This window comes from Cupressus sempervirens, chromosome 9 (assembly GCF_028749045.1).
Source record: "Cupressus sempervirens isolate cs-2001-9-10 chromosome 9, ASM2874904v1, whole genome shotgun sequence".
In the NCBI taxonomy this organism is placed as follows: Eukaryota; Viridiplantae; Streptophyta; class Pinopsida; order Cupressales; family Cupressaceae; genus Cupressus; species Cupressus sempervirens.
In genome coordinates this window covers 593,012,780-593,083,458 of record NC_143126.1, presented here as the reverse complement: position 1 = coordinate 593,083,458, position 70,679 = coordinate 593,012,780, and the positions used below count along the sequence as shown (strand labels likewise).

At 35.4% G+C, this 70,679-nt stretch overlaps 1 protein-coding gene across 5 annotated transcripts; it reads left to right on the top strand.

The window, feature by feature from the left end:
* Positions 1 to 10,129: 10,129 nt before the first annotated feature.
* On the top strand, positions 10,130 to 41,917 carry LOC149540075 (uncharacterized). Of its 5 annotated transcripts, none has more exons than XM_089801264.1 (3): positions 10,147 to 12,428; positions 17,592 to 17,782; positions 41,470 to 41,917. In XM_089801264.1, the coding sequence occupies exon 1, from the start codon at positions 10,390 to 10,392 to the stop codon at positions 11,959 to 11,961; it is 1,572 nt and encodes a 523-aa protein (XP_089657390.1). In that variant the 5' UTR covers positions 10,147 to 10,389; the 3' UTR covers positions 11,962 to 12,428; positions 17,592 to 17,782; positions 41,470 to 41,917. The 5 variants fall into 5 exon arrangements, with proteins under 5 accessions (XP_089657389.1, XP_089657390.1, XP_089657391.1 ...); XM_089801265.1 differs by lacking the exons at positions 17,592 to 17,782; positions 41,470 to 41,917 and adding exons at positions 39,358 to 39,510; positions 39,627 to 40,324; XM_089801266.1 differs by lacking the exons at positions 17,592 to 17,782; positions 41,470 to 41,917 and adding exons at positions 39,358 to 39,510; positions 39,592 to 40,324.
* The last annotated feature ends 28,762 nt before the right edge of the window (positions 41,918 to 70,679 follow it).

The following is a 70,679-nucleotide window of genomic DNA, read 5'->3' as shown; positions in this document are numbered from 1 at the left end:
ATAATCAAACATATCTTCAAATATAAACAAAACTATTTTGTGTATATTAGCACTTTTTAGAGATCGATAATTTTACAACTTCGTATTTTTTTCTTTTTGAAAAACAACTTCCTTACTTTGTCACTATTAAAAAGTAATTGAATCACCAATTTATTAGTTTAAATATTTCTTTAGGAGTATCTAAAATATAAACAATCAATCTATATAAAATCTTATATACAACTTAAACAATTTATAGACATTTTGTCGGCCTGCTAATCTAGTAGAAAACAAATAGTTAGTTTCATTTCAAATATATTTTTAAATATACTTAAAAGATAGTAAATATAATAATTGTTTAAAATATTTTGATTATAAATATTTTTAACTTGAATCAAAGATTTTGTCATATGTATAAAATTTGAATAACAAAATTAGAAAGTTTTCAAAAATGTCAAAGGGCCCTTGGTCTATGGTGAAGTTAAAAGGCTCACAAAGAGTCCACCAAGACCAAGTGGGATCATGCCCCATACGAATTTAGTAGAATGGATATCCCTTAATCCTTCGTGCTTAACCAAAGAGACTACACTAAAAAAAGAAGAAGCTGAATCTCCATATTAAAAAAAGAAGTTTTCATAAATCAAAACCTCTTATGACCATAAACAAATTTGTAAATTTCTTGATTAAAAAAATCTCTTAAAAAAATACAAAATAAAATGGTATAATCTATAGAACAAACCCTTCGTATACATATAGTAATTTCAAACTATTGAATATCTTACTATTTTTTTGGAGACTGGTAGGGGCTCCAAATTATGATGAAATTTTTGATTGTGAGACTGTTTATGTAGAATATTTGTAATGAGTTAATTGACCATTTCAAAAAGCTTAAACAAAGAGGGAGAGGGTGAGATATACAAGTTTGAGGTATATGTCGAGAGAGAGAGAGAGAGAGAGAGAGAGAGAGAGAGAGAGAGAGAGAGAGAGAGAGAGAGAGAGTGTTATAAACACAAACTAAAGATAGATTGTTAGTATTAGGAAGAGATATTACGAGGGAATGAAAAGGGACAGAATAAGAAAGGGAAATTTAGAGGGGTTAGAGGGATTCATATGAAATTAATCTTGAAAAGGTACAAATTTAGGGATAAAAATAGATGCAAATGGTGATGGTGGAAGAGAGAGGTAATGTAGGAAGAGAAAGATAATAATTAGAAAAATGGTATATATATATATATATATATATATATATTATATATATATATGTATGTATGTATGTATGTATGTATGTATGTATGTATGTATGTATGTATGTATGTATGTATGTGTGTGTGTGTGTATGTATGTATGTATTATGTATGTATATATATATGTATGTACATATACATACATACATACATACATACATATATATATGTACATATATATATGTATATATGTGTATATATACACATATACACATGTATCTGTGTGTGTGTGTGTGTGTGTGTGTAGAGAGAGAGAGAGAGAGAGAGAGAGATGTTATAACACATTGATTGATGAGAGATAGAGAAAGAGGGTTAAAAACAGGAGCTAAAGATATATTGTATGTATGTATGTATCTATATGTATCTATATGTGTATATATACATATATATTATGTATATATATACATACATACATACATATATATATACATATGTGTGTGTGTGTGTGTATGTATATATATATATATATATATATGTATATATGTATATATGTGTATATATACACATATACACATGTATATATATACATATGTATCTGTGTGTGTGTGTGTGTGTATATAGAGAGAGAGAGATAGAGAGAGAGAGAGAGAGAGAGAGAGAGAGAGAGAGAGATGTTATAACATATTGATTGATGAGAGATAGAGAAAGAGGGTTAAAAATAGGAGCTAAAGATATATTGTTATTATTAGGATGAGATATTGTAAGGAATAAAAAGGACAAATTGAGAAAGAGAAATCAAGAGAGGGTAGAGGGAACAAAATGAGATAGATCTTGAAAAGTTAAAAATTTAGGGATCAAAACAGATAGAGATGGTGGGTGGGGAGGAGAGAGATGTCAATGGGGGAGAGACATATGGTAGATATGAATGGTAGTTATATGTAATTAAAGGTGTGTGTGTGTGAGAGAGAGAGAGAGGGGGGGGGGAGGAGAGACAGAGGGGGGGGGGGAGAGAGAGAGGAGAGAGAGAGATTGTTAGTATTGGGGAAGAGATATTATGAGGGAATGAAAAGGGACAAAATAAGAAAGGGAAATTAAGAGGGGTTGGAGGGATTCATATGAAATGGATCTTGAAAAGGTACAAATTTATGGATAAAAATAGATACAAATGGTGATGGAGGAAGAGAGAGGTAATGTAGGAAAAGAAAGATAATAATTAGAAAATAGAATATATATATATCTCTACACACACATACATATACATATGTATATATATGTGTACACACACACACACACACATATACATAGAGAGAGAGAGAGAGAGAGAGAGAGAGAGAGAGAGAGGAGAGAGAGGTGTTATAAACACATTGATTGATGAGAGATAGAGAAAGAAGGTTATAAACACAAGCTAAAGATATATTGTTATTATTAGGAAGAGATATTGTAAGGAATAAAAAGGGGCAAATTGAGAAAGAGAAATCAAGAGAGGGTCAGAGGGAACAAAATGAGATAGATTTTGAAAATTTGCAAATTTGGGGATCAAAATAGATAGAGATGGTGGTGGGGGGGGGAGAGATGTCAATGGGGAGAGACATATGGTAGATATAAATGGTAGTTATATGTAATTAAAGGTGTGTGTGTGTGTATGTGTGTGTGTGTGTGTGAGAGAGAGAGAGAGAGAGAGAGAGAGAGAGAGAGAGAGAGAGAGAGAGAGAGAGATTGTTAGTATTGTGAAGAGATATTACGAGGGAATGAAAAGGGACAAAATAAGAAAGGAAAATTAAGAGGGGGTTGGAGGGGTTCATATGAAATGGATCTTGAAAAGGTACAAATTTAGGGATAAAAATAGATACAAATGGTGATGGAGGAAGAGAGAGGTAATGTAGGAAAAGAAGGATAATAATTAGAAAATGGAATATATATATCTACACACACACATACACACATACATACATATACATATGTATATATATGTGTACAGAGAGAGAGAGAGAGAGAGAGAGAGAGAGAGAGAGAGAGAGAGAGAGAGGTGTTATAAACACATTGATTGATGAGAGATAGAGAAAGAAGGTTATAAGCACGAGCTAAAGATATATTTTTATTATTAGGAAGAGATATTGTAAGGAATAAAAAAAGACAAATTGAGAAAGAGAAATCAAGAGAGGGGTAGAGGGAACAAAATGAGATAGGTCTTGAAAAGTTGCAAATTTGGGGATCAAAATAGATAGAGATGGTGGTGGGGGGGAGAGAGGATGTCAATGGGGGAGAGACAAATGGTAGATATGAATGGTAGTTATATGTAATTAAAGGCAGGAGAGAGAGAGAGAGAGAGGAGAGGAAGAGAGAGAGAGAGAGAGAGAGAGAGAGAGAAAACTAAACCAAACTAAACTCCAACCACAAAATAACCTTAAATACAATTTAATATTAAACCTTTCATTAACTCATTACATAATAACCCTAGCCAAAACTGAACCCTATTAGTGATTAAATGTTGACGCAAATTGAATCATAACCTTAAACCTAATAAACCTATAAATGATAATTGTTAGAATTAATAATCTTTCTTTGGTTGTATTTATTTATTTATTGGGATAAACCAAAGTATCTTTTATGTATTATTTATTTGTCCTCTAGTCCACATGTAAAGGACATGTCATTCTTGTCCTATTGTCCACTTGTGAGGACAACTCATTTTTGTATTTCCTTTAATAAGGAAAATAGATATTCCTCCTTAAGAGGACTTGACACTTTGCACACACCTTTTATGAATGTTGGCATTCATAGAAATGAGAGTTACACATGCAAAGATATACAACTCTTTTCTCATCTATTTAAAAGAGGTGCTTCTCTCTCTTATTTTCATCTAGTCTCCATTATTCACATCAAGTTTTTGATGCTATTGTAAATGAGCTATTTTGCTCCATTTCTCCTCTCTCTCTCTCTCTCTCATTCTTAAGCTTTTGCCTCATTCATAATACTCACAAGGGGTTTTCTTTGCTTTCCCCTTATCAAATCATTGTCTCTTGTGTTGCTTCCTCTTTGGTATTGCTCCATTGATCTTGTATCATTTGTATGGTAAAACTCTTCTTGCTTTCTTGGATTAAATCTATTATTTCATGCTATTTCATTTTATTATATTCTATCATTTCAATCACTTTTTCGTACATGGTATCAGAGCTTTCTAATCCTTGTTTTGAGCTTTTGTGAAGGTTACCATATTGGAGAACTTTGTTGAGAGGAGAAGTGAAAAAAAAAATTCATTCCTATTTTTTTTTTGAAGATTTTTTATTCAATCTTCAAAATTTTTTTCTAACCCTCTTTGGAAGGTTTATCGCCAAAGAGTTATTCATTTTTATTTTTTCTAACCTCCTTTGGAAGGCTTGCCGCCAAAGGATTCTTTATTTTTAATTTTTTTTATTATATCTAACCCTATTTCTATTGCAAGCTTTTTAAGTTTTTTGAAATTCAAGTTTTTTTTCTGTTTTTTGTTTTAGAAAAGAAAGTACATCAGTTCGTATTTTTCTTATATCTCATAATCTATGATCTGAGTTTGGTTAAAATTTTAACAGCATTTAGAAGACATAAAAATGAAAAAACTCTTTAAATTTCATTTGTATTAGAATAGTATTGCAAAAGTTATTGTACTATATGTGTAGTATTAGTTATTTTTCAAGTTTTAAGACAACAGTTCGTATTTTTATGATATCTCTCAATTCGTGATCTGAGTTTGGCTGAAATTTGAACAGCATTTAGAAGACATAAAAATAAAAAAAACCTTTAAATTTCATTGAAAATAGAGTTAAATTAAAAAAGTTATCGCTCTCTGTGTGTAACACATTTTTTCAGTTTTTCAAATTTTTATTTTTCCTGTTTTTTCAATCTGACCAGTGGTTTTGCAGGGAACATTTTAGTTTTTAATTTTGACTCTCTAAATCTCTTAATAATTATTTAACATTCTTGTGGATAATAAGTCTCACATTTTTATTTCAAATCTATTATTTAAATTTTAAACGTAATTTTTAAATCATGTCGACTTTAATTCCAAAAATCAAGTTAAATAACTCAAACTATCATGCTTGGAAAACTCATCTTTCATTTATATTTCGTTTTAAGCATATTTTAGATGTTGCTACTGACCCTTCTGTAGTTCCTGGTACCTCAGCTACACAAGATGAAAAAAATGCATGGAATACTAAAAATGAGGAAGCCCTTGGCCTCATTGGTATATCTCTTAATCCAGATTTATATGTTCTAATTTCTCATTGTACTAATGCTTACGAAGCTTGGGATATTTTAAAGCAAACGTATGACAGGCCATCTGAATCACGCAAGATTCAATTGCAAGACAATTTGGAAGATTTGAAGTATATTGATTTCAAATCTATGGATGAATTTTTACTTAAATTTGATTATATTAAAAGTCAACTAATTGGATTAGGTGTTACTCTCACTGATATTAGATTAATTACCATTATTTAAAAAAAATGTCTTCTTAGACAATTTTAACAATTTATTACTAATGTTCATTTTCAATTTGCTATTCCTACTTTGTCTACTCAATTAACTTATAGTATTTTTCAAAATTTGTTACGTCAAGAGGAAGCTAAGTTGTTACAATTTGGTACTCTTAGATCTAATGAACATGCTTTTGTGTCTAAAAGTCAAAATTAGAATTTCAAATCTTCTAATAATGATTCTCCCAATACTTATAATCATAATAATCATAATAGTCATCCAAACACTCATCGTAATAATACTCATCCTAATCAATCTAATAAAAAACCTCACTGTACTTATTATGAGAAAGATGGTCATGTAACTAATAATTGTTTTAAAAAACAAAAAGATAAGCAACTTATGAATAACGATAATCAAAACTCTCATTCATCTCGTCATGCTTTTACTGTTAGTTACAATATTCTTAAAAATTTAAAATGGATTATTGATACTGGTGCGTCTCAACATGTTACTTTTCATAAAGAAGTGTTTGATTATTTAAAACCCGATCCTTCTAATATTCTAATTCAATTAGTTGATAATCATAGTTGCAAAGTTGAAAGATTTGGTAATGTTAGTATTCCAAATGAAAAATTACATGATGTCCTTTATGTTCCTGAGTTGAAATACAATTTTCTTTTTGTTGTAAAATTATGTCAAAATTACAAAGTTGAGTTTCATAGGGACATGTGCTCTGTTATTGATCCTAACACTAATGAAGCTGTTGCTAATGCTAAGTTAGGCGATGATAACTTATTTAAATTTTCTGGGTTCACTTCTTCTAGACTCTCTTTGCACAAAGATATTACTTTTAATATGAAGCATGAAAGACTCACTCATTTGGAAAATGAGCATATCTTATCTAATACAGTTGAAAATTTACCTCTTATTGCTTCATCTAGATGACATGTACAAAGTGCATGAGTGAAAACATGCAAAATACCAAAAGTTATCAAGCTTATAATCCTATTACTAACAAAGTGCACATAGCACGAAATGTTTGTTTTGCAAGAAATGGTGTGCATGATTCTTCTAATGCTCAAAATGAACAAATTCATGGAAGCAGAATTATGTTAGTGGAGGACCAAACTCCTTCTCTAAACCCTACTCCTCATATATCTACCTTTATTTCTCCTATTATTTCTTATAATGGTAATGATAATGATGCATTTATAGATCATGGTAATAATGCTAATATTGATAATGGTAATAATGCTAATGTTGAAACAAATGATGCATTCATACATCATGACTCTTCCTCTAGTAATAAATTTGTTAACAGAAAAAATAAATGATTTCAAAAAGTACTTAGTAAAAGAGACCAATTTTTAGAATGGGTGGACTTCAACCTAAGAGGATTAATTACTGCAAATATTGTTTGATGTTAATATTTCTCTTTCATCATCTTTGACATTTCTCTTTAGTATGTTGCCTAAAAATTATGTTCTATATATGATCTTAATTCTATTTGCATGATTTCATACCATGATAGTTTAGGTATATTTATTCATGTGTATATATGGGGGCCCACATATATATCCTGATAAATATACAAATTATTGTGTCTCTTGTGACTTGTCAAATATGAGTGCATTCTTTATTTCACATAATTAAATTTATTATGAGTTATTTATTATGATGTTATTATACAGTATTACCTTCAACATTTATTTTGTTCTATTGATTGGCACATAAGTTCAGTTTACGCTTTTCTAGCATCATTCTATTGTCATATTGGTACTTTATGGTTAATAACATTTATTATTGGAGTTTTCCTCCAATTTTAGTTAAATTGACCCATCTTGAAGGTATTTTACTCTTATTTGAAGGCAGTCAATTGTTAATACTCATACTCCTCCCTTTTGATATATTTGAAAACATGCCATATAATGTTATGTATACTTCTTTGCTTAAATCATGAGTCATGCAGGTTATGGATTGATCACCCATTAACTTGCAGTAAAATAACTTATTAGTGGACTGTCTATATCCACGTGATTGAAGCATTGTTGATGTTGGATTCATTAGCTAACCTTTTCTATGGTCTTTTCTTGAAAGTTTTGATAACATATTTGTTCTTTGCAGGATATGATTTATCTTGATTTCTTTGCGGTACCAAGTTACACTTATATTTACTCTATGAGAATTTACGTATACATAAAAAGTTTCTAACTTGAATATAAGATGAAATTATCCTTGTGGATAGTTGCATTTGTTTCTATGTTTCAGGTAATCCATCAAGGCACATACAAGATATCATTATTCGTTGTACATATCCTATGCCACATGAATCCACTTGAAGATGTAACACACTTGAAGAATTATTCACTTCTCTTAGCTCTCCAATGATGTACCTATGATAATAAGAGACCTCTTGCACAATGAAGATATTTCAAAAAATCAAGTTGTAATATTGTAAATTGGTTTTGACAACATCTCCCCAAGTAAAGATTAAAAGGGGGTGTTAGAATTAATAATCTTTCCTTGGTTGTATTTATTTATTTATTTGGATAAACCAATGTATCCTTTATGTATTATTTATTTGTCCTCTAGTCCACATGTAAAGGACATGTCATTCTTGTCCTATTGTCCACTTGTGAGGACAACTCATTTTTGTATTTCCTTTAATAAGGAAAATAGATATTCCTCCTTAAGAGGAACTTGACACTTTGCACACACCTTTTATGAATGTGGCATTCATAGAAATGAGAGTTACATATGCAAAGACATGCAACTCCTTTCTCATCTCTTTAAAAGAGGTGCTTCTCTCTTTCATTTTCATCTAGTCTCCATTATTCACATCAAGTTTTTGATGCTATTGTAAATGAGCTATTTTGCTCCATTTCTTCTCTCTCTCTCTCTCTCTCACACACACACACACACACACACACACACACACACACACACACATTCTTAGGCTTTTGCCTCATTCATAATACTCACAAGGAGTTTTTTTTGCTTTCCCCTTATCAAATCATTGTCTCTTGTGTTGCTTCCTCTTTGGTATTGCTCTATTGATCTTGTATCATTTGTATGGTAAAACTCTTCTTGCTCTCTTGGATTAAATCTATTATTTCATGCTATTTCATTTTATTATATTTTATCATTTCAATCACTTTTTCTTACAATAATGAATCCTAAAAATAATACTAAATCAACTAAAAACCATATCCTTAACACTAAAGTAATTTTAACACTAACTATAAACCTCAATAAACTCAAACTCTAAACTTACTCAAAAACTTTGACATTTTTTAGTATTAAACTAAGCAACTACAACCCCAAACCTACACTAAATTAGACCTATTTGTCAAATTCAAAAATTTGTCTTATGCATAATATAATTATATAAATTCATATTATAAAATTTATGTAGTAACATAATATTATATAATAAACATTAGAATTGCATTATTTTAAAACCCCCTCCGATGCTATTAGCTATTTACATATTATACATTTATATAATATATATAGAAAAAGTTGAGATATATTAAGGTTTTAATTTACATAGACAAATATATTCATATTAAAAAATTAAAGCCTTGATATCTCTTTGCTTTCTCTATATATATTATATAAATATATAATATGTATATAGCTAGTTATAAACAATTTATAAACTATAACACAAGTACATGTCACGACACTTGTTATTCTTGCAAAGTTGTTTCTTACTTTTACACAAACTATCATTCTTGTAAAGTTATTTTTTTGCAAGCTGCTTTTGCTGTCAAATACAATTAGACACATCTTCAAATATAAACAAAACTATTTTGTGTATATTAGCACTTTTTAGAGATTGATAATTTTACAACTTCATATTTGTTTCTTTTTTAAAAACAACTTCCTTACTTTGTCACTATTAAAAAGTAATTGAATCACCAATTTATTAGTTTAAATATTTCTGTAGAAGCATCTAAAATATAAACAATCAATCTATATAAAATCTTGCATACAACTCAAACAATTTATAGACATTTTCTCGGCCTGCTAATCTAGTAGAAAACAAATAGTTAGTTTCATTTCAAATATATATTTTAATATACTTAAAAGATAGTAAATATGATAATTGTTTAAAATATTTTGATTATAAATAATTTTAACTTGAATCAAAGATTTTGTCATATGTATAAAATCTGAATGACAAAATCTGAAAGTTTTCAAAAATGTCAAAGGGCCCTTGGTTTATGGTGAAGTTGAAAGGCTCACAAAAAGCCCACCAAGATCAAGTGGGATCGTGCCCTAGGCGAATTTAACGGAATGGATACCCCTTAGTCCTTCCTGCTTAACCAAAAAGACTACACAAAAAAAGAAGAAGCTGAATCTCCATTTAAAAATAAGTTTTCATAAATCAAAACCCTCTTATGAGCATAAAGAAATTTGTAAATTTCTTCATTTAAAAAATCCCATAAAATAATACAAAATAAAATGGTATAATCTACAGAACAAACCCTTCGTATATAGAGAGTAATTTCAAACTGTCGAATATGATACTGTTTTTCTGGAGACTGGCAGGGGCTCCAAATTACGATGAAATTTTCGGTTGTGAGACTGTTTATGTAGAGTATGTGTAACGAGTTAATTGATCATTTCAAAAAGCTTAAACGAGGTACCTTTCTCTCCCGGTCTTTCATTTTTAATCTTTGAAAACATTAGCAGACGAGAATGGAGTTGTCTGCATTCGCCCTATAACATTTGATTCAGCATTGGCCGAGGCAGAAGAGGGCACATGAATAAGCTAACTCGTTTGAACAAGTACACACGCTTGCTGGCTTCCGCTGAGGCCAAGTCACATTCATGGACTTCTGGTGGATCGAACCTTGGCCTACGAAGTCCCCAGTCTCCATTGAAAGTTTCTGTCAATCGGCAGACGAAAACCCAGCCTCTGGCAACCCTAACGCAGTACACCTCCACAAATCTGGGATCTGACGACGACGAAAAATACAGAGAGTTAGAGTCACTTGTTTTGCTTAACTGTACACACAAACTTGTTCCAAGAGCAGTATCCGCTTTTTATAAATTGAGAGGATTAGGGCTTTGTCCTCGGGTTGAGACATGCAATAAATTGCTGGAATATTTAGTTCTGGTTAGTAATACAGGTATGGTGTGGAGGATTTACAGTGAAATGATCGAAAGCAATGTTGCAGTGAATGTGGGTACTTTTGATTGTTTGATCCAGGCTCTTTGTACGGAAGGGAAGGCTAAAGAAGCTTATGAATTGCTAGGAGAGGTATTGGAAAATGAGTGGGTTCCAAATGTGGTTACCTTTAAAAGGATTATAGCTCTGTTTGGTAAGATAGGGTTTTTAACTAGGGTTTCTGAGCTTGTGCACTTGATGATTGCCAAAGGTTGTATGCCAGATATTTCTACTTATAATGCTGTTATTTGCGGGCTTTGTAAGCATGGCAGGGTGAGGGAGGGTGTTAGGGTTTTTATTGATTTGAAAGAGAGAGGCTATAGGGCTAATGTTATTACTTACACTGTTCTTATAGATGGACTTTGGAAGGCAGGTGAGTTGAAACTTGCAAAGGAGCTTTGGGGACAAATGCATAATAATGGGATTATGCCTAATGTGGTCTCATACAACGTGCTCATCGATGGTTATTGCAAGCATGGGGATGTGAGTTATGCAAAAGAGCTGTTAGTGGAAATGTCCGATAAGGGTTTGAAGCCAGGTGTATGCGCTTATAATACGTTGATTGGAGCGCTCTGTTTGGAGAGAAGGATTGATGAGGCTCTCCGTGTTAGAAGTACAATGCTTGAAAATGGCTTGTCTGGAGATACGATTACTTATAGCACTTTGATTCATGCTTACTGCAATCAGGGAAATGTACAGAAGGCCTTGGAATTTTATTGGGGACTCTTGGCACAGGGTTTGAAGCCTACCGTTTCTACGTATGCTCCACTGATTAATGGGCTCTGCAAAGAAGGCAAAATGAAGACTGCAGTGCGAATGTTTAATAAAATGACGAAGATGGGTTTGACTCCTTTTTGTTGCACTCATGATGATATTATTGTCGGGCATTGTGGACAGGGTGATATCGTTGAAGCATTGAGTGCATTTAATAGAATGCTGGAAGATGGGTTGAAACCAAGTGAAATGACATTCAGGGTGCTGATAAAAGATCTCTGCGAGGAAGGTAAGGTGGATGATGCATTGTGGGTGTTATGGAAAATGATAGAGAAGAGGTATACACCTGTTGCATCTGTTTGGAGCAGTTTGGTGAGCCATTTTTGCTCACAAACTTTGAAAGACATAGAAATATATTTTGAGAGGGTCTTCAAGGTGGACAAACAATAATTAATATATAATTGTCTTCTTTGGATGCCAAAGGATTCTTAATTTGCATCAGCTTCGTTTTGTGATGCCAAGGATGTCTCTTTTTCATCATGTAAAATTTTCAAAGAATAAAGAACTGCATTTTGGAAAATCTTCATTGGCAAGAAGGCTCCAAGAGATAGAAAATCATCTACATGCGGTTTTCCCTTCATTGGATATTCTTAGTCAGAAGTTTCATGACAGTCTCCCTTTGTTATTCGATTGTAGATCAATCTAGGGTTGCTCTGCCTCCCGTTTCTAATGTTCTTGGCTAATGGATGGTGCTTATATCAAAGAGTGGTGGATAAAATGCTGCGCACTTGTACATCTACTGCTGCCTTATCTTTTGTGCAATAGAATATGCAACAGCTCTGGAAGAGTTGATTGGCTATGCTCGGGACTTCAAAACCAATGGATGTTACCAATAGGAGCAGGTGTTGCCACTTCAGGTACTGCTTTCTTATGTGTTATCTCTGTGGGTTTCTTTTCTTTGTTTGTTTTAAATTATGTGAATATGGATGCTTAGTACGTTCTCATTATATGACATGATCTCTTGAAGCTTGTTTGTAGTATTCCTCATTTGACAGTCTGGGAGCTTTAGGCAGATTCATATGTGCTTGTTCCTATCTATTGGCATTGCCATGTGCTGAAACTGTAACTGGCAATTTGTAATGTCCCAAAATTATAAATATCCAAATTTTGCCTTGGGTCACAATTTTTAAGTGAAACAAAGTAAGGCTAGGGATACCTTTTCATGATGATTGAGACCCTGCAAACACGTTAGGAATCATTTATAATTATAATTCATAAAATAGAGTTCTTCAATTAGAAATAAGCTTGTATTAGGAGTGTAGATCTAATTATAAGATTGCTTAAATCAGTTTAAGTAGTCTCAACCTAAGTTATTGATTCGGATGCAGATTCGGAAGTGGATACAAGATGCAGGGATTTTTTCTTTTTGTGGATGCGGATGGGGGAGGAAGCGCGCGCGTGTATATATATATATATATATGCAAAGAAATGCAAGAAATATACAAAACAAATCATTTGAATGATAAGTAGGAGATGATTTCCATAGCAAGTCAAATTGTGATATTGCCATCAGGATTTAATTGTGTAATTTTGAGTCAAACTCATTGACCCATATTTCATGAGTAGTGATTCAACATGAATCCATCTCTCATGAGAATAAATGGAACACTTAGCACTCCTGTGAGCATCACCTAGATCCAATGAGTGCTAAGTGTTCTATTTATTCTCATGAGAGATGGATTCATGTTGAATCACTACTCATGAAATATGGGTCAATGAGTTTGACTCAAAATTACACAGTTAAATCTTGATAGCAATATCACAAATCATTTGAATCTCAAAATCATGTCTGCAACTTGAATTGGCCAAAATGTTTCTTAGCTTGAATTATTTGTCCTTTCCTTAAGAACTACACTATATAAAGCATCCTCATCTTCATGTCAACTATTTAAGAAGATGGCCTTCAATTCAAATACATTATGCTTTTGCCACAGTATATGGTATGTCATCCTGATAAATTGTATCATCAACCTTGTATTTAATATTTTTTTTCTTGTTCGATTCTTGTAGTAGATTGCCCATGGATTCTAAGCCATCTTACTCCCTTGTATTTCAATTCACTATCAGACAAGTGGATAATATCCTTTGCTTCAGTCTCTGTGATTTTTTTAATTTTTTGTCTGCATAAGAAATTATAGCACTTCTTTGATGGTTACTACCGTATCATTTACATGGGGATATTAGTCACCTTTTTACTTCTTATTTAAGCTCTATGATTTTTCTTTCATATAAACTTTCTGTAGTTGAATGCTTAGAAATTGAGTTGAACAGAGTTTAATTATTTGTTTCAGTTATGTATAAGAAAGGATGGCAACAGCGGTTGAGGACATACTGTATTCTAGAAGATGTGGTCCCATGCATTTTATCACCAGCTTATTTTCATAATTACCATGCACAAGCATTACAAGGATCTTCTGATTCTGGAGCTTACAAATCTTTGTCAGGATATGATGATTATTGGTTAGCTAGTGAGATGTCATCACAAATCAAAGCAAAGCCAAGTGAAGCAGACCAATTAGTGTTAGGATCAGCTCCCATTCAGAAATCTTTTAAAAGGCTGTCTAGATTTGTGCCTCCATGAGTACTCATAAGCAATTCAATTGGTTTGGATTCCTCTGGATGCATCTAGATTCCCTGCGGGCATCCGGAGGCCTGTGGCTGGCTTCTGGCCAGCACCCGTAGGGAATCCAAACGCATCCAAAATCCGCTTGTATCCACTTCTGAATCCAGCTGATTTGGGGATGAGGCTTTCAGGCGCATTCGGAGGCTTGTGGCTGGCTTCCGGCCAGCAGCCGCAAGGAATCCAGATGCATCCTGAATCTGCATGTATCTGCTTCCAAATCCAGCTGATCTGGGGACAAATCGCTAACTTAGGTCTCAACCATATAAGTGCTTAGAAATGGTGACTCAACAGGGTGCCCTAGAGATCCACTTCCCTAGGCCAAAGGGCTAATATACCATCCCTCTTGGTCTCATATGGCGCATGCCATCCTAATGAGCTGGTGTCGAAAAACCGTTCCTCTCAATCTTGCCGCTTCTATCCCACTTCCTATGATTGAACATTCTTAATATATTTGCTTTCCATGATGAGAGCACGAGGAGCATTCACAATGGGTTCACCAGAAGTGCCTTGGATGTCCATCCTTTTTAAAGCCCAAAGGCAGTACCCTTTGCACCCTTTTGGCTCCACGGGACTCCATGGTGTTATGCCGTGAGGTGGTGTGCCTAAAAGATGATCCCATCTGTGTTCCCCTGCTTGTATTTCCCTAGTTCTTTACCATGGCTGGTTACAGCAGTCAGAAAGCATAAATATGAGCATATCCTAATTACATATTTCCTATGGCCATATATTAAATCAAATCATAGATAGTAGCATATTAAGAATCAGCAATATGTCTATTATGTTATGTCGGATATTATATTCCTATGTCCATGTATTAAATCAAATCATAGATAGGGACACATTAAGGATCGTCAATATATCTATTATCTTGTGTTAGATAATCTTTAACCGCAATGCATATTAATTCAGAAGTATGTACCTCTCAACTAAGATTTTACGGAACCTCGGTCCTCTAGCAGATTGTGGATATTCTTTCTGTTTTTATTTCAATCTGTATAGATAAAAGGAAAAAATGGTGTATGCTATACATATGGAATGGGACAAAGGTCATGTTCGCTAATGGAAAATATGAATTGTAAATTATATTCATCAAAAAAGCTAAGATCATTTATTTCCAAATTTTCAGGTTCAACCATTTGGGTGTAAGGCACTAGAGACTAACCATGAAATTCTCTCATGCTACCATTGGACACAAGCTAAGACTTGAAAACAAAGAAATCAGTGGTAGGATGGATTGCATTAAGATTGAGATCCCATAGTGTTACATGGACAATCTATAGATGGCAAAGTAGCCAGATGTACTCCTATCCCTTCATAGGCACACATTTCCCCGTATCTATATCAGATACCGGTATGATACGACATGGACACACATTGGATACTGTACCCACACCTACCCAAAAACCCTTGATTTTCCAACCAGGTCAGGTACCATGTGATATAGTTTTTTCTAAAATTTGATGTAAAATGCTTGAACTTAATTTTAAAAAGCTTCATTCATGCAATTCTTTTTAATACTTTTTTTGGTATAAACAAAATTGACACCAAATGGGGAAGACAAATGAAATATTTTAATATTACAGTGACCCATTGTCTTAGGCTATCTTCCAATGCAACTCTACCACAATCGCATATTGTAAATTGTTAAGTCAACTTAAATTATATGTAGCAATTATGTGTCTTATGTTTTAAAGTAATGGAAATCTCTTCTAATAACTTATATATTTGTATTGAATACATCTTTATGGTTTTTTATGAATTTCGTATCCAGACATAAGCCATATTTGGGATCTTAAAAAATGGCTGTATCTGTATCCTTGTCCATGCAACTTTGACTGATAGAAATGACCTAATTTACAGCTGCAAGGGTCAAGAATTAAAATTCGGGTATTCAGGTAATTTTGAAGCAGAACTGTAGAAATAGTTGGGGAAAATCTTTGAAGACAAAGTTTAGGTAATGCTGTGGAATGGTAGCAACTTTGGAGTTCTAATAACAAACTATCAACATATAAAAGTATTTTCAAATGTGTTCATGCAGTTTGGCCATGCTGCTTGTTAAGAGGACTTCTAAATTTTCCCAATCCTCGCTGATGGAAATTAAGTAGTTTGGCAGGCAGTATTGTATTATAATCAATCTGGAGAGGTCACAGACTCCTCCCTTGGTATACAGAAAACACACAACCTTAGCAAAGAAGCTAGAACTAATAAATCAGCTGTTTGTTGCAAGTGAGAAATGGGCTTGAAATCTTAGTCATCAATCATAGGGGAAATGATCCCGTACTTGAACGCTTTTTAATAGTTGTGATAGGAGTTGCTCATTTGATTTAATGATTTAATATCCATACTTATATCAATGTCCAATTTTTTTGACATTATTGCACCAATAATTGTGACTTTAAAGTTGTTAGTACAAAATGACTACCCATAATTGAATGAAATGTACCCTTAGTTGCACAAAGCAACCAATGATGTGATGCCACATCAGCTGTGCAAGTATGGGTACCCTTTTTGCACAACCATAGGTCACACTTTTTATTTGGACCCTTTTGGACAACTTTGTAAAAATCATGCTGATTTGGCATCAGAATTGATGATCTGGACTTTAAACCTTAGTTATAAGCAGATGACTTGCCAAGTAAGCTGCAATAAAAAGTTGAGATTTTTTTGAAATTTCCTTGTAGATTTTGATAAGCACGAAATTAGGGTGCTCAAGTACTGGGTCCTCTCACCTAATCAGTTTGGAGAGATGAGGGATTCTCTTCTTACCTTGGAAAGTTATGATGAGCATTTGAGAAGGAATTCTCCTTTACGTCTTAGAGAAATATTGTACACTATCATCTGGTTATGCAACACATATAGGATCATATCATCTGTATTAACAAGTTAAGAACCCTCTTACTAACCTTTCCTAAGCGTAATGAGACTCTTAACTAGCTAAATTTGTTATTATTGTGCATATGCAAGTGAGAACAAAGAAAAAAATCTTGAAAGGAGCATTTGCATGTAATTAGGGTATTATCTAAATTGGAAACTAAAAGCAATATATCAATATACTAAGATCATGACACGAGTGGTTTCTCTAGGAAACAAAACTTCCAAATTGAATACTTTTTTTTTTCTTGAAATTCTGCCCTGGCTAATTAGCATGGATTTTGATGGGCAGAGCCTAAGGAGGCAAGAAACTGGGGCACGCCTGTTGTTTGAAAAAAATGATTAAAACTGCCAAAAAGGATGTAGGAGTAACCTACAAAAAGTAATAAGCAAATAAATTGCAGATTGGATAGAATTATGACCTTAATTGAACAGGTAAGAACAGTAATAGATAGTACAGTCTTGCACTCGCTAGATTATATACTTATTAGCTACACTAATAAATTTTAATCCTCTCTGGTTACAGCGAGAGTCAAGGAGGGAATCAGATGATACAAAAGTAGTGAAAGAAAACATTTGTGATGTACAAGAAGCACATATAGAGGAGAATTCAATAGAACACAGAGATGAAGTTCAAACATATGTGTGCACTTGCAATTGCAATTGACCACAATTTCTTTAGCTTGGAGTTAAAATTTCCATGACAATTATGGCAAGGTAATTAGCTAGTTTTTTTTTTCTTTTCTTTTTTGAGTGAATGAGATTGAATATGACATACTGAACAATTGTGAAAAGTAGAAAAAAATACCAAAGTTGAGAAGTTTTGTATGGAAATGAATAGTAAAACTACAGATCACAAAACTCAAAATGTTGAGGAAACAAATATTGTGATAGCACTTTTTATGCATGTTGTGGATGTATTACATTTCCGTTATCATGCTATTACTTTCAAGGTTTCGATTTAGTTAATCTTGGCTAGAGATACTTTATAGTGAGAATACAGTCTCTTTATGATAAATGATTTTCATTGCATTTTGATGGTATACTTGAACATAGAATTCAACTTAGTTTTTTGTAGCCAATCCAAGTCTAAACATAAGTTCATATTGATGCATGGAAATCCTGTAAGAGTATACTTGATGGTATTACCGGAAGCGGTTAATATTACAGAATACCATGACATATTTTTCTGCTGTGGAACAGTGAGTACCCAACTGATACTCAGAAATCTGGAAAAATCAGTTTGATATGTCCATATGTAAAGTATAATCAGAAGGAAAATCCTTCTTGATGATCAAGTCAATAAGTTATGTTATATTTACAAGCCTAGGGAGAAATTCCATATGACTTCTTTCCATTTTCCTCTGTATCCATCAGGAGCAATATAAGTCAATTTGTGATTTTGGAAGGCTTGTGTGCCTTATATAGAAGAAAAGAGAAGATAAAGCAAGTGCAAGTTCCCTAAGACTAATCCATAATAAACTCCGATTTTCCATCCTCATATGGTACAATTATTGGTTGCATGGCACATCCTATCTATAAGGACAAATGCTCTTGTCATTATTTTGTTGATAGCAAGAGCTTCTGGGGAAGACTGTATATGTTTCATTACATTAACATTTTGGATCACAACACATGCTCCATCATTAGGACAAAAGAAAATGATAATAGTATTACCAAAATATCACAAATAGAGAGCCAAGAGATGCTAGAGACAATGCAAAAATCTGTGAAGAATGATGAGGGTTGGAAAAGGCCAGACATGCCATGGAAACTAAGGGTGAAAGATGAGGTTGAGGATCCTATTATGATTTGTTTTCATCTTGATGAAGGATTACAAAGTGTGATCTAAAATATTAATGTAAAAGAATGATACACAATTTATTTCAGAAGCTCTTACACTCTAATAAAGTATAAAGCCCTCATGTTCACTGATTATTTTGTTTATTTTTAACTTTTGTATTTTTATATTCTATTTGTATTGTATGTCTTTTTCTTAAGTAACATTTATTTACACAAAATTGTATCTGGAAGAATGATAGGATGATTTGAAGTACTTCAAATTTTAAAAGGGATGCAAGGGAATATACAGCAAACAAGGTTGCATGGGAATGGGGGTGCTTCAGGTACTTGGGTAATCATATAACAATGACATATTGCAAATGATAAACTTCTGACTTGAACAGTGATAAAGTTGACTGCTAATCAATATTGTATCAAAGTTTCAAATTGATTACCTACTGAATAAAGCTTGATAAACAACAAGCTGATATGCAAATAAAAAACTGAAACAAAAATCAGAAATCTTAATCAAGATCCTTGGTAATGATGCTCTCCACTGAGTGCCCACTAAGTATCAGTTACTTGTGTATGTGTACAAATACCTGTGTATGTGTACCAATGCCTGGTATGTGTCCCAGAAGTATGGGTACAAGTACCTGTGCAACTGTGGCAGCAAATAATGGAATCCAACCAGTGCCATGATTTGCTTCTAAGCATAGGTTTGAACTTTAAAACCCTAATTGTGAATAGGCACATGACACCCACCACCTAAGTATAACTATGCGAAGATAAAGTTTACACATATGCAGATAATGATTAGTAGGATATGAATCTGGATAAAATTTGACAGTTTCTAGTTTTTGTAGAACATTTATACAAGTGCTGAGAAAGCCACGGTAAGGTCTGTAAGATAATAACAGTAAATATTTGAGCCTTGAGGAAGAGTTGGAGGCCATTTTAGTTAAGACAACGGGATTGAAAAATTACTGGATAGGATGATATACAAAAACTGCAAGATCTTCAAACTCATTAGATTACATTAGAAATTACTGGATGAAGATGGCCTTCTCACACTCCAAGATGCTGGGGTCATGGATAATTTATAAACAGGTTATACGACCTTCAATAGTGAGGATAAGGACTACTTTTAAAGCTTAGGATTTAGTACTGGGCTGAGGATAAAGTTCATTATACATACATTTCAAGCATATGAAAATGCAAAGCTAGGGTGAAGCTGACTGGTATCAAGATTGATTTACTCCCTATCATAAATTGCAGATTCTGTTGTTAAGGGCAGGACAAAATGTAGCATTCAGAAAGTCTGCCTTAACTTAATGCACTTATATTCATAATCAGTGATACAAGAGGTCCAATAAGATCCAGAAAGTAACTGAATGGTGAAACTAATGTTCCACTTACATTAAGTATTATTGGGTTTCTTTGGTGCCAATGGAAGTTATTGATAATATAAATATAGATTGAATTTCAGCTTGTTCTCTGCTTTGACCCTCGAGAAAGACAAATGATTTGCACCATGGCTGAATGGTTTGTTTATCTGTTAGGAACAAACTACCTTATAAGTAGAATACTGTTGAAATCTGTACTGTAGAAATTGCAGAATGTCCAAGGTGTGATGAGATATAGACGGTTGACATTTTTAATCATTTACTAGTGAAAATCTGGTTCCCAAATCATGATGTAATGCCATATCAAAATTCTTTGATGGTAGCTTGAGCTACTGTTACTTTTATATTGTATTACATATTTCTTGAACTTGAAAATAATTTTAAATATTGAAAATGGAATATCAGAATCCTAGGAATTGTTTTTTTTCTGTAAGAGGAAAAAAAGGCAGTAGAAACTCTGAAAGGGGGTGGTTTCTTTCAAGTTTAATGATTGATCAATTGATCTTCTGTTCAACATGTGCTTCTTAAGGGCTGAATAGTCATAATGGGGAGCTCATGTCAGACTTATTGAAATGCAACATCTAAAATACTAAATGACTAAGGGTTAAACCCTAACATAGCTCATTGGCAATTAAAACTATATCTGAGTTCAGGCAGACATAACATTAAGATCAAAATACAATTTTCAATTATCTAATAAATTATAAGTGAAACGCAAATTAATATATCTCCATCTCATAAATAATTATCCATGTCAATCAGAAGATACAAATGCCATAATATAGGAAATTTCAAAATAAGCACAATTTACAAATTTCAGAAGAGAATGAAGGAAACATGTGGAGTACCGTAAGATTCTGATTTTGTATGAGCCCTTTGGATCTCAGTAACATTGGAATTGACACTTGCAAATTCAGGATTACCATTTGTACTCGTAGACATTTCTGAACCCAAGTGCACAAGATTAATTATGGTGGTTTCTGCTGAAGAATACCTGAATCCATTGATTTGTTCTTTGCTTATGGTGCTATGAGCATAGTTGAAAAACTCAGTTTCGGCAATATCTGGGCTAGCTCAAAATTTTTGGAAAACTTGGAATTGCTAAAAACTGGGAGAAAAAATCGAAGATAAATTGGCATTTTTATCGAATATTTGGAAATATATAATTTTTATAAATATATATTAATAAATAATTATGAAGGCTATAAATAAACGTATTTGTTCTCTATAATGAATTGATAATTTATAAACACTAAAAACTTATAAATGCTGTAAAAAAACAATGCATATGCATATTAGCATTAAGAATAAATTTACAGTGTTATAATTTATGAGATATACAGTTATTAATTTATAACTCTCTATAGTGAATTTATTAATATACAATATTATACTACTTTAGTATTAATATATAGTCTTATAAATCTGTATTATACAATATTATAAATTTGCAAAATCAGTTCAAATAAATTAAATTTTTTATATTATAAATTTATCTATAAACTCACGATCATCAATTCATAATTTATAGTTATATAAATTTACAACTTATAGCACTATAAAAATATACAGTGATGTTGATGTGTATATAGGAGCATAATAGTGATGTGTATGAGGAGATTTGACTACTATGCGTTGACTTTCCAAGTCATTCATTGGGAATGAAATTTGGCATACTTAGACAAGTTTACATTAAGTTTCCAAAAATGTTTTCTATAACTTGTTGAAGAGCAAAACCATTACGTGTGTATCCTACAATCAAAACTCCATGTGATGGCATCTTTGAGGCATATCGTCGAAATAGTTTCTGTGTCTGAATCTGTGCTTCTACATTTTCTCAGCAGTCTGAATTTGTGTGCGTTAATAGTCCTCAATAATCACAACTTTTCTCAACAACCATTGCAACCCTTTTTTTAGTCGTTGCAGCCTGCCCGAAAATGAAAAAAACTCTAAACGTTTATTTAGAAAACTTTATTGTTTTTCAAGTTGACTGAATCAGCGGTTTTTTGACCCAAGAATTGTAAAAACTGCGATTTTTTCATCCCAAATGCGGTGCAATTTTTTCAAAATATCGTTGGCGATTCATTTGGTGATTATATTGGCTGGCAGTTTTGTTGACAATATCTTGCGATATTAGCGATATATCATAGTTTTTTAAGACTATGCTATGAGGGGCACCTTGAATGGGAGAAACTGTTTTTCCTCGCCCTTTTCTTGATTTTGAAGACTGATTTTTATCCTTTATTTTTAGCTTCCCTTGGTGAGGTGAAACACAGTTTCCCATCCTATGTAAACTGCTATTTTGTTTCTACAATGCAAAAAATGAAGCTAATTGAAATACCAAAAACAACTAATTTTCTCCAGTAAACTTGCTATGGTCACTAATTGAAGCATGTTTTTCAATCAAGACCACGCTTTGCCCAATACTTGCATTTCATGAAATACATTTGTTCAGAAACTGCAAATTTAACGATGCTAACTTGTTGCTAAATGAAACCTAGCTCATTTATTCTATAAAATCAAATCCTTAATTGTAAAGATGCCAAAAAATTCAAGGCACAAGAACTATGTGTTGATGTTAGTTTTGTACCACTACATAACATATAGTAGTTGAACACTTGATATGGGATCTCAAACACTCAACTCCTCTCTTGAAAAGTTAATACTCATGAAGACATGAGAAAAAACTCCAATGTTCCTTACACTTGTGGATACTAATTTAGTTATTGATGTGATTTGTTGGTAATCACGTAGGCGGCCTTACGTTGTTCATTCAAGGATAACTTGAACTTTGGGATGATGGGGATGATTCGGTACGAGTGCCAGAATGATGTTGATGGTGGAGGCAATAATGCTCTAATGACTTTTACCTTCCAACTTTCTTGGAATGAAATTCGACTACTCAACTACTTGCTATTTACTCTTGCTCCTATGAATGGAAAGATTAGCAAATGGACGAGGATCGAATCTGTTGAAAGCTAACTAGCGGCTCTACTTTCATAGATGCAATGACTCAAGGGAAAAGACTAGTTTACCACGCAAGGCTTCCTAACAAGTTGCTAGGATGCTAGTGGCCTAGTTATAGATTCCTCTCAAACATCCACTAATATCACCATGCAACTATCCATCTACTCTTACTTTTACTTAACAACTTCTTGAAATAAATTCTACTTTAACAACTTCAAAGGAAATCTAATTCTAACTATTGGAAGTAGAAACCATGCAATAACACCAAATGTTCTTAATCACCATGCAAGTCACAACAATGATAAAGAGAGGCAATTTCGGTATTATCTTAAGCAATAATTTTCTTCGACCCTTTACAAATGAGAGCAAATGGCCTTATATAGAGGCCCAAGATTACAACCAACGGTAGAGATTAAGAGGCAAAACCAACGATCCAGATGGATCCTAGAAACCCTAATTAGGGTTGCCACCCCATTGGCCAATGAGAAGACGCCACCTCATCAATGGACCAATGAACAAAAAAGAGAAGTGGTAACCAATAAGAAGACACCAAAATGCTAGCTAATTAGAATTAGACACCTATCCTACCCAAGAAGGAGAATTTGCCACTTGGTCTTACATCAAATGATCTTCTAATATAGTTCTACCCCTTTCTTTCATCTTTTTAGCTAGAGTAATGAACTTGGCTAGCATGTCGTTGACTTCCTTCATGCGAGGGCAAGGTGTATGTTTCATCTTTAGCTTAGCTAAATTCATCATGTTGCTTGCTGCTTATAGTGTTTTCTCATAATCCTTCTCGTATTCTTTCGCGTATCTGATAAATGCATTGAGGGAGGCAATGGTGCCCAAATGTTTTTTCCTGATGGCAACCTTCCCCAACTCATCCAATCTTGATCCAAATTCTATCTCATTTACATTCTCTGCTTTGATATCTTCAAAATCAAGCGCAACCCCAACATTGCTCATCATGGTTGAAATGGAAGTGTCAACGCTTGGGCTGTGCTGTGTAATCTCGTTTTGTACCTGTTCAAGTATTCTCAATCTGATAGTCAATGCAATAAGCCAAGACTCCATCGTACTCAATCCTCCTCCATCTATCAACTTGGCTCTTTCCAAATATTTCTCTGGTAGCTCAATGAATGCCTATAGCTTGGGCATGGCTAAGTCCTTGATTGGAAGGAAATCCTTCCATTCACCTTCAAATGTTCTGAATTTGTCTCTAATAACTACTAATGACCTGAATGTCGAGACAAAGGAAGGCAAGAAATTTTGCCCATCTTGGATTGTATCATGGATCCAATCCTTGACTTAACACAGCTGAGCTGATATCTTTTCTGTGTTGCTCCCGTTGTCTTGTGGAAGTGTTGCCTGATGCAATTGTTGGATACGCTGGCAATCTTTCCAATACCTATTTTCGGTCTCCAACTTTACAATCCTTTCGTTTGCCTTCCTCAACCTTTATCTAATTGAAACTATGCCTTCTTGGATCTCCTCACATTCAATGTCATCCGTGATTCTTCCCAAGTTATGCTCTACTATCTCATATTCCTAAGCTACAATCTCATCCAATGCCTTGCTAACCGTAGGTATAGCAATTTGAACTTTTTGGTGACCATCATTGTCGCTCTTGATTACCTTTGCTACTATTTTTGCAATTTGTTTTTGGTTCTCACTATCACCCTTTTTCATTAATCCTTGAATATCTTCAACTGTTCGGGTAGTCACTACCTCGCCTCTCGGCATAAGCATTTGCCTTAACCATAGTGGTGCAATGCATCTCCCCAAATCTGGATTTGGTTTAATTAGCAAAGCATCGGCAACGGCCTTGGGTGCTTGGCTTATTTCCTCAATATCAATTGGCCTATCCTCTTCTTCACTAGTGACTGTCACATCCTCTCCATGTTGGTTCTCCAAGAGAGGAGAGTACTCGGTGCTATCATTGTAACCACTTGATTTTGAATTAGAGCTCACCTCTACCTCGACCCCTTGTCCACTTGTATTATCCTCTTGGCTTCTAGCCTCAATTATGCTCTCACTTGATGGTGCTGCATTTCGTTTCTTTGCTAGAGGTTCTTGATGTTCTTTACTCTTCTCAGTCTCTAAACCTCTCTTCTTGCTCTTAACTGTTCTTTGCTGTTGGCTGCTGCCCTCACCTTACTGTCTGACTGATTTTGTTGGACCTTCCTTTGCTTTCATCTTCTCATAAGTAAGGTTTACCCTCTAGCTTTGTAATTTCCTTAACTTCTCATTGTACCACGACTTGATGTACAGATCAACTATTCTTGTAACTGCCTCCAAGGAAGGATTTTGATGATCAACCCAATCCACTGGATTCAACTCCGTTCCATCCACTGTATCATAGTCTTCTCTTAGCACATTTTCATGATCTTCTAGTTGATTGGAAATATCAAGGCCTCGCCATTTGATTGCCCTCATCATGTTCACTGGCAATCTTGAGAAAGCTAGCTTTCTCACATGAAAGTTATCTTGGGCATTGGCCCAAAAATCTTCTATATCAGGAACATGTTTAAATGTATTTTCGTGAGATGCCTTGATAAGACCATTAGGATTGAATCCTTGCCTTGCTCTATACCAACCTAGATGATACCATTCTAATTCTTTCTTTGCAGCTGGAAAGGAGATAGGACTGGGGCAACTATCATTGCCAATTCCAAATGAGAAGGTAATCCTTTTCTCACCTTTAAGTTTCATCATTTTGCCATAATGGTCAAGTTACTTAGCCAACTCCATCAAAACTACCTTGTCGGGTGGGTACCTTAGAAGTCTCTTGGGACAAACTGCGCTTCCTGCCACTCTAATATAAGTGAATTGCGGAAATTGGACGAACCAACTCCCATACTTAACTTTTGCTTCTGCTTTCAATGAGAGCCTCTTAGCAGGTGTCCCTTGTAATATCCTTACTGTTTTCATGGCAAAGGCGTCAAAAAACATTTTATAATCCTTGGTGTTGTGCAAATGAAGCTGTGGATAACACTCATGCACCAAACATTGCCCCGACCCATTGCCAGTTACTCCTAAGGCCTTAAGTTCAGGATTTTCATACAATCTCGCAATCGGATAAAAAAGATAGGACCCCATATAGAATTGCTTTTGATTTTGCACATTCCTAAGTTGCAATTTTAAATTTTCGCTTATGATCCTAGTCCAATCAAATCTTCTTTTTCCATTTTCAATTCCATCAATAAAATGATACATCCAATTCTTGAATTGCATACCTTGAGCTAAGCCCATGATTCGGCTGAGAAGTACAATAAGATTGCCATACTCTGATTTGAAATTTGACATGGTGAGCCTTGATGATCTGGCAACTCCCTTTTTGCCTTCGTGCAACCAATTTTGCTTTAGGTGAATGAAGAAAACCTCTTGATTATCCTGAAATGACTTGGCCGCTTGATCCATCATTACTACTGTCATGCCTTTGTACTGGGGGATATTAAATGCTTCTTCGACCACTTGTCTGCCGATGTTGGCTAACACGCTCTTCCCTTCATCAAAAATGATGGACTTGGTAACAATATCAAATCGGGATGCACACTCCATTACCGATTCTGGACAAGGCAAGCTAGGAGGGAAAGCCGCCGCATGTACAATTTCGCTCTTGTAGATCTTCCTTGCCATGGGGGATTGTTCTTCTTTCAGTTTGTCCTTTAACTGTATCATGTTCACTGTACTGATATTGGTATCACTTATTCACCTCACTTTTGAGAAAAAGGTGGCCTTAGTCATCATGTTTTGGTATTCGTTCCCTTTGGGTTCTTGCTTGCACTAACATCTACCATCCTAAACACTTATTTCTGCCCCTTCGTTCCAAATGATATGGACTATAATAATCGATCTCCAACTTTCTTTCTATCAATGGAATTTAGTTTATTTCTACCTCACCAAGTTCTATCTCTACACTTATCTCTCTAGATTTCAACTTAGGGGTGGGACTACCACTTATTTTTGCCTTTTCGTTACCTTAGGATGGATTACACTTATATCTCCCAACTTCAATCCTAGGGTGGTCTAGCTTATTTCTGCCTCGCCAAGTCCTATCATGGAACCTACACTTATCTCTTCAAACTTCAACCTATCAATGGAATGATGAATGCAAGAAGAATATAAGGAAAACGAATCAAACAAGAACAAGGAGTGGAATTCGCCTTTAAACCAATCTTCACCTCTAAAATGAATAGAATTTTACCTTAATTTTGTCTTTACCAATAATCGGGCCCTTTTCGAATTTGGATCGAATCTCAAAAATTTTAAGCCTCCTTGCAAATAATGATGCCTTAGCAAAAATTAGAACTTTGACCTCCTTGAAATTGCCCACATTTGTCAAAATATTAGACCTTGGATCATGTATCTCCTTTACCAAATAAAATCGCCCAAATCTAGGGCAGAAATTTGCAGCCTTTGGAAAGAAAATCAGGTCTCCAAAAAAAATCGGCCAAGTTAGAGAATTTTAGATTTGCTCTAAAAATTGCCTAGGGCAGAAGTTCGCCTAAGATGGAAGAAGAAAAATGATGCCAAACAAGGAAAAATCTGCCCAAGAAAATTGACCAAGTCTGCAAGCTGCCTTTCTAGAGAAAAATCGCTCAACACATAAGGAGGAGATGAGATGGAATGAGGAGATGAGAGAGAGGGGAGCCCCCTCTTATACCAAAATTTTCTTCTTCTAGCTGGCCACCTTGCCCTGGAGGAGAGCAAAATTAAATTAGCCCTTTATTAATGGCTTAGATTTAAATACCATGTTAAAAATTACTTAGCTCAAAGTGAAATTAACCCATTTAATTGTCGGTTGTGATAAAAAATATCAAAATAAAATGAGGAAAGCCTTGGAGATGTTAAAATTTTCATTTAATAACGTTTTGGTAATTAAAATATCATTAAAATCAACTCTAGCCAGCGAAAATTGATTTCCAATTCCAATTTACTAATCTCTTTCAACATTTAAAAATCTTCTAGGCAATATTTCGACCAATTTAATGAGATTTGTGCAATTTAATCCACTTTAAATTTTGCAACGGAATTTTAATTTTAACCAAAATAAATCATTTTTCTAGCATCCAAAATTGATTTTCCAATTTTAATTTTGCTATCAAAAATTTCTCTTGTCACAAAAAAAAATCAAGATTTTCCAAAACAATTAAATCTAAAAATTTCATTTTGAAAATGCTCGAGCTTATACAATTATATCAAATTTTCAAAATCCATCTAAGTCCAAAATTTTGTAAATTTATCCTGCCCAATATTGCTCTAACTATTGAAAAATGTTGTCTTTGAAATTTGTTTGGCCGAAGGATAAAATTACATGCTCCGGAAAATTAAGTTAAGACTAGGTGAAAAAAAACTCCAACCACATCCCTCTTGGCTCGAAGGCGTCCAAGTGTAAAATTTTGAAATTGAAAACTTTTGGACAACTCCAAACCCTCTTGGCTCGAAGGCGTCCAAGTGTAAAATTTTGAAATTGAAAACTTTTGGACAACTCCAAAAAATTCGCTAAGGCAATTTAGAAAAAGGGGGTCCCCAAAATTTTGGGGCGATGATGTAAAAACTTCACAACACTATGCTACTTAGAGCCTCAACATTCTACCTTTTTTTGCCACTAGTAACATCAAATCATGTGTAAAATTTAACACACAAGTAAAGCATAACATACTAAGAAAGTGAATTGAGTACCACCATTGATTCTTAAATAGAGCTAGATATCCTGGATGATGGGAACATGTCATAAACAAGCTGTCAGATGCGTATATTTTATCTCAAGAGTAAATTTGTCAATGAGAATACTTAGTGAATCAAGCATAATAATTGATAGGTAATAAAAAGCCTAAAATACGATAGGAACATTGGAGTTAGGTAACTAGTAATGGCAATTGAGTATAATTCGCTCCACATAATCTCATCCACCATCTCATGAATGAAAGACAATGTATTATGGAATGTTAGAAACTTCCAATCATGAAGTATGAGGAATAATCAAATCTTGGATAGGAGAAAAATGCTAGTGCTTCTTTTACGGTTATTGTGTTTTAGCCTAGATAGGAGAAAAACGCAAGTGCTTCTTTTACTGCTATTGTGTTTTAGAACTTGTGCAGCATAACATTATTTAGCCAAGATTTAGAAAAATAACATTGCATTAGCGTGTTTTATAACTGATCCACATTGAAGATTTGTAACTTGTAAACGAATAATGGCATTCTTATATTTTGTCTACCGCTTATTATAGTATCCAAGCGGCAGCTTTCGGAAAGGGCCAATAATATTTTATTGCAATCATTTAAGTCTTTTATGCTTTCCCACAAAGGCTATTTGCAATGTGCATAGAGAGTGTGGTTTGAAAAATTCTCAGGAAATGCAAAGAAGACCATAGCATTTTGATCGATATGACATGCAGGGATAATATTTGGGCTTGTAGTTGTATAAATGTGAAAATCCACCCAACTAAGAATTGTCATTACTTAACTAAATGTTTTTCAACAAGTCCAAAAATATTGGGAAAATATTGACATGGAAACAATATGGGGTTCAAGTTTGAACTCGATGCAAATTTAAATCAAGGAAAATTATAGCATTTAAAATTCAGGAAATTTCAGAAAAAAACTGATAAGTTAAAAACACAATTCAACTTTAAATCAAGAAAAATTAAAAAATTCAGAAGTCAGATAATTTCAACAAAAGGCTAAAATTCTAAAATGCTAAAATTAGGTGGCATGGCATGTGAGATCTTTGTTAGTAATTAAGTCCGAGCTTGGAGATCTTGAGCAAAGCATCAACTTTAAAAAACTTATTGTCTTATCAAAAGAATCATCATCCACATTAATGGACTCTTTGACTTGGTTGCCCATTTGTAGAATGCGTTCTTAATACCTCATGACTAAAACAAGGTTGTTTAAGTGCATTCAATTTGGTATATAGTGATAATACTCATAATGACATGATCGAGGAACAATGTCTATAATGGCACAAATAATCCCAATTTCTTGAAAAACGAGGGGCCATAATCCATAACATAGTCGTATTTTGAAGGTAAAGTGACTAGGAAGAAACTGTGGTTCAAAAGATCCATCAAAGGCAATTCTAGATTTGATCATGCTTCTTTGAACTAAGACAAGAAATCATCCACATGTGGACATATTCCCAAATTAAAAAAATTAAGGGATTTCAATCCTAGACTTAAAAAATTTTCATTGATATATTTCTTTGAAATGTGGAAATTAAGAGGACCTATAGCTAGTGGGTCTTTAGTAACCCCCACCAAAGTGAGATGAGGAGACACTTAGGTAGCAATGAGATAGACTCCCCTTAAGTAGTACATAACGGGGATGACAATGTCACCTTGGAATTGTCTTTAAAACTAATATCCACATTAGGGCATAACTCTGAAATTTAACAAAACAAAATTTGAGCACTTGTTTAATGCTTTTGGCTTGGTTGTCATTGTATTGAGCTCTCTTCTAAAGAGTTCATACTTGAAGCATGACATGGGATGCATAGTCACATGATTGCCAATTTTTCTTGGACACATAGAGGGCACATTGAAAGAGCTTGATGTCTTAGAAGCATTCAAGGAGACTTTGTAAGTCTGTTGTAACATATTTATTGATAAATAATAATTTGATCATGGATGTTTTTGTAGGCTAGCTTTTTTCCTCTTAGTGTTTTCCCAAGGTATATCTTGTGTTATCCTATAATATGTTTTAATCTTTTGCATAGGATTGTTTTGTAATCTTTTATGTATCCTATTCTCTCATGAGGTTATGTAGGAAATGGTTTCATCAATTTGCAATATTTAAAGCAATTATTGCAGTTAAAGGATTAGAGAGATCATTTAATCCTTTTATAGCAATATTGGAGAAATTTCAAACATTTTAATGGACGAGATATTTTGTGTAGGTTGATATGTAGATTTGGGGTTTGCAAATGTGTTTTCTAAAATAGATCTAGGGTTTAAAAAATGAGTTTTAAAAAGAAAATATTTAGGTGTTCACCAATTGTGTTTTGTGCAAATTGTTTCATAGATAACCCCCTAGTACAAGATAAGTTTGGAATATTCTGGATCGATTATGAGACCCGATGCTAAAGCGTAATTACAGAGATAATGACCAGCAGCATTGTCGCCCATAAAGTGTGACCAGGTAGGGTTGGCCCATATATTTTAGGGCAGGATTGAAATGAAAGCAAGTGGCTTTCCTGACTTGATAATGGCCTGACCTGAACCTCATCGTTGGATCTAAGAGACCTAGGAAATAAAGATTGACATGAAATTTAATTGAAAGTCATTTGGGCACTACAACAAAAAGAGTAAATTTACCTCCTCCCCTATCTAGTTGTATGATGACAAATATCTATGAAGTGATTATATAATAAAATAAATTGCAATTAAAAAATTATTTAAAAATAGTAGTGGGGGTCTACAAATCTCCTGTACCTTTGCTACAATACAATATTGATAGGGTATTGAGTACAAAACTATGAGCCCTTCTTGTTCGTCAATTTACTATGCTAGGTCTTTGGTTGTATGGAATTTAAACTAACCCCCAACAGGAAATTTTAAAATTGAAAACATTAAATAGATTCAAATCTAATTCAAGTACACTATCCTTAATAACAAGTACAATGTTGCTAACTTCTTGGTGTCAAGTGACATTATTGATGACATCATCTATGATATAAACTATTTGTCTTTCCCTATGTATCCTAATGGAGCTATTTTTTGAGTGGCATAATGTGTAGTCATATTGTCAAATTTACTTTAATAGTAATTTCTTGTCTCTTCAAGCACTATAGAGTGGTACATGTTGGTTTTAAAATTCTACCTTATTTTAGAATTTGGTGCCACAAAGCTATAAATTTCTTTAGAAAAATAAATAGGTCAAAATTTTCTCGCACAGAATTAGGTTTTTGATTTTGAATAGGTGATGGAGTGCATTTGCAAAATACTATAGAGTGGAGCATGTTGATTTTCATTTGGATGGGTAGAAAGAGGGTTGCACTTGTTTGGACATTTATGGGAGCCTGAAATTCGTGATGTAATTTTGTGAGCATCTCGATGAATTGGAAAGCAGAAACTTGAGGGAGTGCATGCTTTTATGTGACTTATAATATGATTGTACAACTGATTATTAAAATTTGCACTTCCTAATATAGGTTTTCAAGGTTGTCATAGTTTGGGCTGTGAAAAAGACATGTACAAAAATTGTCTTTAATGAGAACGCAATTGATATGCATGCGAGACTTGGAGTCTTGGTCTAGTGACAGTTGATTATAGATAGATGGCCATGATTATGTTGTCATGGATGTTCATGTACTTTTGACCATTGATATGGCATAATCATGTATGGGATTGACATGCATTGGTGTGGTTAAATATTAGAGAGTTTTCTTATCGCTTAAATTGTACTTGATACTGGATTTCTTGAAAGATCAGACTTGTTTGCGGTATGATGTTGAGTATGGAGATCTATAGATTGTATTCTTGGTTATCTGAGTTTGTAGATTCCATATGTGATGGTGAGTTTGCATGTTATATGATTAATGATCTAAAAGTTATGTAGCTGTGTGGATTGGCCACCAATTCAGTCGTATTAATATCTACATGGCTTTTCAAGTTGTTGCATATTTGGTTAGCTGGCAATATTCTTGGTCATTTGTGCATTTGTTTGTTGGATTGAGATCAAAGGATGGATGATTATGTAGCTGTGTGGATTGGCCACCAATTCAGTCGTATTAATAGCTAGATGGCTTTTCAAGTTGTTGCATATTTGGTTAGCTGGCAATATTCTTGGTCATTTGTGCATTTGTTTGTTGGATTGAGATCGAAGGATGGATGATTGAAGTGCTTAGCTAATCTCTCATGGGGAATCATAACGTGTTGTTTATCACGATGTCATAATTAGCTTAGTTACAAATTTTAATGGGGGATTTTACAATGATGTTTGGTGGTGGTTTTATCTTCTTAGGTGGAAAGCACAGACAACCTACAATTTGGACTTTTTTGATAAGAGCTTTATATATGGTTTTAAGGATTGTAATTAACTATGCCTCAACAAATTTCTTTATTGTGATTGGAATTATTGTTTATCTTTAAGCAACTTGACACAAACCCTGCATCTCTATGGCTTTGTAAATATTTGTAATAGTTCTATTGGTCTATTTTAATTCAAAATTTCAAAAATATTAAATTAAGTAGTTTCTCATGGAGACACATCCCTCAGATTTTCGAAGCCATGTGCAAGAATGGGGATGTCTTAGAGATGTGATAAGAAGGATAAAATGATTTCTTGTAAATCGCTCCCATAGAGGCCCATCCCTGAGACTGCTTTGCAGATACAAGGAGTTTCCACTATCCCTAGAATGGCAAGCGAATGTAAAGATGTCCCTCAACCATTCAAGGGAGCAAGAAATCCCCCACATTATTTTAGAAAATCTCTTTCCACTTCAAAATTATTTGAAAAATAAACATATAACCCTAAACATGAACTTAAAAGGGGGCCATTGAACTTCACCTAAAAAGCACCAACTCATACTTTATTGCAATATCCAGCAAAATATTAACATCTAAAATAATTGCCTATGCTATAGTCTGTGATCTTGAAGGCTTTAATTTGTACTTGGTGACAAGGGCTCTAATCTCGGTTAATGTTTCCCGAGCCCACAATCAAATCCCTGCTCAAGTTTTATAAATCAAAGAGAGATTGTTTTGGAGTTTGGACTGCATTATGTTAAATCTTGAGTAATTGAATTCTATCAATTAATGATTTAATTATTTGTTTGCAGTCTTATTTCCCATTCCGAATAGTGTTACCATTGTTACAATCAAGAAAAGTGAGTACAATGATCTTAGTGAAGATTCTTAGTTGTTACACATTAACATTGGCACTGCAAGTAGTTGTGGTTCTCTTTGTCAAATTCTATTTTCTAGTGAATCCCTGAGGAACATGCTGAAACTTGTCATTTATGTTATAAAAATTATCAAATCAAAATTTGGCTCTACATATTTATTTCATGACTAATGCTGGAGCCTGGTGCTCTAGTTTGAGATGATGAATGACAATTTTGTATTTGAATAGACAATTGCAGGAAACAATGTGAGAATTCACTCAGATTGTGTACAGCATGCCTGATATTGAGATATTGGACAGTGCAAAGATGATCTTACAAAGTGATACCAATTTCCTTCAACATAGGATGGAATCATTTTAAGATTCATTGTATCTGATAGAAACTGTGATGCAGCTGTGCAACTTTGTATTAAGTTTGGTTTCTTTTAAAAAGATTTGCAGCATCTTGTACTGGGTTTTGTTATTTACTTTATATATTATATTAATAGCTGTATCTGCATGGTATTGGCTAAATAGCAAACTAAAACATAAAATATATAAAGAAAGTTTGAAATACAAAACAAAGTACCCCACCAATAAGATATAGGTTTTTAGTTTGTTGTTTAGACGTTGCTGTACCCACACTGGCTGCCCACAGTCTCTCAAGTTCAATTTAATGATTGAACATTCTTAATGTATTCACTTGCCATGACAGAGAGCACGAGGAGCATTCACAATAGGGTTCACCGGAAGTGCCTTGGAAGTCTATCCTTTTTAAAGCCAAAAGGCAGTACCCTTTGTACCCCTTTGGCCCCATGGGACTACACGGTCTTATGCCATTAGGTGGTGTGCCTAAAAGATGATCCCATCACTGTTCCCTTACTTGTAATTCCCTAGTTTCTTTACCATGGCTGGTTACAGCAGTCAGAAAGTATAAATATGTGCATATCCTAATCACATGCTTCCTATTGTCCATATATTAGATCAAATCATAGACAGTGGCGCATTGAGAATCAGCAATATATCTATTATGTTATGTCGGATATTATATTTACTATCTCCATATATTAAATCAAATCATAGATGGGACACATTAAGAATCAGCAATATATCTATTATCTTATGTCAGATAATCATAAACAGCAATGCATATTAATTCAGAAGTATGTACACATGCAATCATATTCCTAGAATGTATATACAATTCAGTAGTGAGCAGTCATAAACAAGATTCATTATGCTATATATATATATATATATATATATATATATATATCACAAGAAACTCATGTTAAAAATCACAGAGTAACATATTATATGAGTGAACTGATTTATGCTTTATTTTATTACCAATATCAGCTTTCTCTCCTTGATATCCCTTTTGGACTGCTGGGTTCCATTCTTTATATATCTCCGTGGATGGCAGAGTCTTTTGATCGCTCCTAAGGACACAATTGCTGGACTTATCTCTTTGTTTGTTTGGTGATGCCTCTTCATAAATGCACCTTTTCCTAATGTTGATTGATTTGTTTTCTCCTTTCACAATTATTTATGTTCTTTGCCAACCGATTTGGAACTATCTAATCGTGTAGGTAATACAAGCTGTTGTATGATGCAATTGGGGAAACATGCACGATTATTGAAATTGTGACATCTTTTCATTCGTAAGCCAGTTTTGTAACGTGGTTCTACTATCAGATTGAGGGCATGACAGTTCTACCCTCCCAAATTTGCTTGTCCTCAAGCAACTTTAGATTCTGATGATCAAATATATCAGCTACTCTTCAAGTTGCATCTTCACTAGGCAGAACTTTCCACTTGATGAGGTTCTCTTAAAAGTCTTTTTGAAGTTCCTTTTCTCATACATTAAGTATTGTCTATAGTTCCAAGATCAATTTGCCTTCATCATCAAGTGGTGGTGATTGTGGGAACGGTATGATATGTTGTCCTAACACCTTTTTAAGGTGAGATATGTGAAATACACTGTGATTTCTACTATTTATGGGTAGTTCCAACTTGCAAGCCTTTTCTGCGATCTTTCTCTATTTAATATGGCCCATAGAACTGAGGCTTATTTGACCTTGAGTGATGATTGTTTGTATGGCTGCAACCTCAAAGGACCAAATCGCTGACCTCAAATGTCCTTCACTTCTCTTCATATGTCCATACACCTTTTGTGGGTTCTGTGCTTGGTGGAGATTCTTCTCAAGGGCATTCATGATATCCACATTTTTCTGTATGAAGCTCCTAGCCCCCAACTCTTGCCTTTCTGAAGGGGCTCATCCTTCTAGACATATGGTGGGTGGTATTATAACATTACTCCCCCATATTAAGCCACTTAATCCTTGCACTCTGTTGTCCCGTGACATAATTCATTAAATACCCTTCCAACCATTGTTGATGATTTCAGTTTGTCCATCAATTTGTAGATGATAACTAGTGCTGTGAGTTAACTGTGTTCTTTCTAGTTTGAATAGTTCTTGCCAAAATAGACTGAGGAAATGGTTGTCTTAATCGCGCACAATATTCTGTGATAGTCTATGCAATCTGAAAATTTCTTTAAAGAAGACTTTTACCACTCAAGGGGCTTTAAATTCTGTTGATATAGCTATTTAGTGTGCATACTTGGTTTAGTGGTCAACCACCACATAGATGCAATTTTTTCCGTGTACATTATGCAGGTCTTTATGAAGTCCATAGACATCCTCTCTCATTTCTGATCAGGTATGAGGGCTGCAGTCCTGCTGGGTACGTATCTTCCTTATTGTTTCTTTGGCACACCAGACATGTCCAAACATAGTTTAACACATCTCCTTTAAGGCCGTTCCATGAGAATCTCTCTTTGATCTATTTGTAAGTGGTGTAATACCCATGACGTCTAGTTGATGGATTGTCATGGTAGTTGCATAACATTTTCTTTTTCACTCTCGACCTTAGTTTGATGTATATGTGGTCCTCACAGAGAAGGAGGTCATCGATAACCTGATGTTTCCATTATGATTCTAGTATAGACTGACATGCAGCTTCTGTCTTTTATTCGAGTAATAAAACCCCAAATGAGGTGGTGAATTTCACCTCTTGCTATTAGTGCTAAAATTTGTATAAAAAATATCCTCTTAAGAGATACCTTTTGCGAACTTTATTTGTTTTTAAATTAATGTCATTCCCTGTTCAAATTCATGCACTTCTTGATATTGTCTTATTTGTCAATGGTATATGATTCAAAGGCATCTGTGCAATGCATGCAATGCAAGCTCTGCTAGTCAGCAGAAAATGCTCGAAAGTTTTGAATAGCTTGTTGTTATGGCAGTTGATGTGGATGTGTTTTTGTCAGATAGTAACAAGGATGTGTTCATGTTGACTTCAATGCTCATGAATCGATGAACCTATATTATTTCATGGCTTCTTCAGTGTGGTGACGCCCAAGCGCCTCTCAATCATCTTGGGAACGTCTGCATTCCCAGTTGATGGACGAACATAGAAGTGTGGATCAATTTTAGTAGAAAACTGAGATCGCAAGGAGGGTCGATCCTTGACCACACTGGTGGCTGCCACCCCCAGACCACACCCCTCCCCTCCTTGCTTTCGAATTTTAAAACACCCATTCTCAGTCGATGGACGAATATAGAAGTGTGGATCAATTTTGGTAGAAAACTGAGATCACAAGGAGGGTCGACTCTTGACCACACTTGTGGCTGCCACCCCAAGACCACACCCCTCCCCCTCCCTGCTTTCGAATTTTAAAACACCCAAACAAAATTGATGGGGGAATTGTGTCGAATCAAGTTGATTTATTATAACCACTTTACTGAGCTCCAGTGATGAAGTGTTTGCCTGGAGGGACAATTAGAGGCCTCCCTTCACTACATTTGACATTTTGTACTTGTTTTGATTTAATGCTACTCATTGGAATCATCTTTATGGTATTTTTGATATAATAGAAATCTTCCATTTGTTGATTTGACAACTTTTATCTAGTATTCTAATTTCTAATATTATTTAATATTCAATGTTCATTGTTCAAGTATTTAGTGTTTGCCATTTGCCATTTTGCTATTCTATTTCTTATACTGTTATACATCTTTTCACAACTAGCATTTCAAGTACTATATGTATGGTTTATAGTAAATATGTTGAGTTTATAACAGTGATAGCATACTGGTCTGAGAGTGCAGTCCACACCTAGTCTTCTTCCTTCTAATATCATTTAAGGCATTATATATATATATATATATCTTACACCTCTTATGATGGACAGGGATTTTTGGGATATATTAATGTTAACACTAACTTAACATATTATGTTAGTTTTTGTTTATGGTTATACATCTCCATTAGTTGCCGATTTCTGGGAGAGGAGTATGAGCCAACCTAGAGAGGGTCATGTCCCTTTGAGGGACATGCCCTTTGGTCATGATATTAAAGGTGGGTGTTATTGTAGTTTGAGGACACGCAATAATCACAAGTCTGCTCCCTCAAGCAATAATGCCTGTTTGAATATATTGCAGATATAAATAACATTCAGATCAGAGATAAAAGGTGATAACTCCTTACTTCAGAATATTAAGATCATATTCAGCAAGAAAAGAATACAAGTCTGAGATTTTAGTACAGAATTTGCAGAAACTTTACAAAATACAACACCGCCCCTTGACGCCCTCTGCAGCGTCCTCAAATTGAAGCCCTTTTACCCTGTTGTGGAAACCTGTCTTGCTGTCTCCTCATTGCCATATCCTCCAGGGGCTGTGTTACACCACCATAAGAATAACAATATAATCATAATGTAAACAAAAATTCAGGAGAATGAATTTAAGCAATATTTAACAAACAAGACCAAAAAAAAGATTTGGACTTATTATGCACTTTTAGAAAAACAGGGTAACAAAAGTTCGAGATTCGTTCAATTTTTTTGGGTTAGGTTTGGGTTTGTTTTGGGTTTTTCCATATAAGATTATGTGTGTGTGTGTGTTTGTGTACGTAAAAATATGGTGCAACAATTAAACTTATACACCACTATTCTCCACCACCACCTGGCATTGATTTAACCATTTCTACATATTTCCATAGCGGAGAGCGTCTGTCTATTTTTAAGCGGGAGTTTCTAGTGCTAGAAGCACTTGCAGTTGCAGCCATTTATTGAATCTACAAATGAGTTACAACACGTGAAAATAAATATTAAATAATTATAAACAAAAACTGTTTTTACTATAGAAAATGCATGGTTTATACAGTTATAACAAAAACAAAAATATTTTAGTGTTTCACTTCCCCATGTAACAAATACATCGTTCACTGCAAATTGAAGCAGAAAGGGGTTTAATCAAGAACCAAGTATGGAAATACAAACTTTGCAGCTATCGATGTTTTGCTGAGGATGGAGACAAAAACAAAGAAGAGATACCGAGTATCGCCTTTTGTTTGCAGCTATCGATGTTTTGCTGAGCACGAAAAGGCTTTGCAGGTGTTAACTTTGTTTTCTTCAGCTATTGCCTTTGTTTTCTTTGCAGGCGAGGGCTGAATATTGTCCTTGTTTTCTTTGCAGGCAAGGGCTGAGTATTGCCTTTGTTTTCTTTGCAGGTGAGGACTGAATATCGCAAGTTTACTAAAACACGGTGGATGGTGGTGGCGGTTGAGGTATCAATTGTTAAGAAAACACAGGAGTATCATGAGTTTAGCAAGTTGAGTGACCTAAAATGCGACCCAAAATACTATTTTAAAAGTCAACTTGACTCTGGCAGACCACATTCGCTCTGTGCTCGTTGAAGTCAATGATTGCCTGGCAAATTTTGCTGCAAAATCAACCGAGATTCGATTTGGTGAATTTGCAGCAAATGACACCGACAAAAAATGACTTTTGAACGACTTCAAACTTCGAATTGAATTTGAATTTGCTCTGAGACAACTTCCGAATTCCAATTTGCCTGAGCAAATATGGCAGCATTATGAAATATGTGATTGGGATATAAAATATTATGCATATTTATACTCTCTGACTGCTGTAACCAGCTATAGTAAAGAAGCTAGGGAATTACAAGTAGGGGAACAGTGATGGGGTCATCTTTTAGGCGCACCACCTCATGGCATAAGAGCATGGAGTTCCATGGGGCCAAAGGGGTGAATTAATATGCATTGCTGGTTATGATTATATGACTAAGATACTCGTTTAGATTTGGGTTTGGATGTTGGTTCGATATTTGGGTTCGAATTTGTTTTGGGTTTTGATCTGTACAAAACAATGTTTAGCAATTATATATATATGTGTGTGTGCACTTGTATATATATGTATATGTAAATACATGCAGCAACAACTAAGTTCATACACATCTATACTAGAAATAAAGCAACATAGAAAATACAGAACCTTATATTTTAATCTTTTAGCCCAGATGACATATTTTACCATTTAGCGGTCCATTTTAGACTTGAAGGGTTGGATTGACTAAAACAGACCAATTTAAAAAAAAAAATGTCAAAAAAATCACTTTTTTTGGCCGAATTTGGCCTGGGTTCTGCTGCATATTCGGGATTTTGCCATAAAAATGGCAAAATTCGTGCTGGGTCATCTGACAGAATTGGGGCAGATTATGAAGTTTTGCTTCACACTTTTGCAAGAATATGATAAGGACCAGACTCTGCAAGAATCAGGCCAGACTTTGGGGTTGCCAGGGAAGAATTTGGTAACATAGTAGATTGATAATAGTGTTCTTTTTAGCTAGGGCCAAGTACATGGCAATCGTCGTTCCCATGACATTATAATCAATCAATGGACATTACATTACAGTAAGATCCATTTCATCGAATTATTCCTATATCTTGTATATTGTACAGGAATAAATAATACAGAAAAAAAACCCCTTTAAGATCATATGCAAAATGTACGGTTGCAAAGTATAGGCATAACTCTTATACAACTATTCTAAGTTTGCAATAAATATATGCTATTTGTTGGTCTTCGCTTTCGCTACTGACAAGTTTTTTCAATAAGTGTACTTTATGTACTGCAGAAAATTACAAAGTTAAAGAATATATTTTGCCATCCCATTAATAAATGCTGCATATGGCCTCGTACTATTCACATTAAATATATGTTGTTCTTGGTTTTACTATTTAGCTGCTAACAATTTTTTTCAATTAGTGTGCTTTACATATTGCTTAATATTATAAAGTTAAGAAAAATATTTTTTGTTGCAATAATTAATGCTGCATATGGCGTCTTACTATCAAGTTATTAATAGATGTAAAAAATTATGTTGCTTACCGTTGGTCGTATCTTTAGCTACAGGCAAAACTTTTTTAAATTTATTTACTTTTTTTGGGTAAATATTAATTTCTCTATTTGAGTCAAGGCTGCAATGTGTCAAGCTTGCTGTTCTATTGTACAGGCTGCAAATGCGTTGACCTTGCTGTTGCTTCCTTGCAGGTTGTTCTTCGGTGCAACAATGACTTCTAATTCAATGTTTTGCAAACTTTGCAAATAAAATGGTAATTATGCCATTATGAATATTGCTTAAATCTCAGTTAGAGGCCAAGTGCTTGAAAATCACACAGGTAAACTTGGTGATTTTAAATCCCGCCTGTGAGCATCACCTAGATCTAATGAGTGCTAAGCGCTACATTTATTCTCATGAGAGATGGATTCATGTTGAATCACTACTCATGAAACATGGGTGAATGAGTTTGACTCAAAATCACATAGTTAAATCCTGATAGCAATATCACAATTTAAACATGTTTAGAAGCCAAAAATGCATTAAAAACAGGTGCATGATTTTGCAAAAAAAACCATTTTTTGAGGGGAAATTGGCAAACCTGCTCATTTCCAGAATTTTCTTATTAAATATAATTTTTGTTCCAATGATTTAAATTAATTGGCAAATCCTGAATTTGTTGATATTTGGGGTTGGAATTATTACAATAATAAATAATTGTCTATTATTAGTTAATGTTTAGCTATTGTAAATATGTAGTTAGGTTTAATTTGCTTTCGTTTTTTAGCTTTCTTAGTTAGAATAAAATGTTTCTATTCTTTGTGATCGTATTCTAAGGAAACATTGTTTTATTCTTTTGTATATAATGACCTTTCAGTCTTTGTTAATAACAAGCAAGTATTTACCAATTACTTCCATAAAATGGTATTAGAGCCTAGACTTTAAATTTATCGAAATTTTTTAATTTCTTTCGAAATTATTAGCTCCAAAAATTTCAAAATTCTTTCTGAAGTCTTTCATGGTTTTTTATGTGCTTCAAAATACTTGACATTGGCTAGGGTTTTTAAAAAACTAGTGTTTGCAAAATTGCATTTTTCTTCTAGTTCAAAATTGGACACGGTTGCAACTCGTGCTTTTGATCTCCTTTGCAAAATTGTTACTTTAATCTAAGAAATCACGGGTTTTCGTCCTCAGACGTCACAGGTTTCTAGAGTTTTGTTTGAAAGTTCATGTTTGTTGTTTTAGATTAAGGTAAAAGTAGGGTTTGAAGGGGCCCTGAAACCCTTTACATCTAAGAGAAACATAAACCATTAAGCACAACCAGGTTATAAAAGGACCTGAAACTAGCTAAACAACTAAATCAGGTTTTATAAGGACTTGAGACCAACATATGAGACTAGAAAAAATAACCAAAACAATATTGGAACTTGGAAAGTCAATAGACTGGAACAACAACGTGGAAAACCTCCCAAACTAGTTTTCAACGAACTAGTAATGCAACCAGTTCACCATCACAAAAAACTAGACATCATAAGGAAACAAAAGATTGTCCTTTTGATATGAATTTTCCCTTACCCAACCGAAGGACCCTATCTAAAGGGGGGGCGCGAAAGAATTAGACTTCTTCCGTTTAACTGCAATCCAACCGTCCTCAATCTTTGTAGCCTCAACAACCCAAGCCTTAGAAGATAAAGACTCGAGGAACCCAGGGGAAGCAGAAGCCGCAACAACCTCCGTGAGAGAATTAGACGATGTCTGACCCCTAGGAGGGACATCCGAACTAGGAGTAGAAACCAGAGCATCCACCTCCACCACCGGCTCGAAAAGAATGCAAACTTCAGCCACAGAATCCTCAGCAGCATCCAAGGAAAGTTCCACCAGAGCATCCTCCTTAGCCATCGGCTTGGAGCTAGCCTTAGCCTCAGAATCCTTAGGAGCAACCAAGGAATGTTTCACCATGTAGTGCTCAGAGGCCTTTGACCACCAAGAAGGTGGTCGCCTAGATTTGGAATTTCCAGCAACACAACGAGTAGCAACATGACTCGTCAAGTGGCATTTCCTGCATCGAAAAGGGATACTCTCAAAATCCAACAATTGTGTCCAAGAACCCCTCGGGGAATCCAAGCAAATTGCCTCAACAAGGCCCTTAAAAACATCCAAGTCTACAAGAAAGCGAGCATAGGTCGAGTGGAGAATATCCAAAGTGTCAGCATCCACATATAAGAAATCCCCAATAGCATTTCCAATAGTTTCAAAAACTAAATCTTGCCAAAGATGTAACAGAAGATTAGGGACCCAGACCCAAATAGGGAACTTATTAAAGGATTCCGAGAGAGGATCGAAATCCAAGTGCTAAGGTTTGGCCATGAGAGGAAATCTGCCCTCCCTAATAGGCTTTAAAGCACTTACAAGCGAAATGTGATAGGGACCAGATGAAATGGAAGCACCATGTAAACCAGCTTCATAGGCAGCCACGTTTGCAAAAGACCTACAACCAGAATCATGAGACCTTGGACGAGGCGCAAGAGACACAAGAGCCGAACGAGGGGCAGACGAAGCCCTATCCCCACCGGCAGATGCAACCAAAGGTGAGGTAGATAGAACATTGCCCACACTCACATCACATCCACCATTATCAACACCTCCACCCAAACGACAGGCGGGAGCAGAGATCGCAACATTTCCTGAAAGAGCAGGAGAACTATGCGCAGGAGATCCAAAATTTTGAATAGGAGCGGGGGCCATTGAGCAAGCACGCATGAAGATTCTTAGTTCATGTCTGTTGTTGTTGAGGCCTTTTTTTGTGATAAATTATGCTATATTCATGTTTTTTTCGAGTGTTTGTCAAATCGCAATTGAAGGGTGAAGAATCTACTCGTTTAGTGTCCATTCTTCCTCATTTGTACTCTCCTTGCAAAAAAGCCTCAATTTTGAAGAAAAAATGTCTGTTTTTTTGAGTGTGTCAATTCGCAATTTTAAGGGTGAAGAATCAACTTGTTTAGTGTTGATTCTTCCTCGTCTGTACTGTCCTTGCAAAAATGTCTTAGTTCTGAAGAAAAATGTATGTTTTTTTGAGTGTCTGTCAATTTGCAATTTAAAGGGTGAAGAATCAACTCGTTTAGTGTCGATTCTTCCTTGTTTGTACTGTCCTTGCAAAAACGCCTTAGTTTTGAAGAAAAAGGGGCATTTCTTGACCTGTAGACACCAATTATTTGCTATTTCGACCGTTCATGGCCATTGATTGTATTTTTTTGAAACCCTAAATTTTGAACTCAAAAAAATATTTTGATTTCAGAGTGTTGGTGGGTTTTTTGAGAGCTCAATTGGGTTGTTTTTAGATTTTTCTAGGTGCCTCGATTTTTGAGCCAAAGGATCCAGGGAACTACATATTCCTTCTAGCTCTTTTGAGCTCTTCAGGGTCGCTCTTCATTTTTTTTGGGCTTTTCATTTTGTTGTCTCAAAGAATGTGCCTTTACACAGATTTTCACAAATTTTCATTGAAAAGCATGTCATGGCATCTTTGACAAACATTTTGATCGAGCACAACTCTAAATCCAATGGTCGAAATTATGGCACTTGGAAGCAACGAATCATCACAATTTTTGAATATTTGAACATCGATCAACTTGTTCTGGGTGTTACAAAACGTTCAACTACTCCTGGTCTGATCAAGATACATGGGATTTGAATAATCGGGAGGCAGTGATGCTTCTCAAATTATCTACGGTTGATGATCGACTTTCTCAGGTTCCATCTGACAAAACAACTATCGAGATTTGGACACACCTCAAAGGTCTTCATGAGACTTTTCACAATAGCAGAGCCTTCTTTTTGAAAAACACTCTGTTTTCTGTTGTCATGGATGAGCGCACCTTGCTCCAGGCTCACTTGAATCTAGTGTAGGAAATTTGTGATTAGTTACTTGCCATTGGTTGCAAGATGGAGGAAGACGATATTGTGGTTATCATTCTTCGGAGTTTACCCAAATCCTATGAGCATTTTATCGACTCTCAACATCACATCTTCTGGTGTTGATTTAAAGTTCACTGATCTTTGCACCATGCTGCTTCAACAAGATCGGTGGAAACAACAGTTCAGTAGTAGCTCCAGTTCCACCTTCATAGAGCAAGCCTTTGCTGTGAAATCCTTTCAGAAGGATAAAGGTAAGTTTCAATAGCCATCTCAGTAGAAGTCTTCTGCTCCAGCATCAGATGGTTCTTGAAAGAACATTCAGTTCAACTACTGCCACAAGTTTGGACGCATGAGGGTTGAATGTCAGAAACGCTTAGCTGACACAATCTAAGCAATCAGAACCCAAAGCGAACAGTGCATAGCACATTGAGTAGGCATAATCTGCCTTTTATGCCTTCATGGCTAAAAGACCTACAGATCATGTCGTCATCTGCTTGGTACATTGATTCAGGTGCCTCTCGTTATTTCACTCACCGCATATACTAGTTTATTGATACTGGCCTTATTTAGACTGTTATTTTTGGTGGCAGAGAAGAGTACACCATTGTCGGCAAATACAACATTCAAATTCAGTCTGTTGGGAGGAATTTCATATTCCTTGATGTGTACTACGTTCCAGGGATGGAACTAAATCTACCCTTAGTCAATGAGTTGCTGCGACATTCTCCACCCTTGGCAGTCACCTTTAGTTCACATTAGTGCACTAGCACTAATCAGGCGACTAAGTCTACTATTGCAATGGATCTTGAGGATCATGGTCTTTTTAGACTTACTGATTTTGGTGATTCTCAGAGCTTAGCGATGGCTGCTTGGCGGTCTTCTGTTAGCACACTTTGACATCAACGATATGGGCACTTAAATGTGCTTTATTTCTCACAGCTTGCTCGAGATGGGCTTGTTCTTGGATTGATAGAGATTTAGACTCAACACATTGGAGTTTGTGATGCATGCTGGGCTAGGAAACAACATCACACACCTTTCATCAGTGGCGATTCATGGCAAGCTTCTTAGGTACTTTAGCTTGTTCATGCCGATATTTGCGGTCCTGTGGCCACTCATTTTGTTCTTGGGTCCAGGTATTTTCTGTTGTTTGGTGATGATTTCAGTAGAAAAATGTGGGTGTATTTCCTTAAAAAGAAATCATATGCGTTTTTCGTATTTCAAAAGTTTAAACCTTTAGTTGAAAAAGAGTCAGAGAAATCTATTATTACTCTTAGATCATACAATGGGGGGAATTTTGTTCTAATGTTTTCTCTAGCTTCTTGGATATACATGGCCTCAAACTCTAGTTAACCACCCCACACACGACAACATAACAATATAGTTGAACGTCAAAACATGACAATCACCGAGATGGCTCGATCCATGCTCGAACACATACATGTTCTGAAGAAGTTTTGGGAAGAAGCAGTTAACATTGTAGTTTATCCATTGAACCAGTCACCCATAGTGGCGGTCAAAGGTAAAACTCCGGAAGGGGCTTGGTTAGGTCGCAAGCCCAAAATTAGTCACTTGAAGGTTTTTGGCTCCTTTGCTTTTGTTTGGATCCCTGATGCGTCACACACCAAGTTGGATGCCAAGAGTCAGAAACTCGTACTTGCTAGATATAAAAGTCTTCACAAAGCCTACCGCCTGATTGATGTTGAGACATCTTGTCTTATCTACAGTCAAGATGTAGTCTTTGATGAGCAGCGAGGATCATTCATGCATGTTTCTCTTGTACTTGACCCAGCAGACCAACCTATGATGACTCAAGATTTGGGAGTTCCACTTCCATTAGGTTCACTTGATGGGAGGGCTCTAGTAGCTCCTGCAGCTCCAGTTATACTAGTGATACCTGTACAAACACCTCTGGCTTCTCTTGTAGGATCACCTCGATTTGTAGATGCTTCACCTGAGTTTGATCTAGATTCTTCTAATGAAGAACCTACTGATCAAGCATCTCCTGATACTCATGTTGGTCATTCTCCTATCCGACCTAAGTGGTGGGCTAAGACACTTGTTGAACTTTGTGATGATGAGCTCATTGATGGGAGAATTGCTCGAAAAAAGAGCAAAACTATAGATTCTGTTAACTTTTCTCTTATGACCAACATTCACAGTGTGTTTGAACCTCAAACATATTCCAAGGCTAAAGGAATTCTAAAGTGGGAACATACTAAGCAATCTGGACACCAGAGCCTGCTGAAGAACAACACTTGGATCTTTTCTGATCTTCCACCAGGGAAGAAACCCATTGGTTGCAAATGGGTCTACAAAATCAAATACAAATCGAATGGTACTTTGGACAAGTATGAAGCTTATTTAGTGGTGAAGGGTTTTTCTCAGTGTTAGGGCATTGATTACGAGGAGACCTTTGCTCCTATTGCAAAAATGAGCACCAGTAGTTTAGTCCTAGATATGGCAGCACGATTTGGCTGGAAATTGATCAGATGGATGTCAAGAGTGCTTTCCTGAATGTGATCTCCATGAGGAGGTCTACATGACGCAACCTCCTAGTTTCAAGGTTGTTGGTAAAGACCATCAGGTTCTCATATTTGTAAAAGCTCTCTATGGCTTGAAACATGCGCCTCGGGCATGGCACATAAAAATTGATAAGTAGTGATCAAGGCTTCAAGAGGAGTTTTTTAGACTCAAATCATCAAGATTACTGACAGTGACATCATTCTTATGGTTATATATGTGGATGATTTAATCATCACTAGCAGTTTGACATCTTTGATTCAAGGAATCAAACATAATTTATGCCAGTCTTTGATATGACTGACCTTGGGCTCATGCATTATTGCCTATGTGTTGAAGTTTGGCAACAATCTTCTGGTATATTCATCTTTTAGTCCAAATACGCTAGGGCCTTATTAGACAAATTTCGTATGCAAGATTGCAAGTTTGCATCTACACCTATGGAGAAAGGTCTCAAGTTATTTGCAAAGTCTGATTCTCCTTCCGTTGATGATACTACATGCATGCAACTAGTAGGCAATCTCGTCTACCTTTGTGCTATTAGACCTGATATTAGCTTCACAATCAGCTATATTTCATGCTTTATGACAACTCCTAAGGCTGATCATTGGATGACAAAAAAGTGCGTGCTTCATTATGTGAAGGGCACTTAAGATTATGGACTTCTGTAGTCTTGAAGTTCTAGTCCTAAACTCACTAGGTTCACAGATTCAGATTGGGCATGCTCTATTGATGATAAAAAGTCAATGTTTGGATATGTGTTCAGTTTGGGATTCGGTGCAATCACATGGACCAGTAAGAAGCAACATATAGTTTCTCTCTCCTCTATAGAGGCCAAATGTAGAGGGACTGTTAAGGTAGTATGTGAAGCTGTTTGGCTTCGTCGGATGCTTGGAGATATGTAGATGTCACCAGCAAGACCGGCTACTTTGTTTGTTGATAATGAAGGCGTTATCAAGTTAGCACGAAATCCAATCTTCCATGAACAAACCAAGCATGTGGATGTTCACTGTCATTACATATGACAACTGGTTGAAGACGTGACTATAGATTTGCAGTATGTTCCTACCACAAATCAAGCTGCAGACATTCTCACCAAGCCTCTTGATCCTGATAAGTTTGTAAAATTCAGAGGACAACTTGGTGTTCTAGATAGATTAACCATTAAGGGAGGGTATTACAATAATAAATAGTCATCTATTATTAATGAATGGTTATCTATTGTAAATATCTAGTTAGCTTTAGTTTGATTTCGTTTTTTAGCTTTCTCTGTTAGAATACAATGTTTCTATTCTTTACAATCCTTTCCTAAGAAAACATTGTTTTATTCTTTTGTATATAATGACCTTTCGGTCATTGTCAACGATAATCAAGTATTTACCAATTACTTTCGTAAGAGGAATGAGATTACTGGGGTTAGTTTTGTGAATGCTTGAAGTTGTCCTCTGGAACTGTGGATTGATGAACACATCTTTGTTTTTTTGTACACTTTCAACTACTGCATGTATGTATTTAGTATGAAGAACACTTTGCTTATATTATTGGCACGCCTGGTGATTTCTAGTTTTTCCTTACTACATGTGATTTTTTCTTAAATGGTTTAAATTAATTGCTAAATCCTGAATGTTGATATTTGGGGTTGGAATGAGATTTCTGGTGTTAGTTTTTTGAATGCTTGAAGCTATCCTCTAGTAGGGCGGAGAAATCAACACAACTTTGTTCTCTTGTATGCTTTAACCTATTGGAGGTCTTCTATTTAGGATGAAACATATCTCTGTTATATTTCAATGGGTTCTAATAATATGTTGGTATTCTTGTTTCTAGAACAACCCACTTATTGTCTTCTACTTTATTTGCTTTTCTACTTGAACTTTCTAGGAAAAAGCTTCTTTTCTACTTGAACTTTCTAGAACAATGCTTCTTTTCCTAAACTTGGCACTAGACTGAATTGAGTTTTTAGGGACATTGGGATGCATACCCGGGGACTTTCCATACTTTCTTGTACGTGTCATGTTTAGTAGAGGTGGGGACACATTGGAAATTTCCTCTAGGTCTTGTATAATATTCACTTGATGTCCTGAAATGTACCATCAATGACACCCAGTGGTTTGGGAATGGTTGGCAACATGAGTTACATTCCTCATCTATCTTGGTAATTACTAGTGTCTAGATGACAATTATAGTTTAAATTAGAAAATGAAAATTATAAGATTTGAATGCAAACTAATTTCAAAATGTTTTGAAATGGATTTGTGATCATTTTGGAGATGCTAGAGAATGTACCATATGTAAGGATTAACCGCAAACATAAATAACAATTACATGTGAATCTAACCAATATCAAAAAATAATAAATCACATAGAAGATAACACAAGACAAAGATTTAACGTGGTTCACCCAATTCGTGGGCTATGTCCACCAACAAGAAGTCCAATATTATTATTATCCATTGGTTACAATCTGCAATTCCTTTCAGCTTAATATCGCCTCAAGAAGTTACAATCTCATCATACATTATGAAATTTCTAAACCTAAGTCATTTTATAAAAGCTTTTTGTTGCTTACAAAATTAGGGCTAGGATTAGTCGTCCAATAGAATAATAACAATTGATACCTTTTACAATAATAAAGTTAGTTGAGCTTTTAGCGCCTCTGAAAACCTTCGCGGGGGCATTGCCCCTCGACCCCACTTTGTATGGTAATAGGGAGCGCACCCAGGGCTCTGCGCCTTGAACCCTTGTAGCAAAATTTGGGAGGAAACCACATCGAATAAAGTGGGGAAAATTAACCTTTCTGTCTAATTAGACTCCACATCACAACAACATAAACATAAACACTACTTTTGAACAATAAAATGTTCACTATTTTTGTTAGATTATGTCTGTAAACCATTTGGTTTAAATTGTTATTGATGTCATTCATGCCATTGCAATTATACAACTAACCATAATTGTGCATAAGATGCCATCTTGGTTGAAAGTTGAAATGAAAAGAAATCTAGTTTAGGATAAAACAAGGTATAGAGCCAATATGAAGCTACCTCTACCATATCAACATTTCTCATTAGTAATACAATAGAAATTGGTTGTCAATTATTATATTATCAAAATACATTAGATTATGGTTTGTCGATTTTGTATACATTAAAATACTTTTAAGAGATTGCTTAGTCAAATTAAAATTGATTTAGGTAGAGAGAAAGGTATGGCTATGACTTATTAACTGCCCAATCAAAGACATGCCATGAATTATGGAATATATTTCTTTTCATTTCTTTTCATTTCTTTTAAAAACCCTATCATTTTGTAGTTGTAGGCTTCAATCTTCCATTGTATATTATATACACACTAAATGGAACTCAAAGGAAAACAATGAAACCTAAAATATTAGTATATTGACACATGATTTCCTTGTTTCGCTTTAATGTTATGTTAAATGGTTATACATTGAATAGGATGAATGCTCTTATTGTATGAATAATTAGAATATTTTTGTTATTATTATCAAGGTTTACAAATTTCATTCCTATAGAATCTATGGTTCCTTGCCATCCCCTAAATGTGCCTCTAGAACATATTGCGTCATTGATTGGAGTTTTCATACTTGTTTGTGAAAGAATGCCAAATCGAATGATTTCTTTTTATTTTCTTTGGTTTCAATGTGTCGAAGCTGCACTCATTACTAGTCTTGGTCTTAGAGAATATGGCAATCTTGAGGTCACTTCAAACTTACGCATTGGAAGTGTAGATTATGATTTTCATGGAGGAAATTTTCTTAGTTTAGTTGGCCACACAAAAAACAATTTTGGCCAAGGCAAAGATGGATCATTTGATCATTTACATTCTAGAGAAGAAAATAGAACAAGAAATCTGTGATGTCTTGACCACTATATAAGTTGTGAACATTTTTTTGCAATATGTTGCGAAAGAACAAGATCAATGCCACAAAGGAGTCATAAATACAAGGGTGACTTGCAAACATCATTGAACTTTGAGATTAGCTTTGTTGCATGCAAGAACCTTCCCACTTTTGAAAAGCATGAGGTTGATTTTTATCAAGGGATAAGAGATAACCTAATCAAAGATTGTTTTAGTTAATATGGAAGAGAGTCAAAATCAAGTTGTACTCTAGGAGTTGCAAAAAAGGTGGTAAGAAAGACCATTTGATCTCTCACATTCAGGAGAAGAAAATAACAAAGGAAATGTGCCTTGAGCACTCTATGCAAGAAATTGCTAAATAACAGGATCAATGCCACTCAAATCATATAAATACAAGGGTCACATGAGAACATCACTATATATTGAGACTAGCTTTGTTGCAATAAGGGTGAAGGAAGATGATGATGAGTTGGTGCCCATAGTTCTAAATCAATTTTCTTTGTTTTAGGACTCATTTCTCAGATGTGTCTACATGCAAGAATTTTCCCACTTTTGAACAAGTGGATGATTTTATTGAGGAAAGGATTGGATTAGAGCTTGTTTTAGACTATGGGAAGAGACTCAAAATCAATTTGTAGTTAAGAAGTTGAGAAAAGGTTGTAAGAAAGGTGAACTCTAGGGTTAGAGGTTAGAGGAGGACAATAATTCTTTCTAAATAGGCAAACAAATATTTGAGCCATATCAAATAAGTTAAATACTACAAGAGTTGCCACTTCGCTTCCCAATGTCCTATGAAAGGGAAGGGAAGCAACACCAACAAAAATAAGTAGGTAAATAAGAAACTTGAACAATGAATGAGCTTTAATCTAGGATCAAAAAACTTTTCACTTTATTGTTTTTGTTGTAAGGTGTTATGCAAAAAAAAGATCAAGACACATGCCTTCTCAAATAAAGTTGCTAACAAACTTTAGGAATAGAATGCAAGCATATAAATTTTGATTATTATCAACAACCTAATAAGGATTCTAACCCTTACACAATTGCAGCCCAAAGGCATCAAAGCAAACAACACAAAAATAGGGGTCCTAGCTTTTTTAGGCCATCAAAGACTTATTAGCAACATGAACAAAACATGTTGTCAAAGAAAAACAAAAAACAAAAAGAATCACTAAAATTGAAGTTAGTAGACTTCCTCTAATTTATCTTTATCTCATGAAAAAGCTTAAAATGGTATTAATGTTTGGTATTTAGTTTTGAGGTGTTCTATTTGGTGTGGATTATGACCAGTCTCCAAGTGGAAGGTTGTTGGTACGTGGTGCTTGATCATGCAAACATTGTACACATCATTTATCCTTGTTGGGGTATTTTTTTTTATCGACTATATACATCACTTCAAAATGTTTGATAAATACATGACTGTGATAGAAAATTAGTAGATTGTAATTTCCTCTTTGTTGGATACTAAAATAAGTGTACGATTATTTTTGTGTGGATGTAACCCATATTGGGTGAACAAAGGAAAATCTCTTAGGGTCCGTTAGGTTCGTGGAATTGTAGAAATCAAGATATCTACAAATCTTGATTTAGGCAATTTAAGAATTCAACAATTCACAATTAGCCAAATCAAGGTTTTGCAAATCTTCATTCCTATTTTTGGATTTTTCCTTGTATGGTTTATTTCACTCAAAAGATGAATGGAAAGATACATTTTTGTGTGTAAGTTTGGAGTTGAAGGAAAACATCAAAAAATAGTCCAATCTATTTTTTTTACATTCCTCAAAAAGCATAACCAGGTTTTGATTTTCAATTCCTAGTTGCTACTAGGAAGTCTAATTACTTGGTTTTGAGAGAAAATTAGAAGTTTGGTATTCTAATTCCATTTCCCCTTTTTTGAAACAAATGCAAAACGTTCTAAATCCATATTATGAAAAAGCAAATTCCCATTATCTTCCATGAACCAAATGGGCCCTTGGGGCTCGTTTGGCCAGAGAACAAGAATTGAGAATAGGAATATGTTATTTCAGATTTGATATGCTTGCATTTGTTATTCTTGATATGTTTGGTTCACCTGGAATTTGATGGGGAATATGTTTATCCCATGTTTGGTTGTGCAAAATTGGAATTGGAATAAGATTATTTATCAAGTTATTTTTTTGTTTTAATTCAATTTTTTTTCCCTTTTACATTTTATTGAGTTGGTTTTTTTTAAAAAAATTTAAAAAAACACAATTTAATTTATTTTTCATTTTATGGAGTGAAGTCAGATTATTAGGATTTAATTTAATTTAATTTTTTTAAATGGATATAACCGTGAATAGATACACAGTAAAATAGTCATGAGATTAGTAGAATTTGTTCATCATTTATATACAAAATTTGTGAACACAACCATAAATTAGTTACCACAATCATAAACAAGTTCTGAACAACAAACTAATATAATCTTATTAAATTTGTCCATTTGTTCATAAAATAAATTACAGTCTACAACAATTCCTATCTTTTGACCACATTTACACATGGTCCCAATAGACTAGTGCGATTAAAACTATTTTAATGCAAAACATGCTTTAGAGAAACATCATTTCACTCTCTCGTGCTTTACACCATTTGCAATCATTACTTTCGTGTGCTATAGATTTAGTTGTGGTAGATGTAGGCGGGACATCATCAATTCACTGAAAGAATCCACAACCATTATCTCCTTACAATACCAACTCTAAATTAGTGGTTGCCACAATAATTAGTTCAAACATCAAATGTAAACATACAAAAAATAATAGTAACAACCTTTTGTCTATTTGGACAACACAATAATTTACATTCTAGATTACTCGATGCGTGCGAGGTCATCACTACTATAGGGCTAACACCACACTTACACATTGACAAATTTAAATCTAATTTCTAAAATGATAACAAGAAAATCAATATTGGTCTCCATGTTTCATTAATAGTAAGGACCCTTATTATTGTGGGGTGGGCCCCTTCACCTATTATTGTAGGGGCCCCAGTAGCCTATTATTATAGTATAGTATTATATTTGCATTTGTAATATTTCAAACATCAAGGTTCTCGAGTTAGATATCATATAATGTCATAATCCATCAAGTTTATATTGCATGTACATTTCAATAATCTTGTAAGTATTGGGTGAACCACGTTAAATCTTTGTCTTGTGTTATGAGTTGTCTTTGCCTATTGATCTTTCATTATTGATGCATATTCATATTGGTGGCTTGGATTTGGGTTGTCTGTGCCCTAAGTCACATGATTTGCTAATTTTTCTTCATGTATAAGGGATGAGATATTGTTACTAGCTACAGTCATGGTGGAGGATTGCGGTTGACTATTTTATGCTTATAGGTTAGACATTTTGAGAGTCAGTTGCTCAGTTCATGGATGTGATCATGGTGCCATGGATTTTGGCATGACATGATTACATAAACAGGTACATCCTTGATGTTCATTGGCTTGGATTTCTGATTTGGTTATGGTGGTATATCTTCTTGGTTGAGGATCATGGTTATTTGGTTTCTTTTGAGGAGCTCATAATGTGCACTTTGAGTTCTTTCATGGTTTGATGCCTTGGTTGATTCTTATGGTTAGAGGATGGTTTTTTCATCATAATGTCATGAATAGCTTGGATACACGGTTTAGTGGGAGCTTGTGACAGTGTAAGATTAGTTCTTGGTTTGGTTTGTATCTTCTTGGTTTGAAGCTCTTGATTTCACTTGGTACTGACAATTTGGTTGTGTGAGTGTAGACCTAGAGGATCTTCCTGTAGGAGATGAATTTTATGATGCCATAGGTGACTTGGTACCACGATTGAGTGAGAGTTGTTGACATTGATATATTTATTGTGTGTTTTCAGATGTTGGAGGTTTGTCTTAGATCTTGTTGATATAGAAGTGTCTTTGACATTTGCATGGTGCACTTGTTATCTCCATGGTGTGTGAAGATGGGTAGATCTTGAGGACTCGTGGGGTTCTTGGTTATCTTCATGGTGTGAGGAGATGTTTTTTCATGGTACGTGGAGATGGTTTTTCTTCATGATGTGTGGAGGTTTTTTTTTTCATGATGTGTGGAAATGGTTGCATCTTGAGGACTAATAGAGTTCTTGATAAAGGTGTGGTTTATGCTCTCATTTGACATGTTATCCTTCGAGTTAGGATGGTTTCATTTTTATGTCATGGTATATTCTTGATACACGTTTAGAGTTGTAACATGTTATAGTATGTTCATATGGAACATGTTATCTCTTTGGTTGAGATGGTTAGATCATGTTGTCATGTTTATGTTTTTGAGGCCATGGTTGGAACTTTGACATTTATCTTGGTTTAGTTTCTTGGTATTGAGTACATTGATCATAAGCTAGATACTTCAGGATATTGCTATGTTGCATCTGGAGTTGGCATGGATTGATTGGTTACAGGTGGTCGTGGATACTCAAAGATGGTGGTGATGCTAATTTCTTTTGGATTAGAGAATTATTTGTTGGGACGGTTGTTTGGTTTCAACAGGAAGTATGAGGGGCATTCACTTGATATGGACTTACGAGGAGATTGTTTCTTAGATGAGTCTTGGTTGGAGACTTGGATATCTTGATGAACATTCTCATTCCCCACTCTTGGTTTACTCGATGGTTTACTACTTGAGAGGTATATCTCATTGTTTTTCTTAGGTGCATTATGTTTATGCTCATCATTCATAGATATGGATCTTGAGATATGGTACATGAGTTAGTTCTCAAGGGTTCATTTGAGAGATGGTTTAGCATTGGTTATCTCCATTTGCATATGTTGTTATTCTGGTTGAGTTTGGAAGATGGTTTTATATTGGGCATATTCCTTGGATTAGGAATGGTTATTTCATGGATTATGAATGGTTTATGAGTTTGATCTTCTTGTGGGAAGCTTACATCTATGATTAGTTATATGGTATGGTTTGGGTGTTGTTGAGGCTTCTTGGTTGGGGTTTTATGGAGGAGATTGTACTTGCATAGTTTAAATCTAGAGGTGTGTGTAGGACATGATATATGTTATGATTTGCATAGTTTCTCTTTGGTCTTGGTTATCTTCCTAGATATTTGGTTTTTCTTACATTGGATTTGAGATTGGTAAGAGATTGTGATTACTAGTTTGTACTCATGTATGTCATGGTTATTCCTTTATCTCTTTCTTCTGTTGGTTGTGGAGAGCTTGGGAGACTGTTGGAGATTTGTTATGAGAGTTGTTCTTGCAGGTTATTGGTTTGTGTATTGTGGGTGTCCTTGAGACTACATGGATTCACCTTTTCAAGATGTTGTGAGTGGATTGGTTATAGATTTGACATTATCTTTTGCAATGGGAGATTTTTTAATATATGTGGCAGGTATTGCTCTTGAGGCTTGTGATTGCAGATTACAGATTGGATATGTTGATGGTGTGAGATTCACTTGGTATACCTTTGGAGGTATGGATAGTTTGATGGATTTGACAATTTCTGTGAGTGCTATTTCAGCTATGGATATTTTGACAATCACGGATACACGTGATTACCTTTGGATCATGTTTTTATGCTTGGTATTTGAATTGGTATAAGATTTTATGATGTTCTAATGTGACAGGTTGGGTGGCTTTCTCTTTGGATGGCTTATATGTATGTCCGATGGAAGTGACATAATAGAAGGTGGCTTCATTCATGTCTGAGAAGCTGAATACTTTGATTTTTTTTGTGAGTACTAGGATGGAGCACTTGGTGTACTTTGATCCATGATGGTGGATGCGCTAGGATGGCTTGTTCCTTTGTTCATTTATGTCACTACAGATTGACCCTATGCAATGTATACAACAAGTGGGAGATTGTTGAGATAATGAGTGTTGCACACATTGTATAATATTGCTCTATTGTATTATTTTATTTTATTATGTAATGTTGCACCTAGATGGACATGCAACATGTAAAGATTCCCATGGGATATACTTGATGAGTTGTATTGTAACATTGTGATAATATTTCATGTAATTATTTAATATTTGCGTCGGTGTTTTTGGAAATCTTTTGCAGTCAATTTTGGATTGGGGTTTTATTGTTTGCATGGCAGGGCCTGGGATTTCTTCTCCGTTGGTGAGAATAGATGGTTCTTCTCCAACTATGCATGCAATGCGATCTGAATCGTTTTATTCAGGGGAGAGCTCCAAGCTAAAAAAAGTTAATGGTTGTTTTTCGCGTAGCCATGATCGCCCTGTTCTGGTTATTCCTCCAACGGCTGTAATGGAGGACATTGATTATTGGACCAAGCATGCTTTGATATGAAAATTTTTTGGAATCCGGATTTCCCTATCCGCTCTTGAGGCATGGGTCCGCCGCTCATGGCAGGTGGAAGGCGATATGGAGATTATGTTGGCGGGGAATAGTTTTTTTGTTGTTGTATTCTCTTGCATGTCTGATCGGGATCGTGTTTTTGAAGGAGGCCCTTATTTCTACAACCATGTGGGGTTATTTGTCAAACCTTGGCATTCAGGTTTTAATTCTGCTGAAGATCTCCCTTCAACAGTGCCAGTTTGGGTTCGCTTGCCTCATCTTCCCTTGGAATTTTGGCGTGAAGACATCCTTCCACAAATTGCTACTTTTTTGGGGAAGCCGACTGCGATCGCACATCAATCCCTCGATAAAAAGGTTATTTCTTATGCTAAAATTTGTGTTGAAATTAATTTGAATAACCCATTACCAGATTCTTTGGAAATTTGTATGGGGGATTTTTCTTGGGTGCAGTAGTTAGATTATGAATCTCTCCCTTTCCATTGCCGAATTTGTCATGAGTATGGTCATTTACTGCATCAGTGCCCCCGTAACTCAAGTTTCAAAGGAGTGGATGGTTCTATAGCTGGCAATACTGGTGGTTTGGCAGATACTACAGGGAAAGGACAATCTCAAATGGCTAATATTACCAAGGGGATGAATCTGCAAGATGCTACAGGTAAGGGTAAGGCTCAAATGCAGGATAAGGATGGATTTACCCCTGTTCGCCCTCGTGCTAAGGATCGTTGCCAAAAGAGGCCTTTGAAAGAAAGATTATCTGATTCAGGTTTTAACCGCTTTGAGGTGCTGGATAGTATGGTTCTAGAGGAGGGTATTCCTCCTCCTATCTCTTCTGATCCAGTTTGCCCAGATGAGAGATCTGTTCCTAATGATGCTTGTGGGGCATCCCAAGTTGTAGTATATCAGAACTATGAGGTCCTTGTAGCTCCTGTGACAGAGGCTCTGGTGACTCCTGTAGTGTTGGAGGATAATGATGTTGTTTTAGCTGATTTGGTTAAGGATGTGCTACCATCAGGTAAGGGCAAGGGTTCTCCTCTCCCCTTGGGGTTGATGTCTCGACCCTTTAAGCGGGCTTTTTCTACTCCTCCTCTAAGGAGTGGGCGCAAAACAGACCAAGAGAAGATTAAAGTCACAGGAGATATATTGATTGAGTCTGGTTCAGTGAAACCTTTGGATTCTCATTTTCCCAATTCTACCCAATTATGATTATTCTCTCATGGAATGTAAGGGGGTTGAATAGCATCCCTAGACAAAAGGCTATTCATAACTTGGTGGTTGATCATAGCCCTGATGTTTTTTGTATCCAAGAGACTAAGCTCTCTGTGGAGTCTATGGTCCAACATGCCTCTAGTATTTGGTCTCGTGGCCTATGCCAGTGTGTTGGAGCAACATGTAGTGCAGGTGGTTTAGCTATATTTTGGGATCCTCAAAAAATTTCTCCTCTTGGTTGGATGTCTTCTCGCTCAGCTCTCTCTATGGTAGCTTCTGCTCTAGACTCAGGAGAGGTAATCATGGTTACTAATGTGTATGCACCTGTTGATCTTGTGGGAAAGGAGGAACTTTGGGAACATATTCAATATGTTAGAAATTGTCATCCTTATCATCCTTGGGTGTTAGCAGGGGACTTCAATTCAGTTTTAAGTTTGGAGGAGAAGCATGGTGGTTTGGCTAGATTGGGGCCTTCTTCTGCTCTTATTTGGCAACATATATCTCTTTTGCATCTCTCTGATGTTAAGCCTTCTAATGGTCTCTATACCTGGAATAATCGTAGGACTGGTGTTGCTGCTATCTTAGAATGTCTGGATAGATTTCTTGTTTCTTGCTTCTGGGTTAGTGGCACACTTACTATCTCTTCAAAAATCCTTGATTGGAGGGGTTCAGATCATTGGCCAATCAAATTTTCTGCTATAGGGGCTTATGTTCCGAAGCATCCTCCTTTTAAGTTCCAGTTGATGTGGCTTCGGGACTCCTCTCTTCATGATTGTGTTTTCTGTTGGTGGAAAGATGGTGCTCCTACATATGGTACTGCAATGTTCTCATTTTCTAAAAGGCTTCAATATGTTAAAAGGCAGCTCAAGATATGGAATAGGGAATGTTTTGGGAACCTTCACTTTATGAAGAGGCTTGCTCAAGAAGATCTTGATGTCATCACAAGGGAGATTAGAGATCGAGGTTTCTCAGAGGATCTTGGCAAGGCTGAATCCCTTGCTTCTAGAGCTCTATAAGAATGGGAACTTCGAGAGGAAATTTTTTGGAAGCAAAAGGCTAGAGTTGATTGGCTCCAGGAAGGTGATCGTAACACTGCCTTTTTCCATAAAACAGTGCAATCTCGTCAGAATCAGAGTACTATCTCTTCTTTGGTTAATTCTCAAGGTATCCAACTGAATTCCTTACCAACTTTGTTCTAGGAGGCTATTTGGTACTTCTCTACTCTCTTCTCTGAGGACTCTCCTCCTGCTGATAATGAAGAAAATCTTATTTTGTCCTGTATTCCTTCCCTTATCACTCAGGAAATGAATGATTATCTCATGCATCCTATTTCTTTGGAAGAGCAGAAGGAGGTGGTCTTTGGCATGCCTAAGGGGAAGGCTCCTGGTCCTAATGGCTTTCCAGTTGAATTCTTTCAGGAATTTTGGGACATCATTAATCATGATTTGTTGGAGGTGGTTAAAGAATCCTATGCTAGCAAGCAGATGCTTCGAGCTTTGAACTCTACATTCTTGACTCTTATTCCTAAGAGAGAGGGTGCTAATCAATTGGAGTTTTTTATACCAATTGCCTTATGTAATGTGGTTTACAAAGTTATTATTAAGTTGATTGCTGAGAGATTGAAAAGGTGGCTTCCCATTATTATCTTAAAAGAACAAGGTGGTTTCGTTGCTGGCAGACAAATTTTGGATGGGGTGGTTATTGCTACTGAGGCTATTCACTCTATGGCTACTTCAAGGGAGAGAGCCATGTTTGTTAAGCTGGATATGGCTAAGGCCTACGATAGAGTTAAATGGAGCTTCCTAAGGAGTATTCTTCTTTCTTTTGGATTTAGCTCTGATTGGGTGAGTTGGATTATGAGTTGTGTTACTTCTGCCTCTTTTTCTGTTTTGATTAATGGTCAACCTTCTCAACTATTTGGTGCTTCTAGAGGCCTCCGCCAAGGTGACCCTCTCTCCCCATATCTATTCATCATCATGGCTGAAGGCTTGGGTAGATTCATTAAGCATCAGGTGTCCCAGAATTCTATTCAAGGCTGGCGGTGGGGTAATGGCTTACCTTCTCTTTCCCATCTTCAATTTGTTGATGATTCTGCTCTTGTTGGTCTTGCTAGGATCAAGGAAGCTGAAGCCTTTCGACATGCTTTGGACATTTATTTGGCAGCTTCAGGCCAGAAAGTTAATGAGCACAAATCTTCCATTTACTTTTTTAACACTCCTGATTCTATTCAGCACAGGATTGTTGGTATCCTACGGTTTCAGATAGCATCACTTCCTTTGACTTATCTTGGCATCCCTATTGCTGTTTCCAGGCAGCCATGTCTCTTCTGGCAAAATTTGATTACCAAGCTTCAGGATAAGGTAAATCATTGGACTCATAGATGGCTTTCTACTGCTGCCCGGGTTACTCTTCTTCAAGCTGTTATCCAAGCTCTTCCTACTTATCGAAGCATGGTTCACGCTGCACCTATTTACTTTCTCAAGGAGTTTGATGCTCTTTCTCAACAATTCCTTTGGAGTGGTAATTTGCGTAGTACTAAATGGAGCTTGGTTAATTGGGCAACTGTTTGTAGGCCTAAAAAGGAGGGTGGTCTTGGTCTTCGATCTGCTCTATTGAGTAGTCAAGCTTTGGCTGCTAAACTTTATTGGCGATGGTGCTCTGGACAACATCAACTTTGGGCTCGTATTATCACTCATAAATATTTTCATGGTGCTGATCCTTGCTCTGTTTCTGCACTTCCTCTTGAAGGTCGTGGCTCAATGGTTTGGCATACTTTGAAGATAGGTGCGATGTTGGTAAAGAGGGGTCTGTTTTGGATATGTAAAGGAGGTTCTCAGGCTTTGTTTTGGTCTGATGCTTGGGATGGATTCCCTTCCATTTTATCCATATACCCTCATCTGCAGCCTCTTTGTGACTCTTTTCTTGCCGCTGGATGGGATAAAGTGGCTCATTACAAGACTCCTTATCAATTGGGACCTGTTGTTGGTTACAGATGGAAGCATTCTTCTGATTGGCCTCCTAGAGGTACAGACATGGATCTTCAGGAGCTTTCTCAAATTCTGGCCTCTAGAGAGTGTTCTTCTTTGCTTGGTCCAGATTTTTTGGCTTGGGGCGGTACCTTGTCTGGTAAATATCATGTCTCTGCTGGGTATCAGGAGATAACTAGACAATTATTTGGGGATGCTGAGTTCCCTTGGTGGAAGCAAGTTTGGAATAAAGTTTCTTGGTCCAAGTGCAATTTTTTCATGTGGCTAGTGGCTCACAACCGTTGTCTTACCTGGGATAATCTTTGTAAATGTGGATTTCAGGGCCCCTCTTATTGTGTTTTGTGTGGTAATGGAGAGGAGTCTGTCTCCCATCTGTTCTTCCATTGCTCCTATTCTACTTAGATATGGCACCTTTGGTGGCATGCTTGGGGTTGCTCTTGTCGGCATGCTTCCTCTTTGCCTGAGTTCTGGGCCTGCTTGGGTACTGCTCCCTCCAAGTCTTCTTTTCTCCATGCTGCTTGGATTGCTGGCCCATCTTTCATGCTTTGGCATATCTGGTTGGAGAGGAATCATCGCATATTCCAAGATGTTCGGCTTGATGTTTTGCATCTTTGGTGGAAAATATCACATTCTCTTCAGGAAACTATTCTTGTGAAGTGTGAGCTTGATGGGGGTATGGATCCAGTTGATCTTGCTATCTGTAATCGCCTCAATTTTCATCTGCAGGATGGGGCTGCAGCTCATAGGTTTCCTTCTATGTCCAAGCAGCTTCATCATCAGAGGAAGGGTCGAGTTAACCGAGATGGGCACTGGACTCCTCCTCCCTGTGGAGTTCTGAAAATTAACACTGATGGTTCTTCCTGTGGGAATCCTGGTCCGGCTGGTATTGGTGGAGTGGCTCATTGTAGTTCTGGGGATGTTAAATTTTTCTTTTCAGTTCATAAGGGTGATTATACTAACAATCTCATGGAAGCTCAGGCTATTTTATATGCTGTGGAACAGTGTTGCTTGCGGGGATGGAGTAAGATTATCTGTGAGTCTGATTCCCAGGTAGTGGTGAACATGCTTTCTTCGCAAGAGCTTGAGGATGTTAGTTGGCAACTGGCTACTGTTGTTAAGCAAATTCTTTTCTTCTCTTCCTCTTTTTAGTTCATTAGGTTCACGTATATTCCTCGTGAATGGAATAGAACTGCTGATTGTTTAGCCAAATGGGCATCTAGTCATGATCCGAGTTGGAATATTAGGGATAGGAGGCAACTGTCCTTTGAGATGGTGCAAGAATTTGATGATCTTGTTGCTCAGGATCGAGCTCCTTGTTGAGCTCTCCTTGTTGTATTCCTTTCTGTCTTAATAAATTTTTACCCCTCTTTTTGCAAAAAAAGAAAAAGACATAAGGCAAAAAGGGAAATAGTAGAGTGGGACAAGGCTTGATAGGTTAGCCGAGCATTTGTGAAGGTTGAAAGCATGGCATAGGATGTGTGGATTCATGCTTGTTCACATGGATTGCTTGGTTGTGGCTATGGCTTTGAAGAATTCCATAGTTGTATTGCAATAATGTTTTTGCTCAATAATATATGGTGATGGATGCTTTTGGAGGCTAGGTTTTTCCCTCAATGAGGGTTTGGCAAGGTATATCTTGTGTCACAATTTTTGTGGGTATGTTCTCTATTATCTTGCACGTGGATTTTTATTGCATATTTATTTCAGGTCTATTATGGGTTATGTGAAAACAATTATATTCTTTGTTGCAAGTTTCCTTACATGACTAAGTTTGATCATAAAGACTAGGTTAGTAATAGTTAAAAGCTACAAAGGTCCTGGAAATAGAACTACTAGAGGTTGAGTCATTATAGAATTAAAAGATCCATTAACCAATTTATCAAAAATGTTAGAAAACCTCCGCAAAGGGTACACAAAGTCCTTGCAAAGTATGTTGAATTCATTGAAGAAAATATGCAACTGAGCTCCAACAAGACAAAGATGGGAAAATGCTCTTCCATTATAGAGCCAAATTAGTAAACAAAGAAATCTTCCAAATGACCAGTATAACATACATGGATTGGTACAGACTAAAGAAAAGGGATAATTGGGAAGACACACTACTACATTTGGGCCTGAATTGTAATAGCATGTTGTCGTAATTGTGATGGCCACCTGTCGCTTAAGCGACACCAACAAGAATTGGCTCCTATTGGACGAGCTTCAAAATTTTGCCATTGCAACTTGCGACGACAAGGGATTCCATCACAATTGCGATGCCAAAAGCTAGCATAAATTGCAACCAGACGAGGCCATACACCATCACAATAGCAATGGCTATACGTTGGAGATGCTATCACATGTGTGACGTTATGCGAAAACAATGCCGTTTGTCCAACGACTAACAGTCGAACTTGTCTGTCGTAATAGGGACAAATTTGTGGCAACAATGTTGTGGAATCAATGGGTAGCTATCAGAATTGCGATGACATCGTAATAGAAAAAAATATGGAATGTGTGATGTTGGAGAGAGTGCTTTCCTAACAAATCTATTTCTAAAATTCAATTTTGGTTATGAATATTATCAGGAGACTGCAATGCTCTTACCCTAATAACTAGTTTTCATGTTATTTTTATCTTTTGGGAGAGATCGGATGATTCTTGCGACTGTCAAATTTTTCCCATTGTGGGGAGGATCAAAGACTAATGACAAAAAGTTGCTTGTGTCAAAAACAACATCGCCAGAAAAGGGGTCGTGGGAAAAGCATGAGCCGTTATTAAAACATTATAGAGTTGATGATTACCATCAAGAATTTGATCACCGGGTTGTGCTAATTCCATACGAATTGATATTGAAAAGCATGTGCCCATCACTCTAGCAATGACATTGAAGATTGAATGTAGAGTCCCTATATCCTTGTGGTTAGTAGAGAACAACCATCAAACCAAATTATGTAAACCCTTACTAACAATCATTGTCAACTATTTGCAGGTTCATCGAAGAAGAATTCAAAAAGAACAAACATCAACATCCAACCTATAATTCTATAGGGAAAGTACTGAATGAAAAGAAGAAAGTTGTTCCAAACCAACCTTATCAGAGTACATTGTGACACGATCATCTATCTCCTCACCATTGCTGCAAATCAAACCAAAAGATCTTGTTGGGTAGCCAACAAGTTTCTCTTCCTTTTGATTTGACATAAACAACTTTTTGCTGTTAATCTTCACTCACCTCCACAATGGGCAAAATTTTACAATCACAAGAATCATCTAGTCTGTCCCAAAATATAAAAATAACAGGAAAAACAATTATAGGGGTAAGAGTGTCACAATCTCCTGATAATGTTCATAACCAAAGTTGAATTTTAGAAATAGATTTGTTAGGAAAGCACTCTCTACAACGCCGCACATTCCATATTTTTTTTTCTATTATGATTACAAAATTTAAAGTTACTAGATTTTTCCTAGTTGGTATATATGTATATACATACATACACATACACATATACATAGAAGCAGGACTTGCTTCTTCAAGTCCTTACACTTAACTCTTCACTAAAGTTATTTTTCCAACAATGAGAATAGTTGCTACAAATTCCTAGGAGCGAAGGGACCTTGAACCTATGCTATGTTTTCTAGAGACATGGGAGGAGTTTTCATAGCATTTTGGATCATATAGTGATGCCCAAATTAACAGTAGCAATAGATACTTGGGATTTTTGCAGGGAGAGCATGCCAATACTTGCACGATTACATCCTTAGCTTCCATTGTTGGGCTAGCGTATGGAGCCTTTATATCAAACCATTCGTTATAAATTGAGGAATGCGCTTCATGCCTGACATTCAAGTGATGTATTTGCATATGCAATTTTATCGCCTTGGAAAATTGTATTTGATCCTACTAGCTGGGAACAACTGATTGTTTGTTTTATCATACCTAATCTAATGACAGTTCTACAGGAATTTGTAATCAACCTAGCGAATTAGTAACTAGACTAATGAATTGCATTGACAAAGGCATAAAATCTATGACTAAAGTCCCAAAGTAAAGAGATTCAGACAATGAATCATTTGAGATGATACTGAAAAAAAGGGGAAAAAGGAGAAGATATGATCATGACCACGATAGTGAAAATAAAAACTATGGACACACTAGATTGAATTCAAAGAAATATAATAGAAAGTTTACGAAAGGTTTTGATCAGAGGGATGAGATTTATGGAGGTACTAAACATGATGATATTATATATCCTTTGCATGGTTTAGAGGTAATGTCATTGTGGCAGAGGCTTCTGCAAGGGAATAAGCCTCGTGAGTTAACATATAATGTCTTAACATAGTTAAGTGCTACCTAACTATGTCCAAGGCATCTGCCCACCAGAGGCATACTCAACCCACATACCTGTATAGATAGGATGAAGACCCTTGAACTACTCACACTAACAAATATTAGTTCTAGTTTCTAATTTTTTTGATGTAGTTGTATTCCTATAACCACTGGTGAGCTTTACTCACCTAATACAACTCTTCACCATCATGCACCCACTTGGGTAAATCAAACAATTTTCTATAATTACAATACTTTAATACCCTAGTGCAAATTTTGTGTTGTAGTTTATAGTTAATTAAGGTTAACCTATATACTTCCTAACTCAATCCGTATATATTTATGTTTAAAATCTTGTGACAATAATTAATGTGACAAAAGCTTCTTTAAAAGAACATATTCCTTTTATTAAGTGTAAGGTTGATTACTTGAACACCCATATGTGTATAAGCATGGTAAGTTACTTGGAATGTCCTCATTGCCCCTTGCAACTCTTAGGGGAAGTCCATCTTCATTGCTGACGAGCAATTCATCACATGGGTACATCTAGGAATGTCCTCATCGCGTCTTGCATAAAATGAATCCAATATTACAAAATGACCCCTAATAAATAAAAGTTCAAATGAAATAAACACATGAAAAAGGAGAGAAAAAGAGGAATCTACTTACCAATAGGTGTTTCCATTGTAGCTATGGCTAAGCTACCTATTGAATGAGTTTTATTATTTATCTGTTTTGCCAAGATCTCTTTGTTTATATATATACATATAGTCATATCCACACACACACACACACACACATATACAACTACATATGTACATACATACATGCATACATACATATACAAAGATCACAAGGGCACGACAACAAGATGCAAAGATCACAAGGGCACGACAATGAAATGCAACGATGATTGACTTTGTTCAAGTTCTGATTTTAATGAAGTAACAAGGTATGAAGTAACAAAATGTTCAATAAAAAAAATATTAAGTAACATAAATGGATCATCTGCTTGATCCTATTATGAATTTATGTAAATGCATTCGATCATTATCTGGACGATATTATGCACTAGATCTTTACTCAATCACCAAGAGATAATATAATCTATAAGTACAAATTTCTCCATACTTAGTTTAGTATGAATAATTTTGATTGAATGCAAGGATAATTTCTTGTGTGAATTCAAGACATGAATGATTAATATTATTTAACACATGTACTATGCAAGCGTGTATGTATGCATGTAAAGCAGTTCACATAGTGAACTAATATATATACATATGTGCACATATGCATACAATCATCATAATCAGTTATCCTTGAATTTGACCAAAGCTATTATATATGAACAAGAACACAAATATTACAAGGGAACAACATGATAATGAAGTGCAACGATCACAAGGGAACGATGACAAAATCCTAGATCTCCACTGATCTCCACCAACATTCATAGCTCTCCACCCTCGTTTAGAGCTCTCCACCCTCTTTCGTGTGCAACTCTCCACAATCAATCAAAACAAATGAGAATGATTAATGTCATGTTTTCTTTTCTTTTTTGTTTATAATCCATAATCCACAAGGTTTCTCTATATATATACATACATACATATACAGACACACAGATAATGTGTGTATACATACATACATACATATATACATACATGTATGTATGTATGTATACAATGCACTTTCTAAGAGTTTACAATTGTTGAACAAAATTAATGTTTTACAAGAAAATGTTGTTGAAACAATACATAAATTGTTTGACATGAGAGGTCCACAAGTGAGGGTGTTGACTAATCTTGAAAACTTGAATGCTGAAATGAAAGCTATTGATGATCAAACACCTATGCCAGAGTTACAACACATTGTGAAGTTAATTTTGATAAGGTAGAGACATATATTTAGAAGTTTGATAATCAAAATTTAAGGCACGAGAACAAAGGAGAAGGAACAACTTTAGAAAGAGGAGAAGGAGCAACTTTAGAAAGAGATTGCACGACTGAAACAACAACTAGACAACATAGAGGATATTATGGGAGCAACTAGATAGAATCTAGGAAAGTGTTGCAATAGGTACTACGACATTGGAAACACTAGTTAAATTGGTCTAGTTGCTGATTAACTAGGTTGATTACTTCATTATTATATGATCCAAAGGTAATGTTAGTTATTATTTTGACATACATGGAAACGTTATTATTATTCATTATTATATATACATACATACATGAAAACAACAATGTAGTTTCTAAGAGTTTACAATTGTTCAACAAAATTAATGTTTTACAAGAAAATGCACTTGAATAACTGTTAGCTCAGAAGCAAGAACATGGTGTTGAAACAATACAAAAAGTACTTAACATGAGAGGTCCGCAAGTGAGGATGTTGGTCAATCTTGACAACTTGAATGCTGGAATGAAAGCTATCGATGATCAAACACATATGCTAGAGTTGCAACACAATGTGAACTCGATTTTAGATAAGGTAGAGGTAGATATTCAGAAGTTTGATAATCAAAATTGAAGGTATGACAGTGAAGGAGAAGGAGTAGCTTTAGAAAGAAAAGGAGAAGGTGCGACTTTAGAAAAAGACTACATGATAGAAACAACATCTAGACAACATTGAGGATATTATGGGAGCCTTGTGATTATGGAATTTACATGAAAGAATAACTTTCTTCTTCAACTCCTTACACTCAACTCTTCATTGAAGTTATTCTTCCAGTAGTGAGAATAGTTGCAATAAATTCCTGGGAGCATTCAAAGATAACCATCTCAAACCATTTTAACCTTAATTTTGGTGCCCTAGCCAACAACATGTAGCTCTCAATGATTTGAATTATCTACATGGTAAGAGATAATGTGTATGATTAATCTTATTCAATGATCATACACAAATGAAGTTGAAGCTTATTGTTTGGTGAGTTTGAAGTTTTGAACAATATAAGTGATAATCTAATCCAAGCTTCATTATTTGGCCTACGGTATATCACCTCTAAATGACTCAGAGCCGCTACATGGGAAGGCATATGGTGTTTTTCTATTCCATTCCTACATATGTATGACCATTTGGTGTTGGAGATTCAAAGCCTTAAGAATTATGCCATGATCTATGCCCTATTTCCAACTCACACCACTTGACCTTGCTCCGCATGCCTTACTTTCCATATCAGAGAAATCACAGATATACCAAATGTTTAATAAGTTGCAATTCGATAAAGAGGTATGCCAAGTGTTTGATCAAATGTATTCAATGGAGATTCATCACAATTTACTTCAAGGCACTCTAAGTCAGAATTCATTTTAATACACACTACTTGGTGTCACCTTATTCCATGTTGTTTTGAAGATGACGTGTCTTTGCTATCTGCTATGGTGATGTTCAAGAGAACAAAAACTCATATTCCCAACTCTAGTGGACACGACATGATTTTTAGAGATTGGTGTTTCATGCTTGTTGTAAACTTGGTGTTTCAAATTAGTGAAGGTTTCTTTGGACAAGAATGTAACAAGAACCACAATGCATATGAAGCGTTTGACAAAATAATTCAATTTCCAGTCCAGGGTCAAAGAATGTTCCTATACAATTATTGGATAGCTTTCGAAACTTTTGTGACTTGTCCTCTTCGATGACAACCATATAGAATATTGCCAAAATATTTAGCAGAGGAGATTTGGAGTCTCTAAATCACCACCTCATAAATTGGGTTTCTAAACTAAAGGTTTGCACCAAGCCATGAAATATTGAGCATTAATAAAATACAAATCAGCTTCAAAATAATCCATATGCAATGGTGACTATAGAAACTAGATAAGAAGCTAGTATCCACAAAATGATATGTGAGGATCAAAAATAAATGTGAAGCCTCTTATCTAACAACACTTCTTAGTGGCAACTCATCAATCCAGTAGTATAGACAAGGCACATGGACTATTTGATAGAATGCTACCATGATATTTGTTAAAAAGAGTGTCCAAACTTTCATTCAAAAACCAAACATTGGCAGGCATCATGTTACAACTAGAGGACATCATGCTCACGTGGAATGGAGAAAGCTTGTAGAGGCACCATAATGAAGGGAGGCATGAATCATTTGTTGCAATGTGTCAATAGAGAGGTCATCCCAAGAGATGGATAAAAAGTGGAGTGATAATTACATGGAATACAATGATCACAAAATATGCACAATATGGAAGCATAGACAAGCTCATGAACAATTGGGCAAGAGGCCTGAAGAGACTGAATTTTTTGGAATTGATCAGTTTTATGAGTAGTATTCACACAAATTGTG

Excerpts from the sequence above, each read along its gene's own strand:
- LOC149540075 (XM_089801263.1), top strand. The coding sequence starts at position 10,390 with ATGAATAAGCTAACTCGTTTGAACAAGTACACACGCTTGCTGGCTTCC.